Below are 68,433 nucleotides of genomic sequence, written 5' to 3' on the forward strand. Positions count from 1 at the left end.
CCAAGCACTAAGCTCACTTAGATGATTGCTCCTTCCTGTGTTTCCAAAAAGGCCAAAGTAAATAACCCAGTCCTTCTTTTCACTGTAGATAAGCCATGATCTGCTTATCTGTTCTCCATTTTTCATTTGGATGAAATAATAGCTGCATGAATCATGACAGCAGACAAGATAGAGGAGAGCAGGAGGCGGGGTTACCAATCTACTTGCTCTGGAGAGCAGAGTTCGCTGCTTTTAGATGTTGTCTCCAAAGTCTCCAGTAGCAGAAAAAAGTCCCTAGATTTGGCGCTAGGCACTTTTTTGAATTAAAAGTGCTAGAGTGGTCTGAAAAGTGGCTAAATATAGCGACTAAGGCGCTAAGTTGGCAACACTGCTCTTTGCATCGTTTGTTTTCAAATGGTTTGCTGCTGTCTGTTTGGACCTTTCTGAACATGTGCAGCAAATGGACTGATCCAATATGGTAGCGAAAGGATTTTTATCAAAAACATAATTAATGTGCACAAATAAGGAATAGCTGTATTAACCATACGTGTAAACAGAGCTTTATGGGGCCCCCAGGAACTTGGGTCCCTAGGCAACTGCCTAGTATTGCCTAATGGTAAATCAGCCCCTGAATGTAACTGAGTAAATGTAACTGGTAAGTACCCACCTCTGGAGGAAGCATGTCTTTCAAAAATGAATCCAGTGGATCTCTTGGCATGAAAAGGTCATGATGTCAGAGTGGGTACTGTAGTAGGTAATAAGCTAGTTGTTACAAACTGCAAGACCGAGCTTCTATGGATCAGCACCTCACTGACACCAGCAGGCATCTTGGTTCAAAAACATTTGACAGAGATATTTTACAATTTCATCTGCATTCCAAGAACCAGAACCAAACACGAAGAGGCAGCATTAAGTTTGTACGTTCCATTTATATTGAACAATCGAACAGAAGACAGCAGCAAAGTTAAAACCTTGAATACTTTGAATAAATTTAACAGTTTAATTGGTGCTGCATTTGCTTTTTTTATATATATATATAAATTGTTATGGAATGATCACCCTTTGAAGGTACATGGTCACATTATTTGTCATTTGACACAAATCTAGCTGAATACAAAGTTGTTGTCTTTTGTTTTTTTTCAAAATTACAGACTTACAGGCATCTTTTTTCCTAATTTTGTCTTTTAAGCTTTATTTTTACTCACTTTGTTTGAAAATATAGCCTTTCTGTGTATATTTACCATAACAACATCATGTGACCAGGATTACATCTTTGCACATTTTTACAATTGGTCAACAAGCCAAAGCAATGGAGGCGAGCATAGATGCTAAAAGAAAAACATTTATTCCAAGATCAAGCCTAAAAAGGAGCAAGAAGATTTTTGATTCCAAGAGGCAACAAAACTGAGATGTGCTGGAAAAACTGATGACTGTTACAGAATGCTTAACCTAAATGAACTAAAGCTCAGGAAGCATTCTGTTTTTGCTGCAAAGTTGATAGACACAGTAGAATGAGTGCTGCTGTTGTTAGCAATGCTTATCCTCGTAGTTTCAAGGATGTTGGGTCAGCATGGTTGGGATTTATTCAGTAGCTGCATCAAAGGTTACCATCTGGTTTCCTGGTAGTAGAAGTACTGCCAGTAGATGGCGCCACATCTGTTTTGTCAGCTCTTCGCTCCTAGTGCTAGGGTTCACTGCAAAAATGATCTAGAAATGAGTAAACATTTCTTATATTAAGTGTTTCTACGTTAATTTGAGTAGTTAAATTTGATGATTTGCTAATGAAATTAGAACTTTTACACTTAAAATAAGATATCCAGATAACATACACTTCAAATAAGACAATGCAATTGTTTTTATTTTCTTATTTTAAATGTAAATTGTCTTGTTCCAAAGGAAAATGTTTTCACTTACCTCCCCAATTCACGACAAATTGCACTTATTTGGATTTCAATTTTTTGCAGTGTTCTATCGCTCGCAGGATCTAGCCTCATTTCATCATATTCAACTGGATTTTGATCTTTTTTTGGTAAAGGCACATAACATCACTTTGTACTTTTAACAAATCAGACAAACCCTTTCTTGTAACAGTATAAAACTCTTCAAAAACAAATTTGCTCAGTGTATATTAGTTTTTGACACAGCAAGAGACGTCTGTTTATTGCCTGTATATTTATTGTTTTACTGGGGTGATTTGTCTTCATAACTCTCTGTTCTTAATGTTACTTTTCGCTCCTTTATTTATTTAAATGCTCTATGATTTTCAATGCTAATTTTAATGGGAAGTACAAATATTCTTTACCTGTCTTTAATATGTAATATCCCCTCTTAATTCAATTCAATTCAGTTTATTTATATAGCGCCAATTCACAACATGTCATCTCAAGGTACTTGACAGTTCAACCAGATCATCCAGTCAGATTGATTCAAAGTTTTCTATCTAAGGAAAACCAGCTGATTGCATCGACTCATTGACTCTTCAGCAATCCCTCACACTAAGCATGCTTGCAGCAACAGTGGAGAGGAAAAACTTTCTTTTAACAGGAAGAAACCTGCAGCAGAACCAGGCTCAGTGTGAGCGGCCATCTCCTGAGGCCGACTAGGGTTGTCGGCCTCAGCAGAGACACTATTAAGTGTTTTTGTTTTCTATGTTCCTTTTTCATGTAAATATGTATATGACAGAAATGTGTTATACAAATAGTCATGTCTTACATGTTAAATTGTAGCAATACTTTCAGTAAAGAGTATTTGGAAACTAAGGATCATTACCAAGTGGTTCCCTACTCAACCAGAGTCAGCACTGATACTCTTAAAACAGCTTTGAAGAGAAACCTCTTCCAACATAGCTGCCCCAATTAAGACATGATATTTCCACAAGGATGGAGAAACATTTGACAAGATGCAAGAGAAGTTAGAACGAAATACACCAGTTGTCAATACAACATAAACAACCTTGTAATTGTATTCTGAATAGATGTAATGTACCTGTTAAGAAATCACTTTAGATGTAGCCTTTACTGATTTGTGTAATACTTTTAGTGATACCAATGACTGTATTTGTTAGTGGTCGCAGAATGGTATAGAGGATTTTTCTTATTAATGTCTTAATCTTAAAAGCAAAGTTTCACATTCATAGATTTATTTATTTTAAAACAACCCCAAACTTTCTAGTTAGTGTTTGATAGATTTTAAACAATATTTACAGACAGATTGAAATAAAGAAACAATGTAAGAACATGGAATAATATTTTGACCTAAATCATTTCTCTTTTATTCTCCTTTCTTTGGCTTTCTTTTTAAGTGTAATTTCAGTTTTTACACCTCACAGTGTTTGGTTATATTGACTCGATTCTACACTGCCAATTTGGTTTTGCGCTTTTCCTTCACTGTGGTTTGTCATCCACCAAACTGGACAAGTCTAACACACAATGAACAGTTTGATCTGCATCAGGCTGCCGCTGCCCTCCTCTCTAACTGCAGCTGCAGGATCTCCCTGAGATGCTGAAGATATAAAACAGCAACCAGGCTGCAGAGACAGTGTCCCCCAAGCTGTCGATCTCATTGAGGCCAGACAAAATTTTCTGCTTTTCTGTAAAAGCAAATATTTATAATTTCCTATATTGTATAAAGCCCTTAAAATGTCTTTATTTGGTGAAAAGTTGAAGCAAAGTCGATCCATCCATCCATTTTCTGGGAAGCAAAGTCGAATTCCTTTTTATATCCTGTCTGGCTGATTTACTTTGATATACTACATTACCCAGCATGCCTCGCTCGATGAACGGTGACGCGACAGCGCAGCAAAAACTCACATGTGGCCTTGAAGGCGCCGCCGCCTTTGCTGTTAGCAGGAGCTGTTCTCCAGCCGAAATATCCGACTCAGATAAATATTAAACAGCAACACAACTTTATAAAATATTGTTTTTTTCTAGGCCAAAATGCCGCCAAAGAAACCCGCACCTGCTACGGGCAATAAAAAGACTCAAGAGAAGAAAAAGGAAAAGATAATTGAGGTAAATAAAGCACGAGTTAGCATGTTAGCTCGATGGCTTCGGAAGCTAAGCTACGGCTAAAGTTTTTCCCCTCTGTTTGCTCAGTAATGTGTTATTTTTGATCACTCAGATATGTTTCTTTGTAAAGATGTTAGCTCTTACTGTTCTGTGTGGTGAAATGTTCTTATAATCCTCATTTCTCATGTAGTTTAGGTTCAGGCGGTCAGACTATAAGGGCCCAAAACCAGACCCGGTCTTTTAGCCAGTTTGGTTAATCCTAATCTTACCTCATATTTTAAGGAATTTACTAAAAATATTAGTAAAATTTTTATATATACTGACAATGTTTACGTGCGTAAAATGAAACGTACAAGCTGACAGCTGGCCATCTTCTTGGCCTCCTAAAAGTGCCTTAAATCCAGAGCGCGTGTTAGTTTTTATGTCAAACATCTGATTGCTTTTTTGTTTTTCCCCTTAAATTATTTGCTCACAGAAACCTGGTCTACCTGCTCTGTTTCCGCTCCAAATGCTGGCCTAAGCCTGTTTTAATATAGTATTTAGGGTCACTAAAGTAAGCTGGAGAATCCCAGAGAGTTAAACATGTGGTGTGTTGTTTTCAAAGTCCTGAACCATGCTTGGTAACACCATTTACTTTATTATTTGTCCACTGATCAATGGAAAACTTTCAAAGAAGCCCACACTGTGGGAGATTGATCAGCAATTAATCTAATATGAAAAACAAACTTCTTTGGTTCAGTCCTCATTTTTTCTGAATGTGGGATAAAAACCAATATTTGCCTCCAAGTCAGGTTTTGTTTTTTCTCTGTTTTGGTATAGATCAGGGTTTCCTAAATATTTCAACCTTCAAAAATGATCATGTGACTGACTGGCTTAGATGTTTATTTAATTAACCGTCTTGCATATGTTTAATTATTTAATGGGACATTTAATCATTGTGTATTTTATAATATAATGACATAGGGGTGAGTATTGGCATGGGTGTTACAGTACGATACATGTTACAATATTTGGGTTACAATACGACAGTGGTGTCAAAAGTACATTCAAGTGTTACTTGAATAGAAGTATAGATACTGCAGTTTAAAAACACAATGGTAAAAGATGAAGTATTAACTTGACCTCTTTACTCAAGTAAAAGTGAAAAAGTATGTGCTCCAAAAACTACTTAAAGTATAAAAGTATAAAGTAACCTTTAAAAAAAAAAAGCAGTCAGATGCCACTATATGAACTGAAAGCTCAATTTTACGACTATTTTAAAATTTCTTAGAGATAGGGCCAAGGATGAGGGAGGTCTTGTTGGTCTCCATCTCCAGATACGCTCTCGCCTGTGTCCGACCTTTCAGACATTTCAACATCTTTTTCTGAATCCCACATTGTAGCATGGCATAGACAATTCACGTTAGCAGTTTGAAGAACACCTGCTTGCTTCTGATGATTTCCTTTAGCTAACCAATGAGTGTTTGCGTTCTATGACTCATCCAATTACACTAGTTTTCACTAGATGTGGATGGAGCCAATGATCTGCATTGGATGGAGCACATGACTGGAAAGAAATATTTATAAACATTAAACTGAAGCCAAGAGTAACGAGCAACGTTTGTTTAAAAAAAATAAAGAATAGAAAGTACAGATACTTGTGTGAAAATGTAATGAGTAGAAATCAGAAGTAGGAAGAAAAATAAGTAGCGGAGTAGAGTATAGATACCTAAAACGTGTATTTAAGTATAGTTACAAAGTATTTGTACTACCTTACTTGACACCTCTGATTCTTAGAATTGATGCTGCTTTTTCCCCTCCCTTCATTTACGTGATAAAAACGACAGAGTGATGGCAGATGTTACAGAAGGGGCAATATTGAGACAAATTCAAAAATGTATTGACAAACAAAAAAAAAGATGGATAAATTGTGGAAGCAGAAACTGTTCTCCTTTGTTTGCTGCTTCCTAACAGCAGTTTATAGCAGCAGATTTCACTTTGTTTGGATCAAACACATTGTGATGCAAAAACTTTCCAGACACAACAAATAACGTGACATCACTGCTGACATTTTTATGCTGCTTTCATGTCATGCATGCATTGAAAAACCTGAAACTACTTTAAAGGAGCATTCAGATCTAACGCTTCAGCTAAGAAAACTTAGCAAATAGATTGAAGGGTTAGTGCTTCATTAGTGCAGGTTTGTTCACTTAAAATGGTCATTTGTAAAAATGGGAAAAAAATATATAAATAATCATGTGTGCTACTTTTGTTACAGAGATAATAAGGATTATTTTTAGTTCATTCAGAGATTCACTATCCCTCATTAAGCTCTGAAATAAATGAAAATGTTCTACTTTTTCATTGCTACTTCAAAACTTGTTTATGTGGATTTGGTTTTTATGATCATTAATTCCGGCCAATGATGTCACATTATATATAAAATTATGGATATGCTGTTACCCCTAACAACCGCATGACATTCCTGTCAAGCTCTCACTGTTTGCACTTCACAATAAATCACTGGGGAAACTTAACATTATAGACTGCTGCTAAATTGCTCTATATGTGCACAGATTTTAATCGCTTGGGGAGAACATAGATTTTTGGAAAAGGGGCCGGTGTTCTATCAGATCGTCCTACGCTGGCAGATTATCATACGCTGTCAGATCGTCCTACGCTGTCAGATTATCATACGCTGTCAGATCGTCCTACGCTGTCAGATTATCATACGCTGTCAGATCGTCCTACGCTGTCAGATCAGCATATGCTTAGGTTTTTATCTAGCTTAATCAATTCTGATTTTAAACATGAAAACAAAATCAAGCAGAATGTAAATACCCACACTCCACTTCTTACAACTAGAGTAACTTATTTTAAATTAATATTGACTAATATAGCTATAGAGGCTTCAAACTTCAATCATGTCTGGCCGTTTCTGCATCCAAGAAATAACTGTTTACACAAACCTGATTTTATTTTTTAAAAGTTAAATGTGTTTTTGCTGGTCGGTACACTGCTGCTCAAATTCTAAGTGGAAATAATGACAGAACACCAGAAGCACTGAAAAAGTAGATGACTTTGGTTCATCCCTAGCCGCACCTGGAAGACGGTCTGATTCGACTTTACCCGCTTATAGATTTACCTGCACAGAAAGCACAGGCTCTGGGGAAGGGGCAGCAACAGACCGGGTCTGTGCTGGAGGTAAAGGAGGATGATGAGCAGTCCTTCTAGGCCTAACTTAAAAAACGTCTTCATATTAGGGCTGCAACTAACGATTATTTTAAAAATCGATGAATCGGACGATTATTTTTTCGATTAATCGATGAATCGGACAAAAAATATTTTTTATACTAACCTCTTTATTCCAAAATAAACATTTTAGACAGAACAAACAAGCAGACAAGTACAGGTTGCTCATTAACTGTTCTGGTGCAATATGAAAAATAAATGTTTGTGTTAAAACTACGCAAACTTACATGAGAAATGTAGCTGTACATCCACAAAATATAGGATACTTTGTTTCATAAAGTGCATAAAAAGACATTTTTGTTTTCAAAAGCCCCTAAGGGGTTCAAACAACAGGCCCCCCCATTTCAACAAAGGAGGTTTTTTTAGACTAGAAGAGTTCTGCCTTTTAAGACAGGAAAGTATAGCAGTTAAAGGTGGTACTTGAGAAAATACTGAACCATAGAGATAAAAATAGCCCTGTGATTCAAATTATAAATTGTATTTGGAATAAAAATGAGAGAACTAGTGGTGCTAAAAAACACATCCTCCAAAGACAGATATTTACAGGTGCTGGTCATTAAATTAGAATATCATGAAAAAGTAGATTGATTTCAGTAATTCCATTTAAAAAGTGAAACTTGTATATTATATTCATACATTACATACAAACTCATATATTTCAGATGTTTATTTTGTTTAATTTTGATGATTACAAATGACAACAAATGAAAATCTCAAATTCATCATATCAGAAAATTAGAATATTGTGAAAAGGTTCAAAATTGATGGCCCCTGGTGCCACACTCTAATCAGCTAATTAACTCAAACCACCTGCAAAAGCCTTTAAATGGTCTTTCAGTCTAGTTCTATAGGCTACACAATCATGGGGAAGACTGCTGACTTGACAGTTGTCCAAAAGACGACCATCGACACCTTGCACAAGGAGGGCAAGACACAAAAGGTCATCGCTAAAGAGGCTGGCTGTTCACAGAGCTCAGTGTCCAAGCACATTAATAGAGAGGCGAAGGGAAGGAAAAGATGTGGTCGAAAAAAGTGTACAAGCAAGAGAGATAACCGCACCCTGGAGAGGATTGTGAAACAAAACCCCTTCAAAAATGTGGGGGAGATTCACAAAGAGTGGACTGCAGCTGGAGTGAGTGCTTCAAGAACCACCACACACAGACGTATGAAAGACATGGGTTTCTGCTGTCGCATTCCTTGTGTCAAGCCACTCTTGAACCACAGACAGCGTCAGAAGCGTCTTGCCTGGGCTAAAGAGAAACAGGACTGGACTGCTGGTGAGTGGTCCAAAGTCATGTTCTCTGATGAAAGTAAATTTTGCATTTCCTTTGGAAATCAAGGTCCCAGAGTCTGGAGGAAAAGAAGAGAGGCACTTCATCCACGTTGCTTGAAGTCCAGTGTAAAGTTTCCACAGTCAGTGATGGTTTGGGGTGCCATGTCATCTGCTGGTGTTGGTCCATTGTGTTTTCTGAGGTCCAGGGTCAACGCAGCCACATACCAGGAAGTTTTAGAGCACTTCATGCTTCCTGCAGCTGACCAACTTTTTGGAGATGCAGATTTCATTTTCCAACAGGACTTGGCACCTGCACACAGTGCCAAAGCTACCAGTACCTGGTTGAAGGACCATGGTATCCCTGTTCTTAATTGGCCAGCAAACTCTCCTGACCTTAACCCCATAGAAAATCTATGGGGTATTGTGAAGAAGAAGATGCAATACACCAGACCCAACAATTCAGAAGAGCTAAAAGCCACTATTAGAGCAACCTGGGCTATCATAACACCTGAGCAGTGCCACAGACTGATCGACTCCATGCCACGCCGCATTGCTGCAGTAATACAGGCCAAAGGAGGCCCAACTAAATACTGAGTGCTGTACATGCTCATACTTTTCATGTTCATACTTTTCAGTTGGCCAACATTTCTATAAATCCTTTGTTTTTATTGGTCTTCAGTAATATTCTAATTTTCTGATATGATGAATTTGAGATTTTCATTTGTTGTCATTTGTAATCATCAAAATTAAACAAAATAAACATCTGAAATATATGAGTTTGTATGTAATGTATGAATATAATATACAAGTTTCACTTTTTAAATGGAATTACTGAAATCGATCTACTTTTTCATGATATTCTAATTTTATGACCAGCACCTGTATTTACATGGGAATGTGGCAGATAATTAATTGACATATTACTGATCTTGCTGGATTTTATTCTGCTTTACTTCCATAAATTGCAGGATCTTCTTTACTTTATCTTTGCCAGAAGATTTAAACTTTAAAAGCCTTGCCCTCATAATTTGCAAGTTAATTTATTTATAAAGAAAATATAAACGCTGCTTAAGCTAATTCAAATGAAATTAAAAGTAAAATAAGTAGCCAACCTTATCACTGTCTGTAACCTACTAACAAGGTAAGGAAAGCATCAGATGAGCTACCTGAGAAACTAACGTTATGTTTCCCCACTTTAAAATCAAACAAACATGGTGGTTCCATGCCATGTTAATTTGTTTTGACAAAAGTTGCATGTTACGACTTTTTTCACTTTACAAAGCGCAGGCTATTTTAATTATTGTGATCAATTTGCGCCGTCAATCCGGCGCATGCGCGCTTCATTTGCAGTCTGGACGCTGAGGGTAAACATCCTGCAGCTCTGACTGCAGCGCTGAGAGGGACTCCTGCGGGAGCGGGAGAACGAGGTTGGGGTGGGGGAGGCGCCCCACGGCAGAGTAGGAACGATACATGCTTTCACGTAAGAGTCTCTAAAAGCCGCCAGTGACACCGTAAAAAGTCACCAGATTTGTTGCTAGTCGCATTTTTGAAAAAATAGTCGCTGGAGGGGTCTGAAAAGTCGCTGAGTTGGCAACACTGCACCTCCGGCGCTGGCTCGCTCTGACATATTTTTTTTTCTTCCTCCGTTTCAGTCAAGTGGCAGTGATGACGGCAGCGGCGGATGACACATTAATCACGCGACACAACTAATCGATCATGAAATTCGTTGTCAACGCTTTTAAAAGTCGATTTTTATCGATTAGTTGTTGCAGCCCTACTTCAGAGCATTCCTTATTTTATCCTTTCTCAATTTTTTAACCTACATCACAACAACAACCAGTCCCTGATTGGTTGCAGCGATGCATTTTCATAGAAAAGTTCAACATTTTCACCACTCTGCTCTCTCCATGCCGTGTTGATTCACAGCTGGCCGCTCACCGCCCTTCCCCACTAAGTTTCCTCAGGGATATTATATAAATCCACACCGCGTTTCATCTGAATGCGCATTTAGAGTTTAGAAAACGGGGAAATATTCGTATTATTCCTAAATGTTTAAAAGAAAACATATTTGACTCTGCTAGCATGAACTATAACAACATAATGGGCCATAAATCCAATAAAATGCATGCTCTAAATATGAAAGTTCTGTTAGTTTCTATCTTTTATTCCATTTTCTTAATCATTTTATATTTTTAATATAGTCTTATTTTAATGACACTTTTTATTCCCTTTATTTGTGTTTTCTATTTGCTGCTGTAATTAACTTTTTCTCATGTACATTTTTCTTTGAATATTCTTGCCACTGAAATATGTTTTAGAAATAAACTTGCATTGCCTCAGAAATCATGATTTAAAATCAACATAAATCATGTAATGCTGGTATCTCTATCTCTCCCATCGGAGAACAACGAAAGTCTGTTTGCAAATGTGAAAACTCGGATGAATAAAGAATTAATGGTCGGATGGTTTAAAAAACAATTTTTGATCAGCTGCTCAAACACCTTCCTCCTCTTTGGTCCTCCTCTTCTTCATCTCCTGTGATCTCTACGTTCACATCAATGTCAACGCGCTCTGGTTCAAACTGGAAGGGTCTAAGGTTGCTCATTGCTGGTGTGGATGAACAGCGCTAGCGCTACAGGACCTAGCATATGTCATTTAGCCAGAATGGTGATGTTTTTAAAGGACTGGATCCCTATAAAACTTATGCTTTTGTTATGGATTCTTGCTGACTGATCTAAAGAACTTCACGGCCAAAGAGATTGCAGCTATTTCTTATTTTCTGTTAACTTTTCGGTGGAGCAGCAAATGAAAAAAACAAACTGAAGGCTTCTATTGTCATCCGGTGCTGCTTAAACGCTTCACTTAAAATTGTTTCTAATCTGGGTTTTTTAACGGTTCCACCACAGCTGAAGGTGATCAGCTTTTTCAGAACCAAGACTATTTCCCAATCTTCTTCTACTTTTTTTTTCTCCTCAGGACAAAACTTTTGGCTTGAAGAACAAAAAAGGCGCCAAGCAGCAGAAGTTCATTAAGAATGTCACGCAGCAGGTCAAATATGGACAACAAAGTGCCCGACAGGTAAGTGGAGAATGTGATCATTGTAAGGATACAGCCGCCTATTCTGGTGCTTTGTTTTTTTCCTTTGGTGAAAATGTCCATTCTTGATACAATGATTGTAAAGATGGCTGAACTGTGCCTCATTCTGCTGTTTCACTGCATCTATGAGCAGATGGCAGAGGCAGAGAAGACCGGCAAGAAGTCTGACAAGAAGAAAGAGCTGGATGAACTCAATGAGCTGTTTAAGCCTGTAGTCGCTGCTCAGAAAGTCAGTAAAGGTAACAGACAATTGTTTATGGGGTGCAGCCCTCAATCTGGCTTCAACCAAACATGGTGGATGTTTGCCCAACTCATGTCTGTTGATCTGTTATCCTTCTATGTTCTGTGCAGGTGTTGATCCAAAGTCGGTGCTGTGCGCCTTCTTTAAGCAGGGCCAGTGTACGAAAGGCGACAAGTGCAAGTTCAGCCATGACTTGTCCATGGAGAGGAAATGTGAGAAGAGAAGCGTCTACGTGGACGAAAGGGATGAAGAGCTGGAGAAAGGTTGGTGGATGTAATGTTTACCTCCATAGCTTTGCATTGCAGCAACATTAGTCATTTCAGTGTTATAAATCTGGATCTACCTAAGCAGCCATTTAAAATGTCCACTTTTTCTGTGATTGGTCCTAGCCTACTAACCTGACTCTGCCAGATGGATTTGCTCCACATATCCGTCTGGAAACCTTCCGTTGAAGTAATTTTGGGAAGGGGTGAAAATACTGGTTATCTGATTGGCCTATGTTGGTGATAGACGGGCCAAATAAACCAATCAGATCAACGAAGCATAAGACGTACTAACAGAGCGACGACGAAAACACAACCACAAGCCAGGCAACTCTTGCCGAAACCAGTCGGGAGAAGAGCAAAAACATCTTTTCCTCTGAGAAAAGCCTTCAGAGCAGTGTTTTGCTCTTCTTTCAGTGAAGAAATACTCTGTAACTCCGATAAAACTTGCTCGATAGCCATGCTAACGCTAGTTTCATTGGCTGAAGCCGCCATGTTCTTTAGACTGAACTGTCGCGCTTCTCGTTGCGTCACATCTCAACCCGCCTCAAAGCCAACACTGATTGGATGTTCGTTTGGTGAACGGCTCCAAATTTTCTTTAACGGAGAGTCTCCAGGCTGATTAGCGAGTGAAACCTTGAAAGCTCGTGAGATCAGGATGGTCTCACGAGGCTACTCTCCTGGTCCCCTACTAGGCTTGTCCCGATCCGATCCACGTATCGGATCGGACGCCGATATTGGCAAAAAAATGCGTATCGGCAAAGAATGTAAAAATGCAGATCCAGACTGCCGATCCAGTTTTAAAAAAAAAATCTGGTCCGTATTTTCCAGTTTCACCGATTGAAACGATCCATTCCACTATTTTGCAGCAGTGTTCCCCGAATCCGGTCCGCATTTTCCAGAACACCTTCAACACACCCACAGGTCTTTTTGGGTCTGTCTCCCGGCCTAACCATTAAAACAGGTGAATTGGAAGATAGTGGGAAAATGTCAGCTGTGTGGGATTATTTTATCCTGCACGATGTGTAGATGGAGACTAGGTGTGGAGGAGATTGGGGAGTATAAGGAATTTTTGTGTAATAGTTCACTATCATTTGCACTGATTTTTTTTTAAGCAGTGTCTTTTTTTCAAGAGTAGAGTCCTGATTCTAAGTTAATAGAATATTTTCCATATTCTGTTTTGCATTTTTATTAAAACTTACAGTAATACTTGCACCTTTAACTGTTTACGGTTTTACTGTTCACTGTGCAATTTCAGATTGCTATTCATAATTTTGTCCAGTTTGTGTTTATCTCTTAATAAACAGGTAAGTTTGTTGTTACCAATCATTGTGTTTTATTCAATCTCTAAAACCCTTTTCAACATGAGTCTTACAACTAAGGCTAAATACTTTGACTTAAACTTAAATACATGCTTGAATAGGCTGGTATCGGCCAGTATCGGTATCGGATCGGAAGTCCAAAAACAATATCGGTATTGGATCGGAAGTGCAAAAACCTGGATCGGGACATCTCTATCCCCTAGAGTTCCTTTTTAAACATCTAAATTATTAATTCTGTCATGATTTGTGGACATTAGATCTAAAGAGAAGCTTAATTTCCTGGTCAGACCTTGTAATTCAGTGAAAGGGTGGAGACAGGGTAAAACTACTTCAATAAATGAATCAAACTGAACATGAACGACCAATAGCAAACGAAGGAAGAGGTGATTCATGCGCTTCGTGTAATCTTAAGGCATGACTGCTGATTGCATTGTTGGAAATTAATTAGAACGTCTCCATGATCATTTTATGCAGATTGCTCGGCGTGCCTCATTTAAAGACACAACAAAGGAATCTGATTCATTAGATCTACTCTGTTAATGACATGGTTTCTGTTTTGGACAGACACTATGGAGAATTGGGACGAGAAGAAGCTTGAGGAGGTGGTCAACAAAAAACACGGAGAGGCAGAGAAGAAGAAAGCCAAAACACAAATCGTGAGTGTGACCAATGAAGGATCGCCGTTGGTGTACATCTGCTGAACTTTGAGCTCAAACGTATTTAAAATGAAACGGTCCAGGTTTAATTAGAGGGTAATCACTGTTTAATAGTTAAGTCTTTGCTCTGTGTCCTGTTTGTTTGCAGGTGTGTAAGTACTTCCTGGATGCCATAGAGAATAATAAATACGGCTGGTTCTGGGTGTGTCCAGGAGGGGGCGACAACTGCATGTACAGGCATGCCCTCCCACCTGGTTTTGTACTAAAGAAAGACAAGAAGAAGGAAGAGAAAGAGGAGGAGATCTCATTGGAGGAGCTGATAGAGAGCGAGGTGAGAGGGATGGATCCCTGTTTGGGATGTTGTTGTTTGGTTTGTCATCAAAGATGGCGGAAAAATAAAAATCCATCAGAGTTTAGTCTGTTTTGTTCTGTCATCCTGGAAATGTTAATCCGATAAAAGCTTTGACTGTTCGAACTAAGTAAACGGATATTAGCATCATCAGTTTTGTTCCTTTATTTATGCAAGCAAAGAAAGTTAATTTTTGTTTGTTTTTTTATGAAATGCAATCCAGAAATGAAACTTTTAATGAAAAAAAATTATTTTTTGTCAGAAAAAATTTATATATATTTAAAATCTATTCCCTTCAGAGCGGGCGTTCCTCTGGAGTGATGTGAGAAAATAATGTTCTATTGGTCTGTGCTTGAATTGAGCTCAATATGAAGAGAATTTGATTTGTGAAATAAAAATAAAGAGAAAGCAATTTGTTAAACTCAATCTGGGGGGAAAAATGAAATTTTGGAACAAAAGTATAAAATATCTTACAGAGTTTAAATAACTTTATAATATATATGAAATCTGTAAAAAGAAAAAAATATTTTAATTAATAAAGAAAAATCGGAGAAAGCACCAAAGTTACACTAGAAAAATTTTTAAATGAGTCCCGTTTACTTGACCATCTATACGTTTGTCAATAAAGTTTCTCAAATGTAAAAAAAGAAAAAGTTCCCCCTGGAAGTAGGATCAAAGCAGAGCCTGCCTCCTCCATCCGTGGGTTTAATCCGTACCCCTGCTTTCATCCCTGTGTGCAGCGAGCAGCTCTGGGTCCAAACGTAACTCGGATCACCCTGGAGACCTTCCTGGCTTGGAAGAAGAGGAAAAGGCAGGAGAAGGTCGGCATTCCTCTAACCATCAGGATTCGGGTTGTTTTAGCGGCACCAGAATGTGGATCTGTTGCAGAAATAAGAGCGATCCGTAAACCGTTCTGTTACAGGTGGATAAAGCCAGAGAGGAGATGGAGAAAAAGAAGGCAGACTTCAAGGCTGGAAAGTCTCTGATTGTAAGTAAATGCTCGGTTTGCAGCCGGACACTTCCACACCTCTGCTCTGATAACACACGGCTTCCCTCTGAATCGTGTGCAGGTGAGCGGCCGCGAGGTGTTTGAGTTCAGGCCGGAGCTGGTGGATGACGACGATGATGAGGCCGATGATACTAAATACGCCGAAGAGACCAAGGACGAGTATGAAGGAGAGGTGAATATGTCAACAAATGGTTTTTCATTATTTTTATAATTTTCTGACTTCACACTGAGCTCAATGTTCAGTCAGCTAACTGATCTATTGAAAGATAATTATCAAGATGAATTGAATATTTGAAATGAAATGAACATTTCTTCTTTCAGACTGACGTTACAGATGTCCAGGATATAGACTTATCCCGTTTTGTTCCACAAGAGGTGGATCATTCAGGTATTACAGTAGCATCTACGGACCGATTCACCTCCAGAACCGAGACGGAAAAGTTGGACAACGGTAAGAAAATCAGCTGACGCTAATTCTGACTTTATCTTTATTATTTTTTTAAAGGTTAAGTTTGAGGAAACATAGTATATGTTACCAATGTCTGATCTTTATTGTGTAAATGGAGGGAGACTGAGATATTGCCTTTAAACGACCAGGGCCGAAAATATCGGATTAATCAATTAGTAAAATAATCTTTAACTCATTGAGTAATCAATGAATTGTTAACCGGAGTATAGAGTAGTAATTATACCAAGATTGTAAAAATAAAAAAAAGTTAACATTTTGCATTTAAGATGGAAAAATTCCTGCTGAGATGCATGAAAAACATGATCTTCTGCTCTGGATGATCTGGTGCATAAAACGTGTTCATGGTTTGGATGCTTCAGTGTTAATCAATCAGAGAATTAAGGAGTGAATCTCACATTGGAGAAATTTACCTAAACTTATTTGGTTTCTTCTGATTTCCTGTTTATATGTGTGACTAATTTATTTTTCCTTTTTATACCTTTGCAGAGGAGCACCTGAACGGCGCGTGTGGCGGCACTGAGGCGAACGGCCTTTCGGGAGCAGAAGACGGAGGAGGGGAGGAAGAAGACGTGCCAGTTGATGAAAATCTATTTACAGGAGAAGATCTGGAGGAGCTGGATGAAGAACTGAACACGTTGGGGCTGGAAGACTGAGAGGGAGCGACTAAAGGGAACGCCTGATGGATGCATGGAGCTAAACATCAAAGACCAGACATTTGGATGATTTTAACCTTCAGAGACTCCAGTAATAAAGCCTGATTATCTCATGACATCACTTCCTGCCTCTGCGCCCCGTGTTCTCAGCGGATTTCCTGCCGGTGATGATTTGGGCCAGCTCCATGATTGCTGTCATTCAGAGTTCTTGGTGCACTTTGGATCACCTGATAAACCTTGTTGGCTAACATTTAACAGTTTATTCAGCCTCCATCTTTCTCTGTGGGATCAGTTCAATAAGATATTTAGTGAAGAGCAGATGGAGCTCTGGGATTGTCACTGTTAAGCAGGATTTAGTGTAAAGATGCACTTTTTCTCAACAAATCCATCATTTCTTTTTAATGATTTGAAACTTCTTCCAAAATCCAGTCCTTTCTTCATGAACATTACCTTCATCTCTCGAGGGCAGATTTGTGCTCATTGCCAGCTGCATATTGTAAATAATCTCTTGAGATTCCTCCTGACTAAATAAAATGACTCTACATTCATCTTGTCTTTTTTTTTTCTTAGAAAATCAGTTACTTCAGTAGAAACTCAGACTCACTTTTTTCTTTAGTGTTTGGCTGAAAACAGGTTCTCTGATATCAACCTACCAAAGTATGGAGGGAAATTAAAATTAATCAAAAAGGTTCTATTTTCTAAGATTTTTTATTTATTTTTTTTTCATTTTATACTAAATATATTTTTCCTATTTTATCCAAATAAGAAATTCACACGTTTCATATTTGTCTTTCAGATTCTGTTTCCCATATTTTCTTTACTCTGGAGTGAGATTGAGTTTAGTTTGAAGAGCAAAAGTTTGCATATTCGCTTGAACTGGAAAGGATGTAAAATCTGTCATTCTATTTGAAAAAGGATGCGATTTGTTCATTTCGTATCTGAAAAAGAAATGAACTTATAGGTATAAAATCTGTAAAAAAAAAAAAAAAGTATTTAAGTATTTGTTTTGAGAAATAAAAAGGCAAAGTTACCTTCAAGGCTTTTTAATCAAAGTTTTTCAGTTTCATTTCCTGATTCTAATCAAAATCTGTTTTGTTTGGGGAAAAAGAGGGGCAAAGTTCACTCCATACCAAAGCCCTGGAGCCTTTGTGGCAACGATGGAACGTCTCTCCTTGAAGTTCTTGATGATGCCATAGATTGTTGACTGAGGTGCAATCTTTCTAGCTGCCATTATCTTTTCTCTTAGGCCATTTTTGTGCAGTGCAATGATGACTGCAAGTGTTTCTTTAGAGATAACCATGGTTCACAGCAGAGAAACAATGATGCCAAGCACCAGCCTCTTTTTAAAGTGTCCAGTGGCGTCATTCTGACTGAATCCTGACAGATTGATCTCCCCTGTCCTCATCACCACCCACACCTGTGTTAATGGAGCAATCACTGAAACCATGTTAGCTGCTCCTTTAAGGCAGGGCTGCAATGACGTTGAAATGTGTTTTGGGGGATAAAGTTCATTTCTAGGCAAATATATTACCTGCTGTTACGCTGATCACTCTTTATAAAATTCTGGACTATATGCAAATTGCCGTTATAAAAACTGAAGCAGTAGACTTCGTAAATATTAACATTTGAATCATTCTCAAAACTTTTGGCCATGACTGCAGACCAGCTGTTTCCAAACTTTTCTGGGTGGGACCCTCAATGATTTTAAACTATTTTTCTGCCTCTTAACTCTTTTTTTTTTAACATTTAAACAAAATTTGAGACTTAGAAAAGGTTTATTTTAACACAATTTAATGCAATCACTTTTATTAAACACATCATCTCAAAGCACTTTACACAGTGTTCAGTCAGATTTGGTAAAAGGAAAACCAGCATCAAGTTTGCAGGATTCCCTCTTTCTGGAAGACGGCAGATTAAATTCTGTCGTTGACTCTTCAGCAATCCCTCACAATGAACATGCATGCAGTGACTGTGGAGAGGAAAACTCCCTTTTAACAGGAAGAAACCTGCAGCATAATCAAACTTGTCACCGAGGATCTGTTGAGGCCGACTGGGGTTCAAAGGAGGCAGAAGTAGACAAAAGAAACATGGAAGCACTGATCTATAAATACTTTCAATGTTAAAGTTAGCAGTAAACTAGCTCCATAGATGGATCTGTCTAGGAAATAAGGATGAAAGAGCACATGGAGCTAAGCACAGTCAAAGCTGAGCCCATTATACAAAAATGGGACTAAACACTGAAACAGAATAGCTATAATGATGATACAGGTGTATAGATGGATACCGGTTAGAGTTTCCAACTTCTTTATTTAAAGCTTTCAATTAAACATAAAAGATTAGTTAAGAGAGCAATAAAAAGGAAACTTTATTAAAAAATGGACTGAGCTCAACAGACCCTCACATAAAGATCTGGAGATCACCATAGATACAAAGATGTCTTTTTTTTTTCTTAACCGGACATTTTTATCATTGTGCAGCATTTCATATATAACCTCTGATGACATGTTTTACAGGAAAAACATTCCTAACCACATTATCACCATGCAAGGAAAGACTAGGCTTCCACTCTGCTGCCCCCTTTTGGTTCAGGAGGTTATTACACTGAAGATCTACATTTTAAAGGAAAAGTCTGCTCATATTCTGAATATAAACTTCTGAAAGTACTTTAAATATGAAATTATTACATACTGTTCATGTTTTTAATTCAGAGTCATGTGAATGTGCTTTACTGGAGGCATCCATGTTTGTCTAAGAACACTACTGCCACCTACTGGTTTGTGACGTCACGGTGCGGTATCGGCTGTTGATCAAGTCCCAGTGCTGTATCTGGTGTTTGTCAAAACGCGCTATTATCCAAGTCATCTTGAAAACATTCTTCTTCCAAATGTTGGCTACATATTACGGGTTTTTTCTCTGGCCAGAAGTTCGATGGCAAATCCTCCCTCTTCAAGTTGGCGATCCAACGACCAACCCGTCCGTGGAGGATCAGGAATCAGAAAGGTGGAATAACTCTTTTTTTTTCCACTTTTACCCGATGTATTCCAGCATCCAGCTGCCATGCACGTGGGCATTGTCAGTTTCACTATAGCTCTGGTGAATTTCAATGGTGAAGTCCTCTGGAAATCTTCAATAATTGTTGTTGATTGCAGATGTGCCTAGTAGTTCCCATTGATTTAGCTTGTAAAGCGGGGAGAATGGCGATAGGCTTACCGCACCGTGACGTCACTGCTGGAAGATGGCAGGAGGGAGGGGCTACTATATTTGGGCAAAAATGGCCGCTCACAGATTTGGTGATCACCACGAAAATGATTTTTTTTTTTTTTTTTTTTACTGATTAACGCTAAATTCATTAAATCACCGCAAACATTTTAGTTTTACGTATAAATAATGATCCATTGGTTATTGCTTGCTGATCAGACTTTTTCCTTTAAAGCAGTAAATTTGGAGCATTCAGGATTCTTGGGAGAAACATATTTCTATATGAAGATTATTCAAATATATGGTCATAATGGGAATCATTGTGAATAAGACTGCATAAAACACAGAGGATCATATAGAAAAATAGGTATACAAAATGTTTGTTATAACACTGATAAGCAAAAAAATGATCAAGAGTGGAATAAGACAAGTCAGGCAGAAAGGAGCGCTTGAGGTACTTTTATTAAGAAAACGAAGGAGCAGTCCAAAGAACATTTAATGAGCTCAGTATGGGTTTACATTTCAGACAGGAGGCGAATAAAATGCTTATAGTCTGAAAAAAAAAACGCTCATCATCTGAACCACATCAGCTACTGTTTAAACTTCAAAAATGGTTTTAAAGTGGATAAAACAAACAAGGAAAGAAAAATCCGTTCTCAGACTGGAGTCAGAAAAAGGTCGGGTCAGAGGTCAGGAGAAGATGTTGCTGTCTGTCGGTCTGTCAGGTCAGGTGTCTGTCTGTTATGACAACAGTAACCTGGGGAACAAGAAGCTGCAGAGTTATTAACAAAAAGGGAACTCCTAACATCTCTGATGACAGTTTTAATATAAAATAAAAATCTGTCAGAGATGCTGAAGAGTCTGAACATCATTGCTTCACTCCTCAATGAGAGGAAACATGATGCCAGGAAATCTGTTGCCTGCTGAGAGACACAGTGCTGTGGAAACCTGTCAATGATTTAAAACCTCTAAATAACTTTACAGATTTCTACTTTAACAAATATTTTTTCCTTCCCTAAAATTTATGCAGTTTAAAAAAACAAATTAAACCCAATTAAATCATTTTAAGTTTGTGGCTAAAAACGTGACAAAGTGTGAAAACAGTGGAGACGTTTCCAAGGCACTGTGGCTGAGGGCTTTTATTCTGAAAGGCATTATGTAATCAAATGTTTCTTTATGTTCAGTGATATGCAACACTTACCCGTCTCCTAGTAGGTACGGGGGCGTTTGTGGGACTCCTCCCGCGGAGGATCAGCCAGCATCACCTTCATCTTCACCCCATTGACGATCCGACCGTGGAGCAAGGCCTTGGCCTCCTCTGCACACTGAGAGACTCCATTTTAACCCTCGCCACCATGCTTTGAACATTCTTCACTCACTTGTCAGGAAGTGAAACAGACTCACCTGTCTGTCGGCGTACTTAACGTATCCAACGTTCCTTCCTGGAACCAAATGGACCTCGATCAGAGAACCAAAGCGACTAGAGGCAGACAGAGGGAGACGCGTCACACTGGCTGGATAATAATCCTGTTATCTGACTGTTCTTCAAACACTGCGCCGTGGCCGAGTGCAGTGGCGTTTACCAGAACACGTCCTCCAGCACGTTGAGCGGCAGGGGGGAGGGGTTGAAAACGACAAACAGCCGCTCCTTGGTTTTACTGTCGGACGGAGCGAGCTTCTTCAGGGAAGGCAGGCTGAAGTCCACCTGGATCCGAGACAACGAGTAGCCCTGGTGGGAAAACGGTCACAGTTCCTCCATTAGAGCACGGGGACAGGAAACGGGAACAAATGCTGCTCTGTGATTGGTCCAAATAAACTCTTCAGGCTAAAAATCAAAGGGATATAACTTCCTCTGGATCCTTACTGTCGCTAAAAAGCAGAGAAACTGGACAAACTTACAGGCGATTTGACCGCCTGCCCGCAGGAGGCGCCGTTCCAGACCGTAGACATGATCTGAGCTGTGACCACCTGAGAGGCCATCCGACCTGCAGGGCTGCACACACATTCAGAGCTAGCATGAGCCAGGCACTTATCCTTAAACAAAATAAACCTTCTCTGTTTCCCCAATAGTCAAAGCTAATATCGTAATCAAACATATCAGGAGGAACCGTCTGAAAATGAATCGACTTCAGACTAACTGTTGATTAACAGCTTAGTAGATATAAATCTATTAACTTTGGACACTATGATAACCACCTTAGAATGTTACAGATGGATATCTGATCTGCCAGGTTGTTTTTTTTATTATTAAATGCCATTAATCTTTCTGTAGATGCCCAGTAAACTGCTGTGTCTCCAGTGCTCACCTCTCTCCATCGTCGTAGAAAGTTACTTGAAGTCTGTTTCCAGGCGGATACTCAAAGCCGTTCAGCTTCTCCTTGGCATAAACTGATGATCCCAGATTGTTGTAGCGAATCAGAGCGTAGCCCAGAGGCCCTGCGAGGAAAACAGAGGGGCATCGTTAAGGTTCCAACCTGAGCTTCATGTCAAAATACAACCTATGGAGTCAATTTTGTTCCATTATTGTTGCTTGCTCTAAAGAGCTGATTTTTAAAACCATTTAGTCGAAAAAAAAAAAAAAAAGGTTTTGAGAGGAACTTTTCTGTTTTCTCAAATTTGATTTACTTTTTTTCATATTTTATTTTTTTTAATCATTTTTTTTACAGATATGCTTTGAATTTTTATATTTAAGCCCAATACAAATACAAGCCCTTAATACCCACTGGCCAATAAAAAATGTTTTTGCTAATGACCAGCAGACAATAGAAAGGGCAGACGGAATATTCAAAAAGTGATATTTGAAAAAACTGAATTTGAAAAATGGAAAGAAAAAAACTATAAAATATATATATACGCACACATATTAATATATAAAACTTTTTCCTTCAATTTGTTAAACTTAAAAGCTTGTTATATATTATTATATAATAATAGCTTGTTATGATTATTATATTTTTTAAACTTAAAATCCTGTATGGTATTTTTATTCTTACATTTTCTGGTTATTTGCTGGCAATAATAATGGAGTGATAAAGCTCCGCATAAAGCGCACTAGTTCCCCTCCTGGTTGTTATGCGGTGAAAATCAAACACTTTTAACCTTTGGTCAGACAGTAGGAGTCTCTGAGGAGCTCGCAGTACTCCATCCCAGGAATAAGGTCGAACAGAGCAAAGATCTGCTCCTGGGTGAGGGCAGCCCGCGTGTTCAGGATCAGGGAGCGAGTGATGTCGCCATGACGGTAGTCCACTACCATATGGCCTCCCTGATCAGCTGCTGTACATAAAACAACCAGGTTAGCGAGTCAGAACCCGATCAAACATTTAAAGGAGTCCAAGTTAAAGTGCCTACATGTGGGGAAGGTGTGCTGGCTAAAGGAGTCGACATAGCCGTACTCTCCCCCTCCCCTGGATGCTCCTGCATCTTCAGAGTAGTTGTTTTTACTTCGAGGCTCAGCCAGGATGGCTCTGTAAGCTGGAGACAGAATGACAACAAGAATCCTGAGCAGGCAGGCCGACTGACATCCATGATATGAACCATGTGCGCTCAGACTCACATTTGTCACAGTTCTCAATGGCGAGGGCGGCTTGAGAAGGCTTGTAGTAGCGCACGTAGCCCAGGCCTTTGCTTTCGCCTGTCAGCTTGTTTCTGATGAGGTCGCAGTATTCTATATCTCCATACTCCTGAAAGACAAGGAGAAAAAAATGTAATAAAAAAATCACTGCGAAAATGAAAAATAAAATTTTTTTATGGAATCAGTGAAGGAACTGAGTGCAGGCTGACTGAACCACCGCTAACATCAGCTTATAGCGCCTAAAGACCTGTAACTTCAAAGTTTAGCCCCTTCATTGTCTGATCTGGGGTCTGTTTCACGAAGCAGTTTACTAATAACTCTAAGTGTCTGAACCTGAAAACAGGGAAATTCTGACTGTTCCGTTTCACAAAGAAAGTTTGCTCGACCACTGTTCCCGTCACCGTAGTAACATTCTCCCCAAAGCTCACCTGGTCGGCAGCAGGTATTTACTGTGTAAAAGAGGACTAAATTAACATGAGGAGGAATGCATGAGACGACGCACAGGTTCTATATATTAGAACAACATTTTTAGACTTCATTTTCACCCAAATAGATTAGATTTCATTAAATAGATACATTAATCTACTACCATTCCAGAAACAATCTAGTAATAATATGGCAGTCACACTAGAGTATGGCAAGCCGATTTGATATTTAATAGTTTAACTGAATATGTATTCCTAATATCTGAAAACTTTTTCTTTGTCTAAATGAGCATTTCAAACTAAATGACATTCTCTACATCTAGAATAAACATTCTAGATGTCTGTAAATCAGTCAGATCTCAATATTCCTAATATTACTTGTCAGCATTTGTATTATTTTAACTATGAAAGAATGTTTTTCAGAAATCATAAATACATATTCAGTCAAGCTGATAAATGGCAAAACGTCCACTTAAAATGTTTAAACATTTGTAGATATATAAACCTCATTCTAACTAGCACACTTTTTTTTTACTTTCTAAAATTCAGTTCCTGCCACAAAAATGTCATTTAGAAAATATATTATTACAGTTAGGTTACAGCCAGGGATAAGAGTTTTATTTTGATGAGGAAGAATCTAATTTTAGTTATCTAAAAATGGAACAACAGAGAGGAGAGTGCTTTTAATAAATGTAAAAACAGCCTGGCATAGCCCACTTCATATAAACTTAAGCATTTATCGGAGCAGCAAATTTCTGCTTCACCATCTTCTTCTCCTTTGTAGCTCTAGTGCCGTTTCTGTTTCTCTGTCTTTTAAACACATTCTCATTTTTTATTTATTGTTTTTTTTTTCATTTCTTCATTAAAATCTCTAGTCCAGTGGAATATCAAAAGAAGAGCAGAATGACATCAGAAAGTCTAAGGAAACAAAAAAACAGCTTTACAGATGAGACCCCCAGAAAGAGGTTTATGGTCTCTGAGGAGGGACGACCTTCCACAAGCTGCCAGGACCAGATGAGGACAGTGAGAAAAGAAAAGAGGAACATTTTTGAACAAGGAGGACCACTGCCAGCCGAAAAGAGATTAAAGACAGAGAATAACAATGAGGATAGAGCCAAATTTTGGAAAAACATGTTGATCTAAGAAAGCTTGGACAAGGAGGCTATGGATTGGTTTTTGCTGGTTATCGGGTCTATGATGAATGACCTGTAGCCATTAAACACATCCCAAAAAACAATGAGATGCTAATACATCAGGATGAGAAAGGAAAGGAGGAGGCTATCATGTTAAAACAACTAGGTCAGCCATACTGTCCACCCTAGACTGGTATAATCTGGATGAGGAGGTGATTGTAGTTATGGAGAGACCCATGCAGGCTGACGACCTGTTTAAATACATTCAAAACAACAAGGGTTGCATAACGAGGAAGAATGCTAATATCACGATAAAACAGCTGCTAAAAGCAGTAATTCACCTTCAGGAGGCAAATATTTTCCACAGAACATCCTGATAGAGACCAGGTCAGAAGTCCCAAAACTTTATCTCACAGACTTTGCTCTAAGTTACTATGGTACTTGGTCCGACCCCCCGTCAGAAGAAAAGGGATCTTCAGTTCTGGACCCACAACTGTGGCAGGTGGGTTTGGTCCTGTATGAGATTCTGTTCCATACCAGGAGATTCCTGCCAAATGAGCTAAAGATCAACCAAAGCCTCTCCAAGATGCCTGGCAGTAGAACCAGAGAAGCGCCCCACCATAGAGGAGCTGTGCATCATCAGTGGGTGTCGAAAGAAGACACTCAAATATAACCAGAGAACAGCTGCAGACTTCCTAAGAAAATGATAACAACTGCAGGAATTTCACAATAATTACAGATTGATTTGTCCAGCTGTTCTGATTTCCCTCTTAGTCCAGACCCTTAATTTAGTTTGAGGTTCCTGCCTTATAACCAGGTGTTCCGGTTCCCCCATTTTTCAGAAACATCCCTCAGTTTAAATGCAGTTTTTTGGGTTTTCTCCGAGTGATCCCGTTTCCCCAAATAAAAATAAATTCCCTTAGTTTCATCTGTAATTTGTGGCTCTCCTTTTGGTGCTCCTCAAATAATCAATAAAATGTCTCTAACTTGATTACAGATGTTTTCCCTTTTTGGGGGCGTAGACCCCTCTCATCCTAGAAATGCTGGGAGCTTCAATTGGGAACTGTGGCTTTTTACCAGCTGCTCTGGTTTCGCCATATTACAGAAAGCCTAAAGTTAAATTTAAAACGATCGCTTCTGTTTGTAATACTAGTGCGTCCACTTCATTTGAGATGACAAGGGAAACTTATGGCCTTAAGGCCTCCGATTGGTCAAATCTACATCCGCTCTACTCTATGCGTATTTCCTGTTTGGTACCTTACCGGCTTGTTTTGTTTGTATGACCGCCATTGTGGAAAACGCCTCATGAAGAGCGAGGTGCGTGAGAACGCTGGGACCATTTTTCCACTTGGATCCCCGCTCTTTTTGGCCCTCATGTCCCTCCGTTGTCGCACAAACTTGCCCCCACTTCCTCACCGCCTCGGCCGTATCTAGACCCACAGCTAGTTCCTGATTGGCCCTCTTGCATTGTGGCGTGGAATAACATAGCGCAGACCACGCTTCAATATTGGGCATCAACCAAATATATCTGTGACAAATTCCCTGCCACACACTGGTGCGGGACCAGCCGCTCTGGGTCACGTGACTTATTCTACAGCGGATCAGACCCCCTTCACCTACCTCTGAATGAGACGCCTAAAGTCTGCCCAAATTCTCCAACCCACAGGGTAAGCGCAAGTATACAACCCTTAGAAATAGAGTAACAAAAGAACTGAGGCAATCCAAGGCATCTCTTTTTATAAACAAAATCCATGAAGGAAAGGGAAATTGCAAAGAAATATGGAATCAGCTGAGAAAATTAATGGGAACAGATTATAAGAGGTCAGATAAAAAAATACAGCTGCACATAAATGGTCACATGACACAAGACCCGTTTCAAACCGCTACTGCTTTCAATGAGTACTTCATAGACTCTGTCAAGTCACTAACTCATAGTCCACCTGCAGACTCAGTCAACATCGAGCCATTAGATACAACTCTACCAGTATTTTTTATTAATAAGGTTTCTCAATCCCAAGTAAATAAAATCATAGACTGTCTTAAAAATTCCAAATCAAAAGACGCTTTCAAACAGGACTCACTACTGTTGAAAAAACACAAAGAGACTCTATCGAACCCTATTACAAACATGATAAATTCATCCTTCGAACAAGCATTATATCCAGCAGTATGGAAATCAGCTATTGTGACGCCAGTCTTCAAATCAGGAGATTCAAATGAGGTGGCAAACTACAGGCCAATCAGCATCCTCCCTGTAGTGTCAAAGATTGCGGAGAGGTGTGTAGCAGATCAACTAATGTCACACCTGAACAGTTCTTCATTTAAGCTACATCCTATGCAGTTTGGCTTTCGTGCCAATCATTCCACGGAAACTGCTACCTGTTACTTTATTGAAACTGTAAAAACTAAAATGGACAAGGGGGGAGTAGTTGGAGCTGTATTCCTGGACTTGAAAAAGGCGTTTGACACCATCAGCCACGATGTTCTCCTCACAAAATTAACACTCTTTAATTTCTCTCCTGATGCTATAAATTGGATCAAATCATATTTACAAAACAGATCACAAGCTGTTAGAGTCAATAATGAACAGTCATCTTACATGAGAAATAATGTGGGCCTGCCGCAAGGATCAATACTGGCCCCTCTTCTGTTCTGTTTGTATATAAATGACTTACCCTCTGTGTGCAAAGGATGTGAGATACAAATGTATGCAGACGATACTGTAATTTATGTACATGGTAAGACCAAGGAAGAAGTAGCCAAAAAACTCTCTGAAACCATGCTACATGTATCAAAATGGCTCCACAATTCATGCTTACATTTAAATGTTACAAAAACTGTATCTATGTTCTTTACAAAAAGAGTATCAAACTGCTCAGACCCAGATGTGTTTGTTGCAGGCCAGTCCATCACAGTAGTGTCAGAGTATAAATATCTTGGACTCATTCTGGATTCAAGTTTCACATTTAAAAAACATGTAAAGAAAGTCACTCAAACAGTCAAACTCAACCTTGTAAACTTCAGATACATAAGAAATAATCTGAACACAGATGCAGCAAAATTGTTTTTTAATGCAATGATTATGCCTCATTTAACATACTGTCTTAGCAGCTGGTCACAGGGCTGTAAAACAACATTAAAACCAATCCAGTCTGTCTACAAGCAGGCTCTAAAGGTTTTGGACAGGAAACCCTTTCGTGTCCATCATTGTAGTATACTGGACAAACATGTCCTGTTAAACTGGGAAAATTTAGTTACATTTCATGATGCAAATCTGGTCTTTAAAATTTTACATGGCTTTGGTCCACCACCACTTACTGCTTTTTTCACACAAGGTAGCAGACTCACCAGATCTGTCTCTTCTAATAACCTTACAGTCCCACTGAGAAAATGCTCATTTGGTCAGTCAGCCTTCTCAGTGCGAGCAGCTCAGTCCTGGAACACCATTCCAACTCATATACGCAATGCAGACACATACAGAACTTTCAAAAACATGTTAAAAGCATGGTTACAGGAGAATCAAACCTGTAATCATAATCAATAACTTCTGTCTGCCTGTCTGATGCACTTTTATCAATGTTTTTTAAATCTTATATTTATAATAACGTCTTTGTTTTTTTTACAGATCAATGTCCAACTTTTATGTAGATTACTAACTATGTATTTTATTGTTTGCACTAATTTTTAATGTTGTTGTTTTTATTATGTTGGCATTTTAAACCTTGCCCAGGGACTACAGTTGAAAATTAGCTACTTAGCTAACACTGGCTCGTTTACAGAAATGTTTATTAATGTGCACTGTCCCTGTTCAAATAAACACATAAATAAAATAAATAAAAATTGTTTAGCTCTATAATTTCTGGGATCATTTACTGTCCAGCTATTATTGTTATGGTTAGAGATGACAAATAATGGATATTGTTCGTCATTCAGGGCAAGAGTTTAGTTCATCTTTTTTCCTTCCACTTAAAGGCACACTATGCAACATTTTTCAGTTAATTAATGTGTTCCATATCGTTATGGATGATTAAATGAGTCATTTCAGGTTGAACAAAGGTATTCTCGGCCGCCCTGGTGGTCTGTGGGGGAAATACTGCACTTGCAACTGCAGGAGCACCGACCCGCACCCACAGGCTCAGAAGTCTCATGAGAGTCAGTCTTGCTTTACGGCGAGAACTGCTACACCCCCCAGTTAAAAGCATTCTCGTTGCTAGCACAGTGGCAATCTTTGTGCAGTTATGCTACGTTCACGCAGCAAAAGCAGCAAAATCGCGTCTGCTGCTTCATTTTTACTGCTTGTACCAGTTTAGTTCTGACGCGCGGCTGAAGCAGCTTTGCTGCTCTGGCTGCGCGGTGCAAAAGTGTGTCTGAGGCGCGTTGGGCGGAGCTTCACTATCCTTTCTCTGCCTTGCAGCTATATTTGCTGTGATCAGTGGGAATAAAGTAGTTTTAATATGTGTTTAAGTGAGAAAATACACCTGAAAACGTAATCAGTGCAGTCAGTTCATTCAGATTATTATCCTGCCTTCAATATTTTTTCTGTCGGAGCCGCTCAGACCCCCACATACCAGTGGTGCGCCAACGGTATGGATCCCTTCATCAGCAGCAGTTCACCGCGGCAGCTGGTAGGTGTTTTTCCTCTAAATAATCCAAACTGCATATTCTGCCGGCAGATTTCTGCATTTTAAGTTAATTTAGGCGTCAATAAACTGTTTAAGAGGACTGATCATCAGCGCTGTGTCTCTCTCCCTGCGTTAAACGCACCCGACGCGCTGCTTCAGCTGCTCAGACGCGCTGCCTCTGCAGCTCAAAACGCGCCGCGGGACCTTTTGCTGCGTCTTGACGCGCGTCAACCATTGACTTTGCATGTAAACTCGCTGCTTCTGTCGCGCCAGCTGCCCCCGGTGTGAACGCAGCATTAGTCATTCGTTGCGTTCGCCTGTCTGCTAAGCTCAAAACAACCGCGCCTGGCTTGACGGAGAAACCAGGAGAACAGCTGTGCTTATTTACGACAGTGCACTTTTACTTTCGCCCTCTGGAGGGAGCCTCACTGGAAAATCAACACCGGTTGCATAGTATACCTTTAATTTTCTCAAATATACGTTTAACTCACAAATAAACTGAATTTGGAGTTTTTGTTATCTGCAAGTTATAATCATCAAATTTACAAAAAAAAAAGGTTTGAAATCTTTTACTTCTCTTTTTCCTTTCACAACGTGAGGAACTTTTGAAGTAACACTCACTTTTATAAGACCCCATTTAATCTTTTGGGAAGAAGTAAAGGTTCTGGTGGTTTCCAAACTCAGTGAGCTTTCAGTCATTTTTCTTTCAGCTGATCTTTCATTTAATAGTAAAAGCTGGATTTAAAACAGCAGGACAGACAACTAACACCATCATTAGAGTAAGAAACGTTAGTGAGCAGTTACTCTGAAGGTGTTTTTGAGGTCCTCCTCTGTGAAGGTTTTGGGGATCATGACGAAGATCCTGGTCAGCTCTTCATCCTCAACGTCTCTGTGCTTCGCTGACGACCTCGACTGTGCAATAAACACCTACAAGAAGGAGGGTGGAAATGCATGTAACAAACTGATATAACAAACTCAGGGACCTAAAACATAACATCATGACTTATGGCTGCTGTCATCGATCCATTAGTCAAACACAGAACAGAAATATAAGGATTTATTTAATGAATCCCTCTGTGGAGCTGAAGTTGGTTTCTGATTGTTAGCTTCAGATATCAGAAAGCAGTAAAGGAAAAACATATGGAGTCAATTTTGTTCCTATATTGATGCAATTAAAGAACACGTTGAATGAAACGAAAATTAAATATATATATATATATATATATATATATATATATATATATATATATATATATATATATACAGAAATATTTAAATAATAAAAAAAGTTTTTTTACATATATTTTTATATATTTTCTTTTTAATAAAGCCATTTTATCAGGGATCACTCCTGAGTTCTGGGGGCCTTTCATCGGGACTCAATCAGAAGCCAGCTTCAGTGTCGTTAGCTACAGTAGCATGTTAGCTAGTACAGATTGAATTGAAATGACGGGAAATGTAACTTTATTTCTGCCCTCAGCAAATCTACCTTTATCGGTTTGGTCCCCTCCAGCAGCACCTTTCCGTGCATATCCTCCATGGCCATGCAGGCCTGGGAAGATTTGGCGTACTTCACATAGGAGACGCCTTTGGGCTCCTTTGTCTGCTTGTCCTTAAGCAGCCAGATGCCCTGAATGTCCCCATATTTGTTGAACCTCTCCCGGAGGTCATCTTCTGTTACACACCGACTGGTGACCACGAACAAACGGCTGTTCGGGGGGTCGTCCAGGTTTTCGGGCATGTGTTTTGAAGAGCTGTCCTCCATCTTGGCTGTTTCTCTACAATCGGCGGTGATGCGTTAGAGTCCCTTCTTCTTCTTCTTATGAGATTTTATGGCGGTTGGCAAACTTGTGAAATGTGCATTACCGCCACCAACTGATATGGAGTAAAGCAAGGAAACAGGAAACGATTCACCCCCCCCAAAAAAAAAAAAAAAAAAAAAAAAAAAAAATACAATAAAATAACCTGTGTAACTTAAACCCACATAATACTAAATTATACTAAATTACATTTGCCCGTATAATTTTAATTTACTCTAGGTCATCGTACCTCTGCCAGTTTCTGATGGTCCCATTGGTCTTTCCATCATGCTTCCAACCATCTCCCAGTTCATATCTTTAACATCCAGATATTTTTCTGCAGCCTTCACTATTATTTTGATTTTTTCTGTTTTTTTTGTCGTCTGAGCAGTACAATTAATCACTTCCACCATGAAAAGAACAAAATTTGTCTTTTTAACAATTAGTGAGTCTTCATCAATTTTTGGAGATTTCTCTAGAGGTTTGAAATTTGCCGTGTGTTGAACTGTAGGTTTGGGTTTTTCTGACTGAGATGGGATCCTTTTTGCAGCTTCAGCATAAGTTATTCCAAGCTCAAATTTCATTTTTTTTATTTCTTCAGACCTTTTGCTTGCTTCACAGCCGCGATAAGCAGCAGTATGTTCTCCACCACAATTACAGCATTTTATTTTAGCTTCTTTTCCACATTTACCATATTCATGTTCTCCTGCACACCTTCCACACCTCTGTTTCCCTTTACAAACTGCTGCAATGTGTCCGAATTTTTGACATTTGAAACATCTCAATGGTGGTGGATTGTAGATTTTGACATTGTAACTGATGTAACCGATGAATACTTTGCTTGGTAATTGCTCTTCCTCGAATTTAATTAGTACAGATAAACTGTCAGATCTTTCTCCGTTTCTTGTTGTTTTTAACCGTTTTACTTCTTTTACTTTTGCACCGCTTATGTTTTCCAGAATCTCTTTTTCAGAAATTTTCAGAGGAACTCCTCCAATGACTCCCCTGCTGATCTTTTTGTTCTCCATTAGGCTGCACTGAACTCTTATCCCGTCAATTTTGTTAATACGTATTGCTTTGCCTTGCTGGGCGCTGTCTCTGCAGTTAATTAGCAGGTCTCCACTGTACAGAATTCTGGCACCTCTGACTTCTCCAACAAGTTTATTGATGGTTTTTGTTAAGTGAACCGGATTCCAGTTTGTAAAAGAGTCTGCCTGATTAACGACTTTGAATATGACTTTGAATTCATTTTGTTGTGCTGTGGAATGTATGGATTGATCATCACTGGATTGTTCTGAACTAGATTCCCCTTTAACTGATCTCTGTTTTTTCCGCTTTTTCTCATTTTTTGATGCTGCTATCTTCCAACCTTCATTGTCACTATTTCCCTCTTCCATCCCACAAGAATCGCTTCCTGTTTCCTCACTACTCACGGCCCAGGACATTTCTCCACAAGCAGAGCAGCTTCAAAACACGCGCCATGCACCAAACGACCAACGTTCCTCCGCGTTAGAGTCCCCCTCAGAAAAAATAAATAAATAAATGCTTTAAATGCAGAATAAATGCAGTTTTTGAAATACACTTTAATCTAAGAGGGGAACTAAAATGAAATAGAATACATATCATTATTATATCGATTAAAAAAAAAAGATTTAAAATTTACGGTTTTAGATGAGTTCGCTCTCCTTCTTCTTCGTGATGTTTAACCGCGGCGCATTACCGCCACCTACCGGTATGGATTGTTGAACAAAATTAATTACTCTAGCCAATATATTTATGTGGTTTAAAATCCTCCATCTTTAATTTATCTGATATTAATACTACTTAATAATTAACAATATCCTAAACTTTTATGTTTAATTCTTTATGTAATTAACTAAAATCTCCTACGGTCCCTTTTATATATACATTTTATTACATTTTCAAACCTATTCATTAAATAACTATCCATTTACTATCAGACATCTTGAATTATTTTGTATGATGGACACCTGAACAGATACCAGATGCTCCTGTTCTTCCATCCATCTTCAACCTTTTTATGAGTCCTAAAAAGTTTTCAGCTCCTCTCGCAAAGATTCTGATATTCTCTCTTATTCTGGGCTTGGTCTGTACAGTTAATTACAAATGCTGCGAATAAAATGAGATCCTCAAGTGTCTGAGTGAAGTTAATCTCTTTCTACTTTATTTTGCTTTTGAACCTGATTCTGAGCTTGATTAATTTCTCCTGTCCTTTAACTCCTCTTATGCGTTTTTCAATTTTCCCTTGTATGTTTTTATAAAGTCTCTGTGTTTTGTTAACCTTACCTCTAAAATGTTTATCTTTAATCAATCTAAATACTCATTAATTGGTATTCCTGTTATTACTCCTTTCACTGTTATATTTACTCCTATGAATTTAACCCCTATGACCTCTTTTTTCCCCCATATGTTCAACATCCATGCTTTTTTTTTGCGCCTCATTTTTGCAAATTACCAGCAAGTTTCCATCTCTCAATTTCTTCACTATTTCAACTGCCTTAATTTTCTTTTTTATTTCTCTGGAAGTCAAAATGGGGTTCAAATGACTGGGTTTTTTTTTCAGCACTGAAACTAAATATCATTTTTATTTATTCTCTTACAACCTTCCTTCACACAACTCTTACTTCAGCTGAACATCTTCCTTCTAATTCCCATTTATTTCCTTGATTCTCAAACTAGCATTTACAGCCTCCATCTCTCTCTTTCCCATTCATTCTTCCTCATCCTCATCTACCTGACTTGCCATTTTGTTGCATCCATCAACCAGTCTGGGAAAAAAATTTTTTGAACCATTTTGTGTTTGAGGATGTAGTGCCATCTACCGACACAATGGAGAATTACACCCAATTTTACATGGTTCGTTTTTATTTTCTAAAACTAGACCAGAAATTAAAAGTAAAATAAAAAGAACAAAACAAAAACAAAACTCAAACAACGACTAACTAGTACTATGTGGGATTCGGTGAAGTAGCAGTATGGGGTGTCTTAATGAGAGGGACGATATGCATCCAAAGTGATGTTCCAATCTGTGTCAAGTAATTCAGTTCAATTCAGTTTATTTATGTAGTGCCAGTTCAGAACCCATGTCATCTCAGGGCATTTTATGGAAACAGTTCAAGCGGATCATACAGTTGGATTTATTTCTAAGGAAAACTAGCTGATTGCATCAACTGATAAAGTCAAAAGCATCCCTCACACCAAGCATTGTAGCGTCTACTGCAGGTGCTGCTTATTTCTATCCTGTTTTTATCCTCTACTCCCACCAGCAGAGGGAGGGTATGTGCTGAAGTTCTTTTCTGCAGTGAAAGTACTATCCATAGTCTAAGACATCTGTCAGGATCAGATTTAATAAGTGCAGGGATAATTGATAATTTAACTTTTATTTATCTCACACAGGAGAAATTTATCTCTGTATTTAACCCATCCCCTTGGGGAGCAGTGGGCTACCATTGTGTGATGCATTGTAGGAGCAGTGTGAGGTTAAGGGTCTTGCTGAGAGACTGTGGGGATCGAACCAGATATTGCCGACTGGGGTTCAAGGAGACAGAAGCAGAGATACAAAAAGCAGCTGTAAAAGGCAGCCCCATCCAGGAAACACACAGCCAGGCAGACGAGCTCGGAGCCAGCTCCCATGTCAGAGGATGAAGAGAGCACATCCAGCCAGTCACGGTCAGAGAAACAGGACTACACTGGAAAACAGAGCCAAGCTCCAACATCTACAAGCAGCACAGCTGATATTTCTCTCCAGGATGGAGTCACAGCCTACTATGAGAAAAAGCAGAGAGAGCAGAACGTTAGAGATTGAACTAACAGATTCTGCAGAATAGGAGAACAGAGAGAGAATGAAGCAGAATGATGAAATGGGGGTCCCTATGTCCTCCAGCAATCTAAGCCTATAGCAGCATAACTATAGAGATAGCTTAGGATAACCTGAGCCACTCTAACTATAAGCGTTATCAAAAAGGAAAGTTTTAAGCCTAGCCTTAAAAGTAGACAGGGTGTCTGCCTCACGGACTAAAACTGGTAGTTGGTTCCACAGGAGAGGAGCCTGATAACTAAAAGATCTGCCTCCCATTCTACTTTTAGAAATTCTAGGATCCACTAGTAAACCTGCAGATTGAGAGCGAAGTGCTCTGTTAGGAACATAAGGAACAATCAGATCTCTGATATAAGATGGAGCTTGGCCATTTAAGGCTTTATATGTGAGAAGGAGGATTTTAAATTCTATTCTTGATTTAACAGGAAGCCAATGAAGAGAAGCCAGGATAGGCGAGATATGATCTCTCTTTTTAATTTTCATTAGAACTCTGGCTGCAGCATTTTGGATCAGCTGAAGGCTTTTAACTACAGTTTGTGGACTTCCTGATAGTAAAGAATTACAATAGTCCAGCCTTGAAGTAACAAATGCATGGACTAGTTTCTCAGCATCACCCCTGGACAGGATATTTCTAATTTTTGCAATGTTCCTCAGATGAAAGAAGGAAATTCTAGAAACCTCCTTGATATGGGACCTAAATGACAGGTCCTGATCAAAAACAACACCAAGATTTTTTACTTTATTATCTGAAATCAGTTTAATCCCATCCAAATGAAGTGACTGGCTAATCAGCTTCTTTTTCAAAGACTCTGGTCCAAAGACTATAACTTCTGTTTTGTCTGCATTCAGAAGCAGAAAGTTAAGAGTCATCCAGGTTTTTATGTCTTCAAGACATGCCTGTAATCTATGTAATGGGTTAGCTTCATCTGGATTTATAGACAGATATAGCTGGGTATCATCAGCATAACAGTGGAAATTAATCCCATGCAATTCTACCGATTGGGAGCATATATATAATAAGAGGAATTGGTCCTAGCACTGATCCCTGTGGTACTCCACAGGTAACCTTTGAGCATGAGGGAGATTTATCATTATTGTGAACAAACTGAAATCGATCAGATAAATAAGATTTAAACCAGTCTAGTGCTGTTCCTTTAATTCCAACAAACCTGCAGCCGGGTTTCTGTAAGGCAACATAAATAAATGTGATTATCAAAAATCAAGTCATTAACTAGCAGACTTTTAGAATAAAGAGATCTTATGGTAAATGAGCCACATTAAATAGTGTTCACTTTTGAAGTTATTTCTATTTTGATTAGATCATGATTATTTACCCCTTTAGGATTCTTTGATTTTGGTCGTGGGCAAGACACTGTCTGGATGGAGTAAAGAGTGGGTAACAGTAGAGAAGCTGCAGAGAGGTGTGTTAAACTACAACTCTGCTTCCTGGTCTGCACCCTGGGTGGTCAGAGTTTTGGAGGACTAATAATTGTGGCCAGATTCCTAGAAAGAGCTGCACCATCCAAAGTGGGATGGATGCCGTCTCTGTGAATCAGACCAGGCTTTACTCCAAAAGATTGCCGAGGGACTAGAGAAAATAACGAAGTCCAACATTCCAACATTCTTTTGACACCTAAGCAACACTAATTTTAGTGACCCTCGATGCGCGCTGTTGCCAAAAGTTGTACCTAAGAGTAGCACGACTTCTACATGATTTACAAGTAAAACCTAAGTAAAAGTAAATTATAGGCAACCTGAAAATTACTCAAGTAAGAGTAAAAAAAGTGGTTAAAAGCATACACAAAACCAAGCAATTATTTAATCATATAGGATGATACAGAATAAAAAATTATATATAAATATATATATATATATATATATATATATATATATATATATATATATATATATATATATATATATATATATATATATATATATATATATATATATATATATATATATATATATGTAGACTTATGAGCCCACTCTGTGATGTTAAAGACTTTTATTTAAAATCAGGTAAATAGCATGAAAAGAAAAAACGAATTCAGGCATGAAAAAGCACATCTATAAATATTTTTTTCCAAAATAAACCTTAATTATATATTGTTACCTGCAGTAGGTAGCGTGTATATTACAGCAGTGAAAATTTCAGTGACAATATTTATTGTTCAGTGCATTGTTGCTTAATCAAAACATCAAATATCAAAAGATTAGAACCATAAACATTATATATAAACAAAGCGTACTCACCTCAATCAGAGCCAACGACCCAGGGCATCATGGGAAGGAAAACCAAGAAGGTTGAGGGATACCAGGTGTCCAGTCCTTCTTCACCTGAAAACTAAACACTGTGGTTGCCATGGCTCTTACATCTGCTCCATTTCAATAAAGACAAAGCTTTGATAAAGAGATGGATGGATGGATGGATGGATGGATGGATGGATGGATGGATGGATGGATGGATGGATGGATGGATGGATGGATGGATGGATGGATGGATGGATGGATGGATGGATGGATGGATGGATGGACGGATGGATGGATGGATGGTGAAAATTCTAATAGAAAACTTTACATCCAGTTGCCTAAACTAAACTTTTTCAAGCTAGTTTGTTGGATGTTCATATCAAACCTAGAAGTTGTTTCTAATCCCCTAATGACCAGAATTGAGGTACAGATGAGGATTAAGGTAAATGTTGAACTGGAGCGTCTGAACATATGTGCTTTCTGGCATCCAGATCGGTGAGGACTGAGCAACGAACAGCCAGCGACTGCTTGATCCTAAAAGTCCATCAAAGAGGAAGGGTTTGAGTTAAGATCCTGTTTTAGAGCTTTGGAAGCCTGAAGCCAGAGGACAGATAAACTCTTCACTTTGCTCCACACTTTGGAGCCATGCCAGATGAAACAGAAGATCAGAGACAAAAACTGTTTAGATGAACCCATAAGATGCCATACTTGTCTGCTAGTTCAAGAAAACTGAAGAGTTGGGAATTCTTCAATTTAGCTGAATAGTTTGCTGAAGGTGCATTTAGAATATTGCAGAGCACTATGACTGTGACTGTCATAGTCAATGGTTTTACTTTAAATCTGAGTCAGGTTTTATTTCTAATAAACTGTTCTTCACTGCTTGCACAGAGTTCTCCGTTTTTAAACATTAGGGTTCAACAGCTCTTTTCTTATTTTTACTTCCAGCCCTGGTTTTTTAAAAGTGGCTTAACTAAAGAGGATTAGCATTTCACAGGCAGAGCAAAAGTTTCCAAATGCGCTGACATTCATTGCTGTTGTTTTTGTGTCTCTTTTACTTTATCATCTAACTGTCTTTAAACCTTAAATAAAAATCATTTGAGGTAATTGTCACATAGTCGGACTGATTGGATCACAAAGCATTTTAGAAAAGGTGATTCCTGGCATAACAAGGCAGATGTGGATTTGTTTAAGTTATAATAAGAAAAAATAAAGCATGCATAGATTATTTCAGAGTAAGGCTGTAAAACATACATTTACAGCTATTCTTATTTCTAATTTCTGAAATCCATCAAACAACAAACATGTTTTAAATAAAATAGAATATTTCTAAATTCTGAGTCAGAAAACACGATTAAATCAAACAGACCAAAATATCTATAATAATTGATATGTTTATATAGTTTTTTAACAAATAAAAAAAAATGTTGGAAATAAAACTAACAGTTAGTTATTCGATTTTCTTTCACTGACATCTAAAAGTATCAGGGGATAACTAATAAAAGCATCATTATTGAAAATGAATGAATGTAAATACAGAATGTACGGCTATATCATAAATAGAAAACCATGTAAACATTTAAAACCAAGAACTTTGTGGGATAGTAAAAACAAACATTAAAATAAAAAGATGGGCTGAGACATGTCCAAGCTATTTACTGTTATTAAACACTTTAATAACGTATGTTGCTTTTAAAGGTGTGAAGAATATTTGGATTTTTACAATAGATATTTATGAAATGGAAAAGAATTCCTTCATTTTTCCTTTTTTCTAACAGTTTTTAATGGGTCTTTTTGTTGAAAGGTTTTAATTTGCACTTTTAAGCAGTAATGAGATAGATACCGATAAAAAAAACAAAATGCATTTTATTTGTATTTAAAATAACCAGCCCCTAATGGTGTCATCATGCTCTTGGATCTTTTTTATTTTATTTTGTAGAACAGGAGAGTATTTACTGCTTGGACAGATTAGATGGTATTTAAACCTAAGCTCCGATCAGTTAAGTAAGGCAGGGATTTAGTAAAAATATGTTTACAGACGGCCAAACTGACTGCAGATCTGCCCAAGTGGAATAAAGTTTACTGTCCGTCTTCATTTAAAATCAAATGAAATGATCCTGCCTTAACAGCATGCTGGTAACTTTGGTAACATGCTACCAGGCTGCTGCCTGGGATTACATCCACACATGTTCATATCTTATAACTTCTGCTTATTCAGGAAGAACAGATTTGTTTAAAAATGTTTAAAACATTAATAAACATGTTCTCTACATCAGGACAAAATGGTTAGCATAAAAAAAAAACTTTTTTGTCGATAAAAAAAAATTGTTTCAGGAAAGGAATTGGAAACAAAGGAGGAAAATGAACCAGAGTCATTCCAGCATGTGAACATTTGTTTAACAAAGAACAACAAGTTATATTGGCTCTAAATTGATGAAAAGAATTATGCTTATCTTTATTAAACCTTTTTTCAGAGGGTAAAATGATCCAGATGAGAGTGAATTAAGTCACAGAACGGCAGCAACATGTGTCTCATATATATATATATATATATATATATATATATATATATATATATATATATATATATATATATATATATATATATATATATATATATATATATATATATATATATATATATATATATTGGCAGTCGTTGTGGTGTTGTGGGCTATGATTACTAATTGTATGAATGAAGTGAAATGTGAATGTTTGCGTATGATTATTTCTACATAAACGTACTTGTTTGTTTACTTAAAGGACTTTTTTGAGCAGTCTGGACTTAAGTTAAATACGAATTGGGGATTTTGTTGGTGTTATGGACGGTATAGGTAAAGGGTTTAATTATATAAGTTGCACTTCTTCACATACATTTTCAGACATAACCACTAAATTATACATATAACAAGTCTATATTTCATTAAGTATAATATTTTTGCACTTTTTGCAAGTTAATTGTATTAGTTTGATTTTGTTATTTATTCAGACAATGTATTCTATTAAATTTACATTAAGATTTATAAATAAATCTGCATGAGATTTGAATATTTTTTCAATGGTTTGTCTCCACAATTTTATCAAATTAAGAGGGTTTTATTCCAGGGACACTTACTGATGATTAGGTTAATGGAATGGAAGAAAAAGGGGCAAACTAATGATGTATGGACACAAAATGTTGATTAAACCTTTCTTACTTGAAATTTGGACTCAAGCAATCTTCTGGATATTGAAACTAAATATTTGAACCCGTTTCAGTTTAACATCCAGTCTCAATATCAAGGTATGTTGTTATAATATTTTAAAATGGTAATATATTGTGTTTAAACTTACATTTAGGCTATGAGTTTAAGGTTGCCTGGATCTGCCAGCTTTAACAATGAAACTCAAACCATCAAACACAATTTTAAAATCAAATATATTCTTATTTCTGAATTTTGTAACTTGGACCTATTCTTCAGATGCCTATAACTGATTTAAATTAAATAATGTGTTATTTAGTCATTTGGAGGACACATTTCAGACGCCTTAACTGTCCGGCAGGCTGAGATTTACCCATGTGTTCTCAACTATTCTTACATCCGTTTTTAAATGAAAAATATCCATTTCTTCTGACGAGTTATCACAAAAAGAGGCATATATTTCCTAATTAACACACATAGGTTGTTTTATTGTAGTTTTTCACCGGGTGAAATTAATATTTCGAAAATCAGGGAAGGTGTGATCGTGAAACATCAATATTCCTAGCTGTCTTTGAACGAAGCACGAACGTGGCGTAAATTCTGAGCAATTGACGTGTTACGCAATGACGTAAAAAGCCGGTGCCTCTAAAGCAGAGTGACCTTCGTCGTTCGCCACTAAAGGCTGCTCAGCGGAAGGAGTTGCATCTGTTCTCTGTCCTAGAGGTTTTCCAGCGACACGTTTTAGCCGAAAGGTAATTTTAATTCCTTTTATTGAACCATTGCATCTTAAATACTCAAACTAGTGAAGAGCTTTGTAAAAGAATAACGTTTAGAAGGCAGCGGGGGAAATTTAAGGACATATCGTGCCGCTACGCTTAGCTTCCATGATGAATAGCTCACTTGCTCTATTTGCGTACTATGTAACGGTTAAGTAACGCAAGTCGTTTATAACGAAAAATGCTAAAATTTTGGCGGCTAAATTAATCTTTGGTCCTTTTCTAAATGCTATTGAACTTGAAAACATGTTATAACAGCATTATTCACTAATACACACCACGTAAACGCTTAAAGAAGCGGGCAGAGGTACAAACTTGTCTTAACCTACCCCTCCTGCCTCATTTTGAGCATCAGTTCTTATTCATCAACGTTAAATCATTTAGGTAAAGTCAGCCGGCCTCCTGGATCCAACGTAGAACTTATTAAATAAAATGCATTGAGCTGAGGCTCAGCGACATTGAAGCATCCTTGACTGCCTTTATAACCGACATTACCCCCCCTCCCCAGTCTACAGGCAGGCCGGATCTGCTCGGTTTATATCATCTTTACTCTTCACCTCCTGGTTTAGACACGTTTATTTTAGATTTCATGTTTTTTAAAAGTATAAACCTAAAAGCCAAGGTCTATGACTAATAGTAATGAACAGTTGTATGATTGTGTAATTAAATGTAATTTAAATGTGACACTGCTACTGAATCATCAGGGGTCACTTTATAGCCTTTTGGGTTGGAGTTCAATGTTAAACCTCTTAAAGAAAGAATATAAGAGGTTTTGCCTGAAATGAACCTTATTTGAGTATCGGGGGTGATATCGTGTTAACTAATCTGCTTTACTTACCAGTCAAAACACCTGAAGCCAAAGGAGCACCTATTATTAAAGCACCTTTAGCTAAGTTCATTAGTGTTGGCTTCACCTCTTAAGAACTTAAACACCAAAGCTGTCCCTCCCTGGCTTTATGCTGTTAGGTCTGACCTTAATTACCTTTCAAACCTGGCAACCCTTTTTGTTTTTCATCTGGAAAGGAGCTAAACCTGGGTATGTCTTTAGTGCTGCTGCATCCTGCGTTCAGTATATCTGTTTGGGATCAGCTAGGAAAGCAGGAAGAAGGTTTCACCTGGAGTGACCTTCACTGATGGGGGTGTTATGAAATAAAGGACAAGAGCCTCCAGATCTGCGTCATTATTATGGACGTTGCTGTTTGTTTTTACTCATAGACGGCTAACTGTTTTCCTTTTGTTCTGTTTCCAGAGCTCGTCATGGGTGACGTCGACAAGGGAAAGAAGGTTTTTGTGCAGAAGTGTGCTCAATGCCACACCGTGGAGCAGGGGGGCAAACACAAGGTGGGCCCCAACCTGTGGGGTCTGTTCGGGCGCAAGACCGGACAGGCTGACGGCTACTCCTACACAGATGCTAACAAGAGCAAAGGTCAGCTACAACACCATTTAAATCACACAAAAAACAACAAATGACAGCCAGCAAAGGTGAATTTATTTGTACGTTCATCCTCTCAGGTATCATCTGGGGCGAGGACACCCTCATGGAGTACCTGGAGAACCCCAAGAAGTACATTCCTGGAACCAAAATGATCTTTGCTGGCATCAAAAAGAAGGGAGAGCGCCAGGACCTCATTGCGTACCTCAAGTCATCCACATCGTGAAAACCTCAACGAAGGCAAAAGAAAAGCCAGAATATTTAATGTACTCATTTAGGTTATTTTTCAGCTCCATACGTGTGTTTGGTATCAGGTTTTATGTTTAGTCATTTGTACAGAAGGTGTATTTATTTTGTTACTTGCATGGCGGGGAGTGAGACGGAAAAGAACGGTTCTGGGAGTTGTACAAGTGGCCAAACGTAACACTTCAGGACTTATTATTTGTGGATCTGTCCTAATTAATGCTAATCTCATTTAAATATTACTCGCCATGATAGGTGGCCTGACCTGTCATTCATTCTGTTCTCCATGGCAACGGTTCATTTATAATGTAAATCTAAAAATAGAGAGAAACTACAATCATCAGCCAACGGTACATTGAAGAAATGTCTGTGAAGGTTCTTGGTGTCGAGTAGAGCTTCTGAGAGAAGCCTTCAACTTAAATTTTCGCATGCTGAACTCAGACAATACCTCCTTTTTTGTTGTTTCGGTGCGACTGAAGGGCCTCCTTCCTCTGAGCTCCCGTTTAAACTCCTGCCTGGCATCAGACGTGACGTACGTCGAGGAATCGGATCGTGCTAAGGGTCACACGCTTTGATATCTGCCTCTTCACAGCGATGAATTGTGAGTGTTTAATATCTTATCGCAGCCTTTAAAAAACCACCAACTATGCTCAAGAGTGTGAAATCAGCTGGCAATCGATGGGACAGAGCTTCTGTTTTTCAGAAACTAAAAACTTATCAAGGGTACAACCTGGACTGACAGATTACATTCACCTGGTTTCACAGACTGCTAGTGTCGGTTTAATTTATTTTACTGTATTCGGTGCTCTAAAGACGAGGATTTTCTAGCTGTGTTGTTTGGTTTTGGACAGAACGGTTGAAAGGTCAAAATAAAAACTTCAGAAGTCAAAATAACGGCTTGTTTCTTCTTTTCTTTTTGCTTTGTAACCTCACTTCACTAAACTAAGTCTTGCAAAATTATTTATCCCCATATAGCCTTTTAAAGAAGCATATTATCCTCTAAAAAAGGATTCACTCATCTATCCAGCAATTAAAAAAAACTGTTCAAATCACTAGTTGACACAGCTTACCTAGATAAACCATCCTGATTTGGCTACCTGTGAAGTGAATAATAAATAACCATCAATAATATTCCTGTAATGCTGAACTGGATAATAGTACGGTTGCTGCAAAGTTCCCAAATGTCATGTGGGCTTTTGATTAGTTCATAGAGGTGAAGGTGAACGCAAAGCATCTGATGGAGTGTGTGAAGCATGTCCCAATGGGGCAGTGGAGATATGTTCCCCTGAGGGACGAATCATCCCTGTCAGGTGGTCCAGATGGTCAGTCTGGGATTGGCTGTCGACTCAGAACAGGAACTTCCTGACATGATAGTCACTTGGGAAGTTGGTGTGGGAGTTTTTTGGTCTGTAATTTAGATCTAAAATGAGTATTTTTCCCCCCTTTTACTGCAAACGAACATATTTTGAAAAAAGAAAAAAAAAACGTGTTTGATAAAAGGAAATATAGGGGAAAAAAGCAGTCCACCTATTATTTCTCTCTCAGATTGTGTCAAAGCCAAACAAGAACAGAACAGGAAGCTACTGTAACGACAAAAAGCAGAGATAGCATAAAGTTAGGGAGATAGACTGAGGCAGAATGATGAGGCAGCTCTCTATGTCCTCCGGCAGACTAAGCCTATAGCAGCATAACTATAGAGATAGCTCAGGATAACCTGATCCACTCTATTAAAGGAATAGTACACCCAAAACATGATTAGCCTTCATTTTCTACTCACCCCCATGCTGAACAACACCCTGGAGTACTTTTTTGATATCTCAAATGCATCTGGAGATCTGGGAGGCTTCTTGCTGTCTGCTGACATTCAAATAATGGAGGTCTATGGCGCCCGAGGCAGAAAGGTCCATAAAAGTCCACAAAAAACGTGTCAATATTCCTCCATACTGCTCGTCCAATGTATTCCAAGTGTCCTGAGTGGGTAGCATCCAGAATTTACTCGAAACGAAGTCATTTAGAATGTTTTTAGAGCATAAACAGTAGTGTATAGGATTTCCTAAAAAGTGCGTTCACGACGCTACGTGAACCGCGGCAGACCAAACCAGATGAAAGTGCGCATTCAGCTCGGCAAAGAACTCATGCTCTTCCTCAACACTGAAGTCCTCAGACATTTTTCTTTCGTTGTTTCTTTCTTTGCACAGGTAAACAGCACATTTCTTCTTCTACGCTTGCATTATCGGCAGAGCAGACGCTGAATGCGCACTTTCATCTGGTTTGGTCTGCCGGCTTCCGTAGCATCGTGAACGCGCAGGTGTGCGCTTTCAGGAAATCCTATACACTACTGTTTATGCTCTAAAAACATTCTAAATGACTTTGTTTCGAGTAAATTCTGGATGCTACCCACTCAGGACACTTGGAATACATTGGACGAGCAGTATGGAGGAATATTGACACGTTTTTTGTGGACTTTTATGGACCTTTCTGCCTCGGGCGCCATAGACCTCCATTATTTGAATGTCAGCAGACAGCAAGAAGCCTCCCAGATCTCCAGATGCATTTGAGATATCAAAAAAGTACTCCAGAGTGTTGTTCAGCATGGGGGTGAGTAGAAAATGAAGGCTAATCATGTTTTGGGTGTACTATTCCTTTAAGCTTTATCCAAAAGGAAAGTTTTAAGCCTTGCCGTTAAAGTATACAGGGTGTCTGCCTCATTGAAAAAACTAGTACCGTAGTTGGTACAGGTAATTTCTTTTCAGTAAGAAACCTTGGAGACATAGTTCCTGAGAGCATTAGAGATGCAGTCATTTTATACAGTGAACAAGACAAGTGAACTGAAACACCCCTGAGGGACAGCAGTACTGATCATAAGAGAATCAGTCTCAGTCTTGTCCAACCTGATATATTAAGAGCAAGGAATGAGTGGACCCATCTGATGATGAATGAGTTAACTCTCCATCAATCTTCTCCTGTTTATTCCTCTGGGGTAGCGGTGGGGCCTGTGCCTACGTATATCCGCCACTATATGTTCGAGAGGTGGGATACACCCTGGACAGGTCAACAGTCTGTCACAGGGCAACAAAGACGTACAACCATGCAAACATATACTCAAAAACTAAGGACTATTTACAGGTGCCAATTAGCACAACAGTCATGTTTTTGGACTGTTAGAAGAAGCTGGAGGAAACCCACGCCTGCGTCAAACCCAGAGAACCTTCTTGCTGCAAGGCAATAGTGCTACAAACTGACACCATGCAGCCCAGATTAACTCTTCTCTATTTTTAAGTAAGAGTTCATGGGGTTGGACAGAATCAAAGGCTGATATAAAGTTTTAAAAAAGTACCCTAGCATAACTCTTGGTGTTCTCTAGATCAGCTAATCCCAACCACTATGGGCGCTCGTACCCATAGTGGTCTGAGTGCATTGCAAGGGGTACAGGAAAATGTTTTATCTATTAGGTAGTGAAAACAATTAGGGCTGGGGTCTGTTTTAATTTCTCAGGACCCAATTGGAATATTTAACAAGACTTTATCAACCAATAGTCGATGTTTGAGTTCACCTTCAGCTTGGACACACATCAAAACAGTCTGGTATCAGCTGTTTTTCCACACCTGAGCGATCAAAGCTCATCAAAGCAGCTCAGGTGTCTGGATAAAAACAAAGCAAAACTAAATCATTCTGTTTTTTGTTCCATATTCATTCACTTTAAATGTGATTATAATGATCTACTCAGAGGAGCTCCAGTTTTATAAATACATGTTTATGATATGATTTTATGATTTCATATTTATGTTTTTTTTTTTATTTGAGATGGAAAGCATGAAATGCCGGATAATCAATTGCTCAAATTAAAATATTAAGTAAAATAGTTCTTATTTTATAATCAGTTATCTTAATCTGGTTACTATAGATGTAGTCATAAAATCATTCATTGGTGTTTACATCTCAACAACCCAACCTTTATAACAGGTTCCTGTCCATCACTCTGTCTTCTTCCTTGATCAATCCAGTGCACCTTAAACTTCTTGATTCCCAACAGTGATTACTCTTCTTCAGACAGGATCTCACAGGCATAATCTTAGGATTTGAGCACATGCCATCTATTCTAAGGTGTTATAATCACTACTTATGGATCTGGACAATCTGAGTGCTTCTTGGATATGTGGGAAATAAGCCAGCTGTAAGCAGCTCGGGCCAGGATCAGTGTCACCTTCTTTTGACCAAAGCTCAGCAACAACGTGACAGGAATGGTTTTAAACAGGCCCACTGCCAGAAGCCAGGGTCCATCCAGAGTCTGCAGCTGCTCAGGCTGTAAACACCGGAAATTAAAAGTGGAAAGGTGTAATAAAGATTGAAAACAATTTAAATCCATCATTATAAACTCAGGTAGGAGTATTATGTAAATATAGTTACTCTTATCTTATCAAGGCTTTACAATAATCAACTATGTTCCAAACAAATAGGACTATTATTAAGGCCTTTTGTGAGTACTTGGCGACACCTGGTGGCAGCCTGTGGTTACTGCACAATAGGTGCTTTGCAACCCTGACAGTTGTGTAAGAAAACAGGAACTGGGCAAACAGAACCTGTTTTATATGAGGCCAGATCCTCTTATCTGTTAGGACACAGAGAGTCTTTGAAGGTAGAAGTCTGGATAAAAGGATTTAATGTCCACCGTCTTTGTTTTCTGTGATTAAAAATGTGATCTCTGTTCTGTGAAAACAGATATTATGTCAAAGTTTGGTCACAAAAACATAGAGTAATTAACATAATTTTAAGAATTGAATTATTTCGAGTATACATTTATGCCGAATGCTTTCCCTATTTCACTCATAGATCGTTTCCACATTCTGTCATTTTCCAAACTAAGGAATAAAATATTTTAGTTCTCTTCTTTTTTTTTTTATTTGTCTCGGTGTATAACAACCAGTGTTGGGCACGTTACTTTGAAAAAGTAATTAGTTATAGTTACTAGTTACTTCTCCCAAAAAGTAACTGAGTTACTAACTGAGTTACTCCACAATAAAAGTAACTAGTTACTAGTAAAAGTAACTATTGCGTTACTTTTGCGTTTCTCGCCCCCGTAAACCTCACCACCCAGCCCCCACCTTCTCACCGTGTGTTTCTAAAGCCAGCTGAATAGAGCGGACGACAAAGACAAGAACCTGCAGAGAGTTAAGCATTTATTGCAACTCAACGTAAATGACATCAGGGGGGAACGCGATGTAAAGTTTTATAACAGGACATTCAGATCCGGTGAGTATATGAAATTAATAACTGGGGATGTCTAATTCTGAAATCCTGTGTGTTTGGGTTGTTATAGATACTGCAACATCTATCTATCTAGATGTATACTCTGTGTGTGACATAAAATATGGATCTCCATCCCTGCCACAAAGGCCATCAAATAATGTTTAAAATAAAAAATACAGTAGGTTGAGAAGGCAGAGTATCCATCCATCCATCCATCCATCCATCCATCCATCCATCCATCCATCCATCCATCCATCCATCCATCCATCCATCCATCCATCCAGATTTCTCCCTTTCTCCATATAGGCTATCATTTCTGGCTGTTGTCAGGTTCATTTGATCGTTCCCGCTCTCCACAGTTCTCCTGTGGCGCGAGCACAGAGCGACTGTTGCGCGCCTTTAGCGAGCATGCGCGTTTCATGTCGCTTGCGCGGTGACTCTTGCCGCCTGCGCTGTGTGGAGATGCAGAGGAAACCGTTATGTGATGGGGAAACGCAGCTCTACGTAACACCGGTATTTCCATGTGGAAAACGCTGTTTTGCTGCTGGAGTCATCATCACTCTCCATCTCTCTGTGTGTGCTGTACGTTAACACCCACCAGCAGAAACACCAACCTATTCAACTGACAGACGGATTCTCATCCTCCCCTCTCTCATGACAAGGCGCGCACCTCTGGATGACCTAAAATAAATCTTTAATATCTCTTAAACAAAAGTAGCACAAACAATATTTTTTTCTGCACAAATCTGCACTAACGTTGCACTAACCATTCAGTCTATTTGCAGAGTTTTTTGACGTGGGTGGGGTGTCAGCTTCACGCAGCTGCGCACGAGTCCTATCATGAAAAAAGGTTCATTGTGCGACCTGAGTAACGCGCAGTAACGGGGTGTCTGCAATGGTAACTGCGTTATAGTTACAGTCAAAGTAATTAGTTAGATTACTCGTTACTAAAACAAGGTAACGGCGTTAGTAACGCCGTTAGTTTCAACGCCGTTAGTCCCATCACTGATAACAACAATAAAATCAAAACAAAAAAATACATTTATGCAGAACAGGGCTAAAAATCAAAAACTAGTGAAATAAAGAGGACAATTGTAAATCATTTTTGTGAAATAAATGCGTCTGTTATTTTTATTTATAGTTGAATCAAGGCAATGGTGAGGAGGTGTCTACTAGCATGTACCATTTGAATCAACAGGAAATCCCCAAAAGTTAAAAAACAAACCACTAGACTCTGTTTTCAAAGTCTGAAGATGCTTTGCTTCCCATCCAGGAAGATTTTTCCATTAAGAATATCTGGATTAGTGTTGAGATCCAAGCTTTATAGAGTGGACCAAAACAAAGCCTTGTTACGGCTTAGGAAACATGCAAATTGAACGGAGAGAACAGGTGCATCCCTCAGTAATGGGGAATCGTCGAGGTCTTTGTTAGCCTGCAATATGCAATACAATGACCTCAACAGCTTCACTTGAAATGTTAGGAAATCCGTAGCAGCATTGAAATAGCACCCCATAGACCCAGATTAGGTGTCTTTTGATTAGGTTAACTCTGCCTATGCCTCCATCTACCGCACAGTCGTCTTGTCACTGGTCCCTGATGGTTCCCCCTGCAGGTGGTAGGCCCTGTGAGGATGAACTCAACCATCAGTCACTTGCCAACCGCAGGCCTGGACGTCACTGGCCTTGTTTTTGTAGCCTTCATGAACATCTGGGCATAAAACCCTTTCACCAGATTAAGGTGGGGGTATAAGGTAGAAGACAGATCGGTGTGGCTGCCCCCATAATGTGGAGAGACTTGAGCAAAAAGACAAAGCTCTTGATCTGCCGGTTGTTTTATGCTCCTACCCTCACCTATGGTCATAAAATCTGTATCATGAATGAAAAAAAAAACAGATTGCCAAAACATGCCAATGAAATCAGCTTTCTCTGCAATGTGGTGGGTCACTACCTTAGAGATAGGATGAAGAGCTCGATCATCTGGCTCGGCTTAGAGCCACTTCTCCTCCACATGGAGACAAGTCATCTGAGGTGGCTCGGACATCTGTGTTGGATGCCTCATGGACACCACCCTCAGAAGGTCTTCTTGGCCCGTCCCACTGGGACGAGGCCAAGGGGATTCCCCAGGACAAGCTGGCCCTGGAACTCCTCAGGTCTCCCCTTGAACAGCTGAACGAGGTGTCTGTGGAGAGAGAAGTCTGGGAGTCGCTGCCTTGACTGCCGATAAGCGACGTGGTGAATCAGTATAAGACCAAGTTTATACAGTTAAAATGTTGATTTTAAGTAGATGTTGGGGTAAATTACACCTTAAGGGACTCCTACTGTGGACACTTTTCTGGCACTGAGTTAGATCAGGTATTTGCTTGCTTTCAGAAGGAACATAGTCACAGTGCAACCCAGTCCACTGGCATGCATGATTACAATTAAAAGCTTTTTTTAGAGGGCACTTATTTAATGGAAAAAAACGGGATCCACCCCTCCTCTTTGCAAACGCTCAGCACAGCCTGTCTTCTCGGCTGTTTGCTGAGCTGTTTTGTAGGGTGTATACAGACACTGATGAGATCAGTACCTTGAGGAGGGGTGGCAAAGGGGTGACTGAGCTTCTACCGTTAAGGTGCAGTGTCCGACAGGGTGGTTTAGATTTCTGGAAGCACTGCAGTTGATTAGGGCCCTCTCAAACATCAGTGGGGAATCTGTGGAAATGGTGTCCACCTTTAAATGTTTCTGGGATGATCTCTCTTTCTCATCTTAAGCAACAATAGCGGTCAAGACAGTTTAATAGGGGCTTTGGTCATGAAGGAACCAAAACAGAACAATCTGCAGCAGAGGTTTCCACTAACCTTCATTTGTTGTACTGTTGATAATGTGCTGACAAATGCAAATGATATGCTGGCTTTATTGTGGCTGTAGTGAGTCATTAGATCGACACAAATGTTTATTAGTTGTCTCTTGACCTTTCTGGATGAGGTTGCAAGTTGTGCATCTGGGATTTTTCCAGACCTAAGATCAAGACAAGGAAACACCTCCAAATCCACCACCTGTTCTGCCTGCTGTTCTTAAAGACTTATGAAGAAATAAAGTGGGAAACAATTATTTTCTGTAGACTGTAAAGTCTGTTGAGGACTTTAGTGATTGTACAACACCCAGATAATGAAGATTAATCTTATCTCAGCTTGGTGTCACTGAGTTGACTGTGAAATCGTTGGTAGAGCAAAGTATTCATGGGTCAAACATGAGGTCATCTGTACACCAGCAGCTGAGGTGGAGTCATGTAATGGACAAAGATCCCTACAAAGCTTCCCACACTGCAAGAATGTTTCAGTGCATTCTGTTTTCCTCTGTTTAATTAAACTTTTAAAACGATTTTTTTTACCGACTATAAGGCGCATATAAACGTATTTTTTTCCCCTAAAAATGTGCGGCGCACCCTATAGTGCGATGCGCCTTATGTGTGTTGTTACTACCGTTGTTGAGACCAACAACGTTGTTATTCCGGGAAGTCTGACAAAGTAACTTCAACCGCTCGACTTCGGTGTGAACCGGACACAGAAAAAGCAGCAGAAGCAGCGAGTTTACATGCATAGTCAATGGTTGACGCACGTCGAGGAGCAGCAAAACGTCTGAGCGCCGCAAATGCGCTGCCGCTCAAGATGGAAAAATTGAAGTTTTGCTGCTTGACGAGCCGCATCAACCAATCAGAGAAGCTGATCTGGGAGCTGGGCCAAACACATCGCTGATAATACAGAGCGCTGTGATCACTCCTCTGAAACAGATTATTGATGCCTAAATTAACTTAAAATGCAGAAACCTGCCGAAAGAATATGTTCGCTTTTATTATCCTGCTGCCTGCAGTTTGGATTAGTTAGATGAAAAACACCTACCAGCCGCCGCGGTGAACCACGAGGAGGCGACCCGGCTAGAGGCTGCTTTTGAATTAAGTTTCAGGTGGATTTTCCCACTTAAAAACATTTTTAACCTACTTTATTCCCACTGATCACAGCAAATATAGCTGCAAGGCAAAGAAAGGATAGAGTAGCTCCGCCCAACGCGAGTCAGACACACTTTTGCACCGCACAGCCAGAGCAGCAAAGCTGCTTCAGCCGCGCGTCAGAACTAACTGGTACAATCTAAACTGGCAGCACCAGGATAATAAAAGGGAACATATTCTGCCGGCAGATTTATGCATTTTAAGTTAATTTATGCGTCAATAAACTGTTTCAGAGGAGTGATCATAGCGCTCTGTATCATCAGCGATGTGTCTGTCTCACGGCCAGCTCTTGTGTGTTAATCTTGTGTGAACCTATAAGCCTTGTTTTTCCTAATTTTTCTTTTCTTTTTTCTGTCACACCTGAATTTCCCGACTGTGAGATTAAGCTATGTTCACTGAACAATGTTGAGTCTGTATTTTTTTGTACATTCCAAATCAGGTTTATTTTAATCAGATAAAAATAATATTAGAACTGGCCCAGTGTCCTATGACTGAATAATTTTGTACTTTTTTTTTTTTTTTTTGCTGTTGTACAATAACAGGAATTTGGAATGCTGACCTTTAATAGTGATCTGAGTACTTTAATTTTTCTTTTTAGAATGAGTAAATGTTAAAGGTAGGCCCTGAAATCCTGTCTTTTAACCATCAAAGATACCCAGAACACTGACAGAACTGCTGTGAAATTGGGGAAATAAAGATGAATACGTTATAACCTTTTTTTTTTTATTCAAAGGCATGCATGAAAACAGTTAGAAGTCAATTTTGATGTATACATTTTCTACGTATTGGGAGTGCAACAGTGGTGTGGTGGTCAGGCATGCAACCCATGGAGGCCTTGGTCTTTAAACTGGCTCACATGGGTCCAAATTCTGGTCTGTTGACCTTGCTGCATGTCTTCCGCCCTCTTTCTCAATCCTTTCTGTCATATGAAGGCCCCCACTGTGCAAAATTATCCATGCTGTCCAGTTCCTTGGTACTTTGTTTGATGATGTTATTTTTATTTTGTTAAATAAATCATTAGATGTTGATATATGTAATTCTTAATTCAATTATTGTTAAGCTCTATTTAACTGAAGTAATATTTTTATGTGTCAGTAAATCAAATTTTAATCAATCTAATTAATTTATGCTTAGTACTAGGTTAAACTTTTGTTTTCGATAAAGCTTAAATAGTTAGAGTGGCTCAGCTTATCCTGAGTTGACTACATAGCTAAAGTGCTGCTATAGGCTTAGGCTGCTGGAAAGCATAGGGACCACATTTTATCATTCTATGATTTTGTAGTATTTGTACGGTAAGTTCAATGTCTATCTTTATGCTCTCTCTGCTTTTTCTTGTTATAGTAACTTCATTTTATCTGACAAATATCAGTTTGATGTTGCAATCAGCGCCATTGATTATAGATGATAGATTTGGTCCTGTTTTTCAGTGTTTAGTCCTATTATTTGCTCTGTTTCATCCCTTTGACATGCACCATTTCTTTGCTAGATGGAGCCACCCATGGAGGTAGATAAAGTTATCTTTTTTCTAACATAAAAAGCTATAGGTTCTGCTGGAGGATTCTTCCTGTTAAAAGGGAGTTTTTCCTCTCCACTGTTCCTGCATGCATGCTCAGTGTGAGGGATCCACCGAGCAAATATTGGTTGAAAAGACATTGAAAGGAATGACATGATTTACGTCCAAACAACGTCTACATTTTGGATGAAAAGTGAAAGGTGAAGCCATAACTATCAAATCACTGAAAAGACATTGAACACTGAGTTTGCATTATCTTTTCAACTTCTATTATTGGACTAAAGTGGGATTAAATCAGACTGACCAAAGACAGCCTAATTTTCAACAATGATTTTGGGACTAAATCAAGACTAGATTTAGCCAGATTTAGCCTAAAACCAACATCTAAATGACGGCTGGTGTTTGGGGTCATTGCTGTATGTAGAGTCAAAGAAAGTATTTATCTAGCAAACGACTAAAGTAATAGTAAAATAGTACTAAAATGGCTACTCAGGTACGGAGGAACTGTTGGCTCTTCATATTATTCATATTTAATGTTTAAAATAATATAATAAGGCAGAGATTCTTGTAGTTTATTTGTATGAAATAAAATTCAAAATAGAAATAGATAAAAAAGATCTACAAAATCAGAAATCTGGGCAGAAGAACTATTGAAACCAATCAATATGCAATGCATATATGTTGGGAAGAACATGCAGCAGCAATTTCAACTTTTTGCTGTATATTTATCTTGAACATCTCAAGCTACCCGTGTTGAGTAGCCATACATTTTACTGAGGTAAGAGTAGCAATACTTTCAAAAGAATACTGCTCAAGTTCAAGTAAAAACTGGATTAAACTACTACTAGAAGTATTTATTTTAGGAGTTACTCAAGTAAATACTACCCACCTCTGCTTAACAACCATGTCCTTCCATTAGTCTGTCTAGAGCCGCGGTTCTCAAAGTGTGTGGCGCGACCCACTGGTGGGGAATTGAGACGTGACAGGTGGGGCGCGCCAAGTTCCGGTGTGTGTGTGTGTGTGTGTGTGACTATAAATGTAGAACGTGTGAGAGCAAACTGTCCTTATAGCTGTATGTTGCCGCTTTTTAGACCAATCAAACCCACAAAGTAATCATTACTAGCCTACATGCAGTCTAATTAAAAGAACATTAGATATGAGAAACATTTCACCTGGAACTGAAGTGCCAAAATAATTATTGACGTGACGTCGGCATATTATTTGTAACGGAATAAACTTTCGCGCCCCAGTGTTGCCAACTCAGCGACTTTGTCGCTATATTTCAGACCCCTCCAGCGACTCTTTTTCAAAAAAGCGACTAGCGACAAATCTAGCGACTTTTGGAGACTCTTACGTGAAAGCACGTATCGTTCCTTTTCTTGTCCTCTAGCGGCAGGTGCTGCCGTGGGGCGCCTCCTCCGTCCCAACCCCGTTCTCCCCCGCTATCGCAGGAGTCCCTATCAGCGCTGCAGTCAGAGCAGAGACACAGCATGTTTAACTTTTGCGTCCAGACTGCAAATAAAGCGCACATGCGCCGGGATTGACGGCGCAGGTTGATCATAAATAACTGAATTTGAAATATTTTATTAGTTTATTATGCAATGAAAAATAAAGTAAGTCTATTTTTTCCTATTCTGTCTGCAGCACCTGCTGATTTTAGGTCTGCTGAGGAGGACCAGTTTATTGAAATGACGTCTGACTCCACCCTGAAGCTCAGGTTTAATGCTCAGACTAATAGTGAATTCTGGTTAGGAGTGGAGAGGGAGTATCCACTCATCGGGCAGAGAGCTGTGTGCATTCTTCTTCCCTTTGCCACATCATATCTCTGTGAGATGGGCTTTTCAGCTGTTGCTTCAATGAAAACAAAATACAGATCTCAGCTGAACATTGAGCATGACTTGAGAGTGGCAGTATCAAGCCTGTAACCCCGTTTTGAGAAACTGTGCAATGCAAAACAGGCTCATCGCAGCCACTAATGCAGGGATAAATAGACCTGTCTTGCCAGATGGATTTCACTTCTTTTCTTTTATTAACAGATTGCAGAGTGGCACTTTAATTTTTTCTATCTTTGAGCTTGATACAAATTTTGACACAGCTGCATTTTTATTTTCTTTATTTTTTAGCTTGCTGTTATTTGATGTAGATAGTTTGTATTTAGATACTACTTGTTACTTCAGTAAAATTGGAACATTTTAAGATTGTTGCATATTTCATTAGCATTGTGTTGGGGCGATGGGGACAGGCGGGGCTTGAAAATTCCCCCTTGTCCAAAGTGGGGAATGACAGAAAAAGTTTGAGAACCACTGGTCTAGAGTATGAAACTGATTTGTTTGTAATATTCTTTCAATGTTCCTTGGTTTGTTGCGGTAGATGTTTTCACATTCCAATCATCTCTCCTTTCTTTACAGCGGCTCTAAATAATCTCCAGCCATAAGAAGCTCATTAAGGTCTGACACCTTTTTTAAGTCAGCTGAGACGCTGTTAATCTCTGAAAATGACCTGGCAGGGATTACACAACCAGCAAGAGACACACGAAACGTGTTCAAATCAGATTTAGTTTAAGGTACAAACAGATTTCGACACGATTAATAATCAGGCCAAATAAAAGGGCAAATAAATCTAACTCAGGTCATTACTTTACAAACTCAAACAAAGCGGATCTAAACAAATGAGCCATGAGTGAGAGTTGATCAGACCACTCTTCCCACATTGGTGGGATAAAAAAAAACACTGAAGACAGATTTAAATCAACAAGCAAACACTGGCCAGGCTATCATTAATGAATATATAAGGAAGTAAATAATATTTAACTTCAACAAATTACTTAAATTACAAAATCGAACAAAAAGAAACAATAAACTCTGGACCTACAGAGAATGGTATGACCCATGGCTCAGCAATCCCAAGGAGGAAAAAGAAAGAATAATAAAAAGAGAAATGTTAATCTGTTGCAAATTATACAGAAAAATAAATAAAGTTAACTAAAATGTGTCAACTAAAAAGTTGTGATAACAGAATGATAAAAGTTTTGTTATAAATGCCAATCAAAAGCTATTTCAAGGTTTTGTCCTATTTCTCACTTTCCCAGCCAAAAATATTTAGCTGGGAAAGTGAGATTTATACTTTATTCTGAGTAATGGAGTCAAATAAGTTATAAACATTTGTGTTTGCTTCACAGATTATTGCTCATCATTTTTTATCAGCACCTTCAGCAGGGCGTCATGATAGAGGGACATAGAGCTGTGAAGGATCTCCCTAGAAATAACAGGTATGACCATAAATTCCATGTTGAGCGATGATATAGGTAGATAGCTCGTAAATTTAGAAAATTAGGTCACAGATTAGAGGGATCCTTTAATACACAGACAAATTCAGATTAACCACAAGAGAACAATCTGCTGCAGAACAAACAAATTACTTAAACTAAACAGCAGCTAAATGTAATTTGAAGAAGAAAGAAACCGAGTTAGTGTCAGGATTAGATCGTTTGGAGGGTTGTTTTCAAAGCCTCTCAGATTACCTTCCAGCAGCCTGTAAACCCGTTCACAGAGACCACAGGGCAGGGTCAGCTGGAGTCACCAATTCCTGGTGGCTCAAGTTTCAAAATAAAAGCTGTGTTGCAACTCTCATAATGTGCTAAGAACAAAAGCACAAATAAAAAAAAAACACACATGTTAAAAAAATAATTTTTTAAACATGTGTGGAAATAGAAAATAAACGTGTGAGGTTAAATTTAATGTGACTACTAACTGGAAACGGGGCTTCCTTTTATAAATCGTCTCATTTGCGTCTTTTCTCGTAGCAGCTTTTCCTGGGAACATGGAGGCAGCACTAAACAAGGCATGTTTAGGGTATAAATATAGCAGTGGCATGAGCTGCATCCTGCTGCGAGATTATGGATGGCAAACAGGTGGCAGCGTGAATATGGGAAAGACAGAAGGAAAACACAGCTTATAGAGAGGAAACAAACACATCCAGAGCTTGTTTCTACCAGCTCTCAGAAAAAAAACACAAAACACTTAGAGGTATGTGTTATCCTATTTGGCAGTATTGAACATTTTAAGATAAATAAATTAACAAAAGAAAAACGCATAGAAATACTGCAAAGAAATGGACAAAAATTTAGTAGATTTATCAGGAAGTGACTGTATTTGCACTTGATTTGAGTTGCTTAGTGAAATAATCTGCCAAGATTTCTTTCACTTAAAGTAAAAAAATGTCTCCATTATTTTATTTTAAGTGCTGCTTATATTAAAATCTTATTCTAGGGGCCAAAATATTAATTCCATTGGCAGATCATTTTATTCCAAAGAACTAAAAACAATCCACTGGACTTTGTTTCCAAGTTTGAAGACGTTTCGCTTCTTATCCAGGAAGCTTTTTCAATTCAAAATGTTAGAAATAGTGTTATTTTATTTTATTTTATTTTAAGTGCTGCTTATATTAAAATCTTATTCTAGGGGCCAAAATATTAATTCCACTGGCAGATCATTTTACTTACCATCTCAAACGAATGACAGATACACAAATTAAATCAAGAAACCATTTCAGATTATTTTTTGCCATTAAACTTTTAATAAATTAGGATTTAAGAATACAGCTTTAGATGAAAAATAACAAAGGATATCTCCTCTTCTTAAATTAGCTAAAGTGACACACAGTTTCACTAATCTTGGATCTAAACCAGCTCCATGTTAAGTAGTTATGGAGCTATAGTTTAGCTCCATAACTACTTAACATTTTAAAGGAGGCTCTCTTTTCATACCTTAAACATTAGACTGTGAGGTCAAATAAGCTGCTTTAGGTCGTCAGGAAGAAGAATGCAGCAGATGAGTCTGAGAAGGGATTAAGACGTCTTAAAATAATGGGAAACAAGCCAGTTCACTGTACAAAAAAGCCTTAATCTGGTAGGCCAGGTATAGAATCTTACACTTGAAGCAGGCTGCAAGATGCTGAATCTAAATGTGAAATAAATGAACCAATAGGGGACCTACAGCAGGCAGCTGCAGAAGTTAACTGAATGTCAATGGAGGCAGAAAGAGAAAACTTTGACACTATGAAATAAATAAAGAGACTACAGCTTGACAGAGAGATTTCAAAGACCAAGAGTAACGTCCTTGCAGAATCTCCCACTGACTTATTTGGACACTGAAACAGAAATAGTTCATCCCCAACTTTTTGTTCTTGCTTTTTCTGTCCGTTCCTGCTTGGCTGGGACACCATCATGGAGAGAAATAGCAGCTGTGCTGCTGCCATCAACACCTTTACGTATAGATGATAGAGTCTGGCCTGTTTTTTCAGTATTTAGTCCTTTTTTCTCTTAGACAGAGCTATGGTTCAGCTTTAACTCTGATAAACTCAGTGTGCTCCCTTCTATTCCTTTTGTAAACTGGATCAGAGTTCATCTGCTTCATTGTTTGTTTCCTTGTCAGAGTCACCTGTGGAGCTAGTTAACTGAGTATTAAAATAAAGCATTCATGGATAAGTGCTTCTGTGTTTCCTCTGTGCTTCTGCTTCTGTTTCCTTGAATCGCTGGTTGAAACTGGTTCAGGTTATGCTGAAGGTTTCTTCCTGTTAAAAGAGAGTTTTTCTTCTCCACTGTCACTGCACGCATGTTCATGTGAGGGATTGTTGTGTAGGATCAACAACACAGTGCAATGAATATTGCCACATGCTCATCCAGGAGGAGAATATCAGGCAAAGTTAATGAGTGGAAGCAATGCGCTGATTTCCCTTAGATAGGAAACCAAACTGACTGGATGATCTGATTGAATTTTCTCTCTTGAGATGATATCTTCTGAATTGGCGCTATAGAAATAAACAAACGGAGTTAAAATATTTTGGTGCTTTGAATCCAGAGGAATAATAATAGTAATAGTAATACATTTTTATAGTCAGTTTAACAAAAACAAGATTATGTAAAGAAAGCCACTAGAGGGCACTGTTGCCCCAAGAACTGCTGTTGTTTAAATTTGATCCTAAATTATTTATAACATACATCCAAACCTTCAAAAAGGTTGTTATTTTAAATGTTTTCTACAAAGAAATATCTTTATATTGTGGATTAATGTTCACCCAGCAGCCTTTTCTCTGATCACTCTAAATTAGTGCAACCAAGGAGGATATTTTGAATCCATGAAACAGTAACTTGATCCCTAAACTGTTTATGACTATCAATCATGCACTTCAAAAATCTGGACTAAAATGGCCAAAAGTGAGCCTTTGTTTGACAGAAATACGTGCTTCAATCAATCAATCAATTAATCAATCAATCAATCAATCAATCAATCAATCAATCAATCAATCAATCATCCAAGAATGGAAAGATGCATGTAGAAAAGTTAGAAGTTAAATGTTTCTCCAATGCTGCACATTTATATAATGATTTTTGTATATTTTTGTTGCAAGAAAAGAACACGTTTTGTAAATATATCTATTTATCTACACATTATTTTCCTTTTAATTCATATTTACACACTGTGGCCTGCAGGTAAACCTCATCTAACATTTTTCCTCATTTAAGACAAAACTGATTCTATTAATTTAATTTCCTTACATAAAAAGCTTTCCCACACTTTTGCTTCAAAAGTATAATGAATTGAATTCCTTTACATCATCTGTTATTTTGTCCAACTCCATGTTATTGTGTGATTCATTAACTGTTAATGTTTATCTCTCAGAATGACTGAGTTTATTAAAATAGTACTATCCCAAAATGAGACTTTTCTTTTTGCTCTTTTAATAATGGAAAATAAAGCAGTATTTTTATATGTTAAAAAAAGGACACTATGGGAAAGAACATAAAGAACCTTACATTTTTACTGGTTCTCAAACATTCCTAAGCTCAGATGGGCTCCCTGGAATTTGTCCCATCGGCCACTTTCCCAATGTGGACGCCGGTCATGGGAACCAGTTTGAAAAGTTTATTTCAGTGCCAGAGCGCCCCTTCTTCAGACTTCATTCTCACAGTTTACTGTCTGAACTTAGTTCTCATCCTGCAGCAAAGAAAGCTGAATCTCTTGGTTAAAAAAATAAAAAAATAAAAGGAAAAGACTTTAGTTCATCTTAAATGGTGAATTTAAATTAACTTCATTTTTTCATCAGGTCACAGAAACAGGTGAAGACGATGTAACACTGACTTCAGATAAACAGTTTCAGGCTTTGATTTTTTTTATTTTAGAACAATTCTGAAAAGGACATAAAATAGAAACCATTGGCATCAGTAACTCTTACAGATGGTTTGTTAATGAGGCAAACAGGCAGGAAGATGTAAAGAACAATTTTCCACTTTTTTATGTCACTGATGTGATGCGTTGACAGTAACAACATGCTGTGACACACCTCAAATCTAAATCACAGGTTTTTGATTTATGCTACATAAAACTAGCTTAGCTATATATGCGTTAATTTCAAGTAAGGTTGTGTGAAGTTATAATCTGTAATAGCTCCTTTATCTGTTTTAGAGAGAAGTGATTACAGAGTAAGCTTGTTGAAAATTTGGTTAACAGAAAACTCCGCTTTTATTCAGAATACGAACTACAAACTGAAAGTACTTTAAATATGAAATTATTCCATCCTGTTCAATAAATGATCAGTGTTTTTAATTTAGAGTAATTTTCATGTGAATGTGCTTTACTGGAGGCATCCATGTTTGTCAAAGAACACTACTGCCACCTACTGGTTTGTGACGGTGCGGTATCGGCTGTTGATCAAGTCCCAGTGCTGTATGATTAACAATAAATTCATTAAATCACCGCAAACTTATTAGTTTTAGGTATTAATAATGATCCATTGATTGTTTCTTGCTGATCAGACTTTTCCTTTAAATCTTTTGAGATGTGAAAGTGAACAGCTAATCAACACTGTTGACTATCACAATCTGAGAAAAACCAAAGCTTAAGAATAATGGAACAAAATAGATTTTAAACCATTTAAAGACAGTTTTTTAATGTCTAAAAGGACTGAAACTGGAACAACTTTATCAAAAGGTCTCATTGTTGTGGTCAAATCACATTTTCTGGGGTTATAGTTCATTGTTTAGGTTTTTCATCTAAACCTACTTTCAACCATTTTGGCTTTGTGAGCTGATTCAACTGTCTCTGTAAAATGCCTGGAGATGAAATGTGTCATGAATTGGCGCTATGTCGAAATTGAATTGCAATAAATTCAGTGCTGTGCTAAAGTAATTGAACCCTTAGAGATTTTCCCTGTTTGGTTTTAATAAAGAAAAATGCAGCTTTAAAATTAGTATTTGATTTTTGTAGTCTCTAAGTCCCCCCTTCCCTTGTTAAATCTAAACAATCTTAAACTAAAGGTTTTAGAAGGTTGATATCAGTTTTAACAAGGCAAGGCAATTTTATTTTTACAGCACAATTCAGTACAAAGACAATGCAAAGTGCTTTACATGATTAAATATAGGAAAATAAAAGAATAAAAGCAAGTAGGAAAAAAATAAATAATAAATGAAATAAAATAAAATAAAATAAAAATGCAGAAACAAAAAAGAACATTAAAAAGTTGATCTAAAGAAAATAAGAAAGTTGAATTAATGATGTTTCAGTTGAACTGTTTAACTAGTCGAAGGCAATCCTTTAGCCACACATTAAAACATAACTCAAAAAATACATGTTAGGCCCTAATTTAAATCATTTTAACAAAATATGAATAGCAAAGCTCCTGACATTTATCAGCCTGGAAACTGCTTTAGATAGTCTTAAGGGCAACACACTTTAGAAGGGCGTCTATAAATAGACCCCTATTTTTTATATGAAACAAGATACGCCAGATCTCTCTGGTCTGTGGCAACACTCCAAATCAGAGGACTGATCCAGAACGTTCAAACTACTGACTAAATACCAGCATTATGCTACCCATGATTGTTCTTCTTATTATGCTTATATTGGTTGTTTGAAAAAAATTAAGAAAGGTTGAGGAAAAATCTACTTTGGAGGCAAAAAATCTATGTATAACCCAGAATTTTTCTACACAGTTATAGAAAAATCAAAATACATTTATGGTTAAGATAGAATATTATTTATCACATTTTTCTATTTTAGTGAGAAACCCACATCTGTTAAAGATAGAAAAAATAAATTTCAAGCTAACATTCTGTAATTATAAAAAAAAAAATAGAAGACGTTACAGTAAATGTACTTTTTGGGTGGTACAATAATGTATTTTGGCGTAACTACGACCCCTGCTGGCAGAAATGAGTAACAGCATGTGGCAACCATCCACAGATCTGTTCTGACACTTCCAATGATTGTGAAAGGCGTCATCTGACAGGTGTCAAGAGACCGGCCATGATGTAGGGCTCCGAATATACGATGACTTTAATTAGAAATGTCTGTGGAACTCCAGCAACACACTGTAAGAGCCATTAGGACTAAAAAAAAAAAAACATGGAAACCAAGCTAAATTCCCACTGGGGCCCAGTCTACTAAGATGAGTAAAGATTCCTGAAAAACCTCTAAAGCCCTGCTTCTTTTAACATTCATTGATAATTACTATGAAGCAGACAGGATAGAGGTGGCATCTGTAGGATTTCCATGGCTGAAGCCACTTCTGACCAATTTAAATAAAAAGGCACAAAGGTCTGCATCGCATTATAGCTGTTATGAAACTAATACAGAAAATGAAAGTTGAATCATAACAGTCAAACATGGGGGTTGGTTTTGTTATTGACTAAAGCAAAATACATTCTGGAAATGAGGCCTAAAGAGGCCCAGTCAAATATAATGACTTTAGGAGTTTCTATGGCGATAGTTTCCTCTAGTTGTATACAAGGGCTCTCTGATTAAATTATCGAACCCTATTGGCTGATTATATATTTTTTAGCCTGGTCAGCCAGACTTTTTTATGCCGTGTACACAGCATACTAACCTGGAAAGGAGGAGGTGGAGTTAAGAACCAATCAGAAAACTACAAATATATTATAAAACCTCTTTTGGCTATGCTTTTAAAAATTTTAGGAATATAAACAGCAGGCATTAATAAAATTTTGCAGCTCCAATCTTTACAGTTATGGTTACAATAAATATGCTATTGCATTATGGGCCCACTGATAGTGCAGGGATTGGTCCAGTCTGTTCTTGACCGGCAAGTATTGAGCCTTACCTGTTTGACTTAAGTTCAGTCTGGCTGGCCAGGCTAATATCATGTTTCACTCTTCATTTTTGGTCCATTTGTTAATAAACATACATTTTCTTTATTCAGTATAACAAGACCACACGACCACAGTTGGGAATTTGTGCAAATAAGTAAAGTTTCTCAGCATCAATCCTGGACAGGATATTTCTAATTTTTTCAATATTCTGAGATGAAATTCAGGAAACGTCTTTGATGGGGGATTTAAATGACAGGTTCTTAAAAAATAACACCAAGGGTTTTTACATTAATATCTGAGATCAATTTAACGCCCTCCAGATAAGATCACAATGCAACTTTCTTTCCTCCAAAGTGTCTTGAGAGAATGAACTTTGGAAGTATTTTCTTATTCTAGCTATAAACAGCAGTGTATATAACTCTAATGAACTGTACTAGTTTACAAGGCTACTTATAAAGAGCCCCCTTTGATTAGAATATATTCTCTTATTAGTCTCAGCTATTTCAAAATCTATCTTAAGGGCAATTCTTTTACACAGTCAGCCATACATAATTGCATGATTCATAGTGCTGGTCCTTAATTGAGGGCATGAGCCCCCTCTGCAGATAACTGCTTACATATTTTCTGAAGTTCAAAGAAATTTCAACATTTAAACAAATTTTAGGCACTAGGCTGGGGGGCAACCCTCGGCTCTTGCGGCTCCCTGGAGCTTTTACAAAAATGTATGAAAATCAATTTTTTTTTATGGTGTGCAGGGGGTCAAACAACAATTAATTATGTTTTCTAATGCTGCAAACATTTGTATAATAAATAAATGTAAACAATAATTTGCGTCATAGCCATAGAGATCAGTGGTCATAACTTGCAACCAGCGTGGCGCGGTGCTAGGCTAACAAAGCTGCAGGTGTGTCTAATTCCATGGATCCCAAAGGGAAAAAAGGAAGATAGCTGATGAGAAAAGAGGATCCAGAGAATGGATCGAATTCTTTGCTTTCATTATCAATGCAGAAGGATTGCCTGGATTTTAGCTCTGTAATGAGAGGTTGTCAAAAAATGAAAATAATCATTAAGGAAAGGCAGGGAAGGCTGCTAAATATGCAGCGACCACCAAGCTGGGAGGGAGAGAAAAAGTACGATTGCAGAACTTCTGGATGAATTAGAGGAGTGCAAAGATAGATTGAAGAAGTGGATTGCATCTCCAAACTCCACTACTGCTGCTAGTTTGGTTGATAAGATGGAAAACCATCCACAGATCAAACAGGTAGCGCTCTGATGCAGGGATGGGAACTTCTTCCATTTTTTCCCCAAATCCTAAAAATCTAAATTACACCAAGGAACGCTGGTGACAGAGGATGTGGGATTTCAGGTTTAGAGAGCTCTGCTCTGATGGATGTCAGTTCCTGCTTGGTTCCTCATGACTCCATCAGCTCCTCCCAACAGAAACACATCCACCATAGAAAGATTCCTTTATTGTGTTTCTATAATTTCATCAATGAAACAAAAACCTAAACAGCGCAGTGAAGGGTGGTGAAGCTGTGTGTGGTGAATTCCATGCAGTCAGAGCGTTCACTGCTCCTCCCTCACCTCATGCTGTTACATTTGCTCCAGGATAAACATTTAATGCTTATTACATATTTAAAGGAATAGTACACCCAAAACATGATTAGCCTTCATTTTCTACTCACCCCCATGCTGAACAACACTCTGGAGTACTTTTTTGATATCTCAAATGCATCTGGAGATCTGGGAGGCTTCTTGCTGTCTGCTGACATTCAAATAATGGAGGTCTATGGTGACCGAGGCAGAAAGGTCCATAAAAGTCCACAAAAAACGTGTCAATATTCCTCCATACTGCTCGTCCAATGTATTCCAAGTGTCCTGAGTGGGTAGCATCCAGAATTTACTCGAAACGAAGTCATTTAGAATGTTTTTAGAGCATAAACAGTAGTGTATAGGATTTCCTAAAAGCGCGTTCACGAGTCTACGGAAACCGCGGCAGACCAAACCAGATGAAAGTGCGCATTCACCGTCTGGTCTGCCGACAATGCAAGCGTAGAAGAAGAAATGTGCTGTTTACCTGTGCAAAGAAAGAAACAACGAAAGAAAAATGTCTGAGGACTTCAGTGTTGAGGAAGAGCATGAGTTATTTGCCGAGCTGAATGCGCACTTTCATCTGGCTTGGTCTGCCGCGGTTTCCGTAGACTCGTGAACGCGCTTTCAGGAAATCCTATACACTACTGTTTATGCTCTAAAAACATTCTAAATTACTTCGTTTCGAGTAAATTCTGGATGCTACCCACTCAGGACACTTGGAATACATTGGACGAACAGTATGGAGGAATATTGACACGTTTTTTGTGGACTTTTATGGACCTTTCTGCCTCGGGCGCCATAGACCTCCATTATTTGAATGTCAGCAGACAGCAAGAAGCCTCCCAGATCTCCAGATGCATTTGAGATATCAAAAAAGTACTCCAGAGTGTTGTTCAGCATGGGGGTGAGTAGAAAATGAAGGCTAATCATGTTTTGGGTGTACTATTCCTTTAAGCCCACATAGTCCTTTTCTATAGTGGGATAATACACTTCGAGCCGGTGTTGCCATAAGATGAAATTATAAGACTTTTACATTTTTGCGGCTCCAGACAGATTTATTTTGTTTGTTATTTTGTTCAATATGGCTCTTTGAGCCGTTTGGGTTGCTGACCCCTGCAGTAGGGTGATTAGGGAGAGTACACTGAGAGTGAAGTGCTCTGTTAGGAACACAAGAAACTATCCAAAGGCATGGGCATGGTGAATGACCTGGTTCCTTTTAGCAAAACTCTGTCATGCAGCAGGACAATGAATGCAGTGGATAAAGGAAGGTCCATTAGAATTGCACAAAAACATTTTGTTTTTAAAGTGCATCTGTAAATCAGATTAATATGCTGTGGAAATACCTTAAAAAGGCATTTAAAAACTGGATACTTGCTTAAATGAGCTTTCTCTACGGGGTGCTCCCCATAGGGTGAGGAGCTTGGTCTTCCCGGAGAGACAAAAAGTAGATTTGCTTCTCTGCCATATCGAGAAGAGTCAGCTGATGTGGCTCAGACATTGGTGTCGGAGGCATCCTGAAACTATGCCCCACTAGGAGATGATGTCTCTCCACTGACCAGGGAACACCTCAGGCTTCGCAAAGTAGAGCTGAAGGACAAAGTCTGGGACCTTCTCACTGCTGCCCCCATGACCTGCTCCCACTTCTTAGTGGATGATGGAGACAAGGCAAGGACTTAAAAGCCTTCAAAAAGGCCTTACTTTCAGAAGTTTTTTGTAATTCAAAGTGCAAGATGGGGCCAGCTGCTACCTTGGGGTCTTGTTTGTGTGAGGGCTTGTGCTACAGGATGAAACTGTGTGCATTGGCTGACGATTTCTAACTTCCTGGATGGCTGACCATGTGACCAGGCTGTGCTTTCAGTGAGGGATGCAGTCGCTGGATCAGGAGTCTCATTCTTGGAGGCTTTTTTTCCAAACCCTAACCCTTCTTTTTCTGTGCCAATAATGTATTTCTGTTCAACTCCATGAGGTGAGGGGTGCATTTATATATGTCCTGTATAGCTCCTGGCAGGGGCTCGGGATGTCAGGGGGTCCCTGTGCCAAACAGTTGGTACTATGAAGCATTCTGTTTCCTCATCCTACCTCTGGCCTTACTGCCAGCACTGTCATGGCAACCACTGACGCACCTTCCCTGTAGCTTAAGTGTTCTCACTGATTTGAGGTATGGCAAGTTATGCAGAGCTCTACTTATGAACTTAGGTGTGTTTAAGGAGAGAGTAATTCATTTACCAGACATTTGCCCCCGAGAACTGGAGTTTGGACTTTATCTCTGATCTAACATACCTAAAACAAATCCCTGATTCACCAGATTCTACAGGAACTTTTAAATGACCACATTTTAATTTAGCATTTTTTAAGCATAGAAACATAAAGTGTGCAGGGCAGAAGCTCCTAAAAAATACAATTGTCCTTAATTTCCCTAATCCAAATAGGAAACTAGCAAGATTGGAAATTGGTGATCAAAGATCTTAGAGAAAAACCATTTGATATGAGTGGGAGATGTTTTAAAAGGAAGGATGGGCAAATATGTGAAGTCTCTAGATCTGCCCCTGTCACACCTATTACAATTTAGACAGCATATATCTGACGTACGAAAAATCTGGCAAAAACGTTGGCATACGTTGGATAAGTTATGAGCACGCTGAAGTACGCTCAAGTACGATGAAACACGCTGATGCACGCTGGCACTCATAAACATACGGCAAGTCTGCAGAGATATTTTGAGCATACTGAAAATTTCTCGACCTTTGCCAGCGTGTGCCATACGTGGGCATAAGTTACAGGTCAGTTATCTGATTGTTGACATATGTTAAGTGTAAGTTACTCATAAGTCGTGGCGTCTAGCTTATCCCAAACCTATGAGTAACTTGTGCGAAACTTGTGCGTAACTTCTCAAGAACTTCTCTCCAACGCATATCAACATATCTGACGTGTTCCAGACGAGCGTTGAACGTGTTTCTAACTTCCAGCTACTGTA

The 68,433-nt window shown here is 38.5% G+C and overlaps 3 protein-coding genes and 1 long non-coding RNA gene across 5 annotated transcripts; 2 read left to right on the forward strand and 2 right to left on the reverse strand.

The window, feature by feature from the left end:
* Positions 1–3,786: 3,786 nt before the first annotated feature.
* On the forward strand, positions 3,787–17,096 carry zc3h15 (zinc finger CCCH-type containing 15). Its single transcript, XM_038276748.1, has 11 exons — positions 3,787–3,989; positions 11,467–11,568; positions 11,720–11,825; positions 11,938–12,090; positions 13,977–14,068; positions 14,217–14,399; positions 15,158–15,238; positions 15,340–15,405; positions 15,488–15,598; positions 15,748–15,877; positions 16,382–17,096. The coding sequence occupies exons 1-11, from the start codon at positions 3,915–3,917 to the stop codon at positions 16,546–16,548; spliced, it is 1,266 nt and encodes a 421-aa protein (XP_038132676.1). The 5' UTR covers positions 3,787–3,914; the 3' UTR covers positions 16,549–17,096.
* Positions 17,097–20,190: 3,094 nt separating this feature from the next.
* rbm45 (RNA binding motif protein 45) lies at positions 20,191–33,010 on the reverse strand. Of its 2 annotated transcripts, none has more exons than XM_038276750.1 (12): positions 32,959–33,010; positions 30,987–31,305; positions 30,302–30,424; positions 23,300–23,426; positions 23,095–23,217; positions 22,846–23,016; positions 22,053–22,182; positions 21,646–21,739; positions 21,330–21,475; positions 21,151–21,226; positions 20,948–21,071; positions 20,191–20,503 (listed from the first exon to the last, which is right to left on the reverse strand). In XM_038276750.1, exons 2-11 carry the CDS (start codon positions 31,260–31,262, stop codon positions 20,955–20,957), a joined length of 1,383 nt encoding a protein of 460 aa, XP_038132678.1. In that variant the 5' UTR covers positions 31,263–31,305; positions 32,959–33,010; the 3' UTR covers positions 20,191–20,503; positions 20,948–20,954. The 2 variants fall into 2 exon arrangements, with proteins under 2 accessions (XP_038132678.1, XP_038132677.1); XM_038276749.1 differs by having other exon boundaries at positions 22,846–23,019.
* An 8,177-nt stretch (positions 33,011–41,187) lies between these two features.
* LOC119777752 (cytochrome c) lies at positions 41,188–43,911 on the forward strand. Its single transcript, XM_038276751.1, has 3 exons — positions 41,188–41,318; positions 42,592–42,768; positions 42,855–43,911. Exons 2-3 carry the CDS (start codon positions 42,600–42,602, stop codon positions 42,998–43,000), a joined length of 315 nt encoding a protein of 104 aa, XP_038132679.1. The 5' UTR covers positions 41,188–41,318; positions 42,592–42,599; the 3' UTR covers positions 43,001–43,911.
* Positions 43,912–46,916: 3,005 nt separating this feature from the next.
* On the reverse strand, positions 46,917–57,324 carry LOC119777765. The gene is made up of 3 exons (XR_005279961.1): positions 57,282–57,324; positions 50,212–50,442; positions 46,917–47,320 (listed from the first exon to the last, which is right to left on the reverse strand). It is a non-coding gene; the product is annotated as an uncharacterized LOC119777765 (long non-coding RNA).
* Positions 57,325–68,433: the final 11,109 nt, after the last annotated feature.

Source organism: Cyprinodon tularosa, unplaced genomic scaffold (assembly GCF_016077235.1).
Source record: "Cyprinodon tularosa strain WSP-4 unplaced genomic scaffold, ASM1607723v1 ctg127, whole genome shotgun sequence".
Classification (NCBI taxonomy): domain Eukaryota; kingdom Metazoa; phylum Chordata; class Actinopteri; order Cyprinodontiformes; family Cyprinodontidae; genus Cyprinodon; species Cyprinodon tularosa.

What these genes read in the sequence shown, in the direction of transcription:
- zc3h15 (XM_038276748.1), top strand. Translation starts at nt 3,915, where the DNA reads ATGCCGCCAAAGAAACCCGCACCTGCTACGGGCAATAAAAAGACTCAA. An exon ending in TGCTCAGAAAGTCAGTAAAG is followed by an intron (nt 11,826 to 11,937) that starts GTAACAGACAAT and finishes TGTTCTGTGCAG; the next exon opens with GTGTTGATCCAAAGTCGGTG. An exon ending in AGAAAGCCAAAACACAAATC is followed by an intron (nt 14,069 to 14,216) that starts GTGAGTGTGACC and finishes GTTTGTTTGCAG; the next exon opens with GTGTGTAAGTACTTCCTGGA.
- rbm45 (XM_038276749.1), bottom strand. Translation starts at nt 31,262, where the DNA reads ATGGAGGACAGCTCTTCAAAACACATGCCCGAAAACCTGGACGACCCC. An exon ending in GGCAGGCGGTCAAATCGCCT is followed by an intron (nt 21,476 to 21,645) that starts GTAAGTTTGTCC and finishes TTTTCCCACCAG; the next exon opens with GGCTACTCGTTGTCTCGGAT. An exon ending in TTAAGTACGCCGACAGACAG is followed by an intron (nt 21,072 to 21,150) that starts GTGAGTCTGTTT and finishes GGAGTCTCTCAG; the next exon opens with TGTGCAGAGGAGGCCAAGGC.
- LOC119777752 (XM_038276751.1), top strand. Translation starts at nt 42,600, where the DNA reads ATGGGTGACGTCGACAAGGGAAAGAAGGTTTTTGTGCAGAAGTGTGCT. An exon ending in AGATGCTAACAAGAGCAAAG is followed by an intron (nt 42,769 to 42,854) that starts GTCAGCTACAAC and finishes TCATCCTCTCAG; the next exon opens with GTATCATCTGGGGCGAGGAC.